The sequence below is a fragment of the Aphelocoma coerulescens genome, chromosome 4 (genome assembly GCF_041296385.1).
Source record: "Aphelocoma coerulescens isolate FSJ_1873_10779 chromosome 4, UR_Acoe_1.0, whole genome shotgun sequence".
Classification (NCBI taxonomy): domain Eukaryota; kingdom Metazoa; phylum Chordata; class Aves; order Passeriformes; family Corvidae; genus Aphelocoma; species Aphelocoma coerulescens.
Window position 1 is genome coordinate 6,458,482 of NC_091017.1, and position 72,089 is coordinate 6,530,570.

At 38.7% G+C, this 72,089-nt stretch overlaps 4 long non-coding RNA genes across 6 annotated transcripts in view; all 4 read right to left on the reverse strand.

Moving 5' to 3' along the window:
* Positions 1-13,903: 13,903 nt before the first annotated feature.
* LOC138108920 (uncharacterized) lies at positions 13,904-17,775 on the reverse strand. The gene is made up of 3 exons (XR_011150123.1): positions 17,682-17,775; positions 14,662-14,773; positions 13,904-14,042 (listed from the first exon to the last, which is right to left on the reverse strand). It is a non-coding gene; the product is annotated as an uncharacterized lncRNA (long non-coding RNA).
* Positions 17,776-19,569: 1,794 nt separating this feature from the next.
* Positions 19,570-20,975, reverse strand: LOC138108921 (uncharacterized). Its single transcript, XR_011150124.1, has 3 exons — positions 20,855-20,975; positions 20,306-20,365; positions 19,570-19,686 (listed from the first exon to the last, which is right to left on the reverse strand). It is a non-coding gene; the product is annotated as an uncharacterized lncRNA (long non-coding RNA).
* A 14,400-nt stretch (positions 20,976-35,375) lies between these two features.
* On the reverse strand, positions 35,376-40,036 carry LOC138108922 (uncharacterized). 3 transcript variants are annotated; one of them, XR_011150127.1, is made up of 6 exons: positions 39,774-40,036; positions 37,822-37,966; positions 36,868-36,983; positions 36,669-36,701; positions 36,085-36,191; positions 35,376-35,603 (listed from the first exon to the last, which is right to left on the reverse strand). It is a non-coding gene; the product is annotated as an uncharacterized lncRNA (long non-coding RNA). The 3 variants fall into 3 exon arrangements; XR_011150126.1 differs by lacking the exon at positions 35,376-35,603 and adding an exon at positions 38,511-38,572 and having other exon boundaries at positions 35,778-36,191; XR_011150125.1 differs by lacking the exon at positions 35,376-35,603 and having other exon boundaries at positions 35,778-36,191.
* A 30,136-nt stretch (positions 40,037-70,172) lies between these two features.
* Positions 70,173-72,089, reverse strand: part of LOC138108923 (uncharacterized) — a 6,684-nt gene continuing 4,767 nt past the window's right edge. The window contains exon 3 of the long non-coding RNA XR_011150128.1: positions 70,173-70,309. This is a non-coding gene — a long non-coding RNA (uncharacterized lncRNA). The remainder of the gene's footprint in view (positions 70,310-72,089) is intronic.

Sequence of the window (72,089 nt, forward strand, 5' to 3'; positions counted from 1 at the left end):
TTACTTTGGTGAAACCTGGGAAATATGTTGTTAGCACTCCTCTGTCTCTAATTCCTAGCATTATCTGGAAAGAGTTGGCACAGTCTCATTATATTTATTTCATTCAAAGACCTCCTCACCTTCCCTTGGCTTATTTTTTTCCCTTTCTCCTCCCACCCACCCCCAGTCATAAAGCTTTCTGCAAATTATGGTAAGCTTCACAGGTCCGTGGGTTTAGAAAAAACCCTCATAAAATAAAACCTTTTTTTTTTTTAAAGCTCAACAGATGCAGGGTGCTTAAAAGAGATGTGAAAACTCTGTCGTTTGACTACCCTCATTTGAGGGCAATTTTTGGCAAGCTATGAAATTCATAAAGAACACAAGGAATAAATTAGCAGGTCATCAACTTCTCTGCAGCCACAGAACATAAGGAGAAAGTTAATGAGGGATAGTTAGGTTAGGTGAATCAATGGAAAAATATATGTAAAAAAGAAAAAGACAAAAGGGACACTGTTTGTTTGATCCTCATGAAACTATTAAGTTGATTTGTTTTTCTTTTAATTTTACTGGTTTTTTTTCTACATCCCATTGCTGAATGCTTGGGTCTCTCAGACCCTGCTCTCAGAGCTGAATACTTACAGTTCCAAACAAAGTGCCATGTCACAGCCTCACAGTCAGGTTTGATACACCTCAAGCAGTCACCCAGTGTGTGTTACCCAGTGTTAGAGGAAACACTGGGAAATAACAGTCTAAGTACAGCCCACTGTGTGAGAAAAAATAATATGAAACTTTTGCCTTGCAACAATTCTATATGTAAACTAAGTATTTTACAAGCATTGTTATATCAGATTGCCTAGATTACTTAGAAATGTGAAAAAAACCAGTTGTCCTTTGTTTGAGTAGAAAGCAATTTTTCCTTTTTTCAGCTATTTTCCTGTTACCAGATCTATTCCTGCTGCTCCAGAAACAAAGTGAATACATCAACAAAACAACAAGGGAAGATTTATTTTTCTTAATATGCTAAAGGAGTAGAAAGTAACCCATCTACAGTGTTCTCATGCCACAGCTGGCAGTTAAAAACAATTACATTGGAATATAGCACCTTGCTGATACAATTTAAACATTCAGAAATTCACCATATGCTTGACATATGCTGAAGGACACAGACAGCAAATGGCAAAACATAAGAGAGTTTTCTAAATGTTATAAATTATCATCTTGCAGCTAAAAAAGGCACCAAACCCAACACATAATAGATTTTAACACTGGAATGACCTGAAGTATGACTATCTTCTAGTCTGATCTTCTGCAGTAAGTATTTGGACTGCTTGTAGCTGATAAAAGAAGAATTACCCAGTTTTCCATATATCATCCACCCTCGGATAAACCAGCATCCCCTGGAAGAAAAGTAGGGAGATAACCTCCAGACAACACACAAGTTAAAGCAGAGAGCATCTGGCTCCAGGCGGTGGGCAAGAGCTATGGCAGATTCCCTCCCTCTCAGCCCTCTCCACAGGACCCTCTTCTCCACCCTCCACCCCACTCCCACACGCTCTCCCCTTTCCCCTTCACTCCCACCACTTACAGGTCCATAAATCAGCTCAGCACAGAGAGTCCTGATGGCTGCTGGAGGCACAAGGGAGTCAGGAGAATAGGAAGAGGGAGGAGGGTCCAGGAGAATACAAGGGGAGGCAGCACCAAACATCAACTGGGACAGCAAGACCCAAAGGAAAGGGAAAAGGCTTTTCCTTATAGGGCAACGCATGACATGTAGGAAAAATCACACTAACTTTTATTTTTATGGCTTGACAGCTCACTCTCCTTGCTGGGGTCAGGTTGGCATATGAAAAGAAACTGGAATTTAAAAAAAATTCCTTGGTATTGTGCAGCAGAGTAATTCCGAAGTATGTTAAGTACATAGGCATGTGTGACCAAGTTAATTTATAAAGGTAAATGCCTATAAATATTGGAATTTCATGTAAAGTGTAAGTTCACATTTCCATGATAAAGGAAATCCAAAAATGAGCCCTGGTTTACTGTGCATTTGTGTGTAATAGTCTTCAGCCCTTGACCCCAATCTCAGCTCATTTTTTTCACAGCATTTTTAGGTTTTCCCCCCTAATTTTATCCTTTCCATATGCACATATTTTTCTCTTTATTAATTAAAAAATGAATGAGAATTTTCTTACACTCTAAAATTGACCTGAAATTGCCAGCCAGGTCATAGACAGATGAAGGTAGAGAGCCCCATGGCATCATAACATGAACTTTGTTTCCCTGAGCCCTCAGTTTATGCCCAATGCAAAAATACTGTCTTTCTGTTTTCTCTTTTTTCCTTATAATCTTTAGATTATCTTTAATATTTAGACTAATCTTTTAGAACTCATATCAGCCTTCCAGAGAAGGCTGATATGAGTTCTAAAAAAACCCCAAACCAAACCCAAAAAGTTTTGGCATGTGCTTTGGTCTTTGTGTTGATTTAGCTCATCCTTATTTGATGCAGCACCAAAGTCTATTTCTGAAGTTTTACTACAGCTGTAGGATATGTATTATTAAACTTTAGAGCTCATGAAATGAGTCAAAGGGCATTAGTAGATTTTTCTACTATATTTTTGTGCAGGTTGTACTGTGCTTTATAAAAGCAAGAGGTGGGAATAGATAAAAAAAAATTAAGTCTAGCTTTGGCAATTGAATCAGTGAACTGAATTTAAGAAGAGATTTGTAAACATTTTAGCTACTGAAGATTGACTTAGCAGTGTATGAGGAGAGAAATCTGGCTAGACTTTGACATGAAAGTCACTTACTGAGTGGGTTCCAGCTCCCCAATATACTGTCAGTAATTCTACTCATCAATCTGCAGACTATTAATCAATTACTACAGACCTGGCCTTGGGCTGATAGAACACTGCACATTATTGCCTTTCTTGTAATTGGTTTTCACTCTCTAAACCAATGGACTTCTCTCTGGTGGCAATGCTTACCCAGCAAATGACATTTTCCCCTTTCAGCCTTTGGCAGCTCCCACCAAAATACTGTTGGATAAAGCAGCACACAGGAGGTTTTGCACTGCTTTGACAGAAAAAAAAAGACAGCCCATTTAAAATCCTTAGAGTTCCAAGATCCTTAGGATGCAAATATCTCTTGCTTTAGGATGTGGCATCTTTTAACAAAATAATTCAGTGACAGATGGAACAGCCACTTTCAATTATCTGGTTTGGGCAAGACCGCATCTTACATTAAACAGGATAGTGATACAAAAACTTTCAAGTCAGGTTTTTTGTGCTTTCTTTTTTTTCCCCAGAAAAAAATTCTATTTACCAAATCTGAAAATCATACAGGCCTTTGATTTTAAGTTGTTTTAGCAATTTTGAAAGGGAATCTTCTGAACTTAAATAGAATACATTTATTTTCCCATCTCTTACTTTTCAGTAAGAGGGTAGAAAGAAGAAGAAAAACATATGAGAGAAGGAAATATTCTTTTTTTTTTTTTTTTCCCAAATTTTTATAAGTTTTTAGGAATTTTGGGCAACTGTATCTTAGTGTTCCAGTAGATTTCTTAAACAATATTTTTTATCCTTGCAATCCAAATTGGAAGTGAACTTATGTTTAAAATAACCTTCTAGAATTCTAAAAGAAGGATTTTCAAAAGAGATTGCTCATCTGCCGTTCAATTGTCTTTAATTATAGCCCAGAGTACGAGATAACAATTTCTGGCTCTTTCCACTCTTTTATGGGAAGATGGACTGAATTATTTACAGTTATGTTCAGCAAAATAATCAAGTCATTACAGCAAAATTGGGCCACCTGCACGCAAACACTGAGATCAACAGCAAACCAAAACTGCTTTGGTTGCCATCTAGCACTGAAAATGTCCAAACTCTCCACTCTCAGACCCATTTGACCAGAAAACACTAAAAAAAAGCTTGAAATCTGCTCAAGGCACCCAAAAGATATTTTTCATAATATAAAGACAAGATACAAGCACCCACAAGTAAAATTTCTCGCTGATGCTGCCACACCAAAGTTGTAATGCCAGGGCCTGGGGAGGTGGATGTTTCACAATTTCAGTGCAATTGGAAGCTCAGGATGGAAAAGAGGGAGTGAAAGGATGAGGGAGAATGCTGAGTACTCTTGTTGATGATTTACCCTGTTGGGTCAAATCACTGAGAAAGGGAAAGAATACAGCTGTGATGGGGAGTATCAGCTCAAGGACTTTTTTTATACCCTCTCTAAAACCAGCTGCTAAAGGATGCTAAACCCAGAAGCAGACTTCAGTACAGCAGGGACATAACCTTTCCATCCCAAACTGGATGCCACAACCACCAAGATACAGAGCTATGATCCCCACTGGATGCACTTGCACAGAGATGCATTCCCTTCTCTGCTCACATAAAAGCAAGGGGACCAACAGGGATTCCACTCTTTAAAAGTTACATCAATACCTAAAAGCACATTCAACAGAATTCTAACTTTTGACAGAGTTCTAGGTGTCTGAGCCTGAAGAGAAGGGTTCAGGGTCTTCATAGGTGAATGGAAATATCTTCACATCATCCAAAGAAAAAACCACAGGGATCCATGCCTAATTCTGCAGCATCCCACCAGCGTGATGGAGCGACGCAGCCCTCAGGTCTGGGTGTGCTGCCTCTAGAGAACACTCTCAGGTACCCTGCTCTGCTGAGCACTGCACTGAGACCCCTCCCTGCAATGACACCCTGCACACCAAGCACCTCTTTACAGAGCTGCAGGCTCCTTTGGCACAGGCAGCTGGTAACTACTGCACTGGGGCACCCAACCAGCTGCTTTTCCTGGTGAATATCTGCAGTGGGGCTTAGCAATCCCCAGCCACCTTTGCTTTCTCTTCAGATGCCAGGTCTGTTATTTACTTGGGAGAGAAATAAATAAGGTACCCTCTGCCAACCAGTAAGATCCAAATCACTTTTCAAAACAGTGAACATTTCTTTCAAAGAAACCTCCTGTCAGAGCTCCCCAGAATGTGTAAGAACTGCATTTCACATCACAGGCAAAATGTTTCTTATTTACTGTACTACATGTGCATTTACACAGTGCTGCCCACAAGGACCAGCTCTCTTACAGATCCCTAGGGATATTTCCTTACATGTGGCTTTCTGATATTTTTTTAATATTTATTTATGGTTTAGTGATTAAACTTTTTCTACCTGATGTTGTTGCATTAATTTAACTTAATTATGATTTTAACATAACAAGCACCAGCTATCCAGACTCTTTAGCTGATTCTTTATCTATTTACTTTTAAAGATCAGTGTTATATTTTTCTACTCTAAGTAATCTCCCTTCTTCTGGTTTTACTTCTCAAAAGTAAATTAAAAGAAAGTAATTTAACATTTCCTGGTGGATTTCTAGAAAATGGGCATCTTTTCATCACTCAAAATGAAAAGGCAAAAAAAATGCTTGTTATTTTATTTATATTACAAATATCTTCCCACCACCCACTCCCATTTTGACTTTTAGGTGGAGTTTTTATTGCTGCTCTTTTCTACAAATTAGAGTAAGTGCTTTAGCAGCACAATCAGCCCTGTGTGTTATGGAGAGCAGCCTGGAATACTGCCAATTTGATACTTCACTACAAAAGCAAAAAGACTTATACAAATACTTACCCCTCATGAAATCTGAAAATTAAACCCACAACAGCCTTTCAATACTAAATCCTATTTATTTCCCAATATAACTTGTTTAAGCTGAATACAGGCCACATTTTGGCACTATTTTCCTGTTTTGTTTCATTTCACCACATATGCAACAAGCAATCATCCAAAGCTATGAAATGGTCAAAGACAGATTACTGAAGCTTTTAAACAGTGGCTTTCAATACACAGACAAATCAAACCTCCCTGTAAAACCCTACATTCAGAGAAGAATTGCATGGGAGATACTCCAGAAGCCAATAAACTACAATGAACCTAAAATCTACTGGTAATCTACTGCATCACTCCCTTTTTGATCTTATTTTTTGTAATCTCTATCACTGTCACATCCAGCTCTGTGGGTACTCTGCCATGGATTAGGTCTGTCTGCTCCTCACATCGTGGAATCATTAGGCACTTTTCAGACTAGGAATGTGGTTATAGGTAATTTGTTCTTTTCCATAGGTGGACCTACATTTTTTTCCTCATCATAAAGACAGTACAAGGCTAGATCAAACCTGTAATGGCATTTTCCAAAGAAAACATGCTATTGCCTTAACTTTGCCCACCAAGGAGGGTTGCTGTCCCACAAAGATCTTGCTAATTGACTCCCTTTTAGGCTGCCAATTACAGCATGGCTATTTCCTGAAGACAATTGATCAGAGCACAAAATCTTCATTAAGGCCTGTAAGAGTTCTCCAGATTTGCATGGGAAAAGTCTGCCAGCTGCAAGGCTCAGGTAATTGCACTATTATGTCCCCAAAGTAGACAAAACAGAGCTTTATTTTTCAGTTAAATCTATACTAGCCTTTTGAGGGAAAAGACTGCATTCAGAGCCACACACATGCAGCACACTCTCTGTAGTGCTCTCTCCAGCAGTCACCAAAGAACAGAAATTGGAGTGGAGACTTACACTGAAAATAAAACTGTACAGGCCCTTTTGTGAAAGCAAAAGTGTAAACAAAATGTCAGATTATTTTTCCCACTAGCCAACACTCATTATGTTGCAAGCTATTTCCATCTTCACTCTTATCAAGAAAATAATTTCTTTAAAAAAATGCAGAATTACAGGTATTGCAAGTAGACCACTCAGTATATTAGGTTCACTTGTGTTTTAAAATGGAAGATGTTTTTTCCCCATCTTGCATATATTCTAATAATCATTGTATGTTCAAAGATAATACTTCAAACTTTTACTTGGTTGCCACTCTTCTAAATCACTACTTGTATTTATTTTTGAAAGCTGCTTACAAGTTTTCAACCCTCAGAAATCTTTTTGACCACAACATTGTGGTGGAGGCATCCGTAAAGGATCTCTGTCTTCCACAAAGCAATTAATTACTCAACTTGGAGAAGAATTTTCTTATTCTATTTAAGAAGAAAGAAAATAGAAACCAAAAGGATGAGTATAGCATGGCCCAGTGGACTGGTGTTGTTTACATAGCTGAATAAAATTCAAATCCATAATGTATCAGTATTTCTTTTTTCTTTTACCCTGAGGTAACTCAGTTCCACTGAGGCTGGGGGAATCATCCTTGATGTGCAGCACTGTCACAACAGGGCTGCTCTAACCCTGCATTATGCACAAGATTTATTAGCAATACGATTTTGCCCTCGTTCTCTTCAAACACTTCACAGTCATTAATTCTGTTTTCTAATCAAATAATGCTCTGCAAGAAAGTCTGAAAGTGCCAGGGGTCAGGTTTTCAGCTGGTATGAATGAAAGCAGATCTGCTGAAGCATCAGGGAGCCATGTCTCCTTACACATCTGAAGCTGTGCTTTCTTTGTGACTCCTCTCTCCCCAGCACGTTCTCTGTCACTTAAATTTTGAAAGCATTTCAAGTCTCATAAAAAGATATTGTTCTTTTACTTGGCACATTTAAAATTGTACTCTAGATTTAGCTCAATTATTATTTTACCTTTAGACAACCTTGCTAGACAGACATTTTGGTGGATATTGCAAAAAGCATTGGTTATCAGAAATCTGTGTGGCTTTCTGTTTCCCAAACTAGATATTCATTCTCTGTGAGCAGTTGATTCTGCATCATTAATTCATGCCCTCACAGTTTCTTGCATTTGTTACTGTGGTCTTTCTTAACTCTTCTTCTGATACTGTATTTTTATTAGGTAAGATTACTAAAGTAGTAATCTAATCTAGGTTTGTCTTATTTGCATTCTGGATACATTTTCTTCTACTGTTTCAATACAGAGGCATTCTTAGCAAAAAAAAAGGTTGTAGGGGTTTTATCCTTACAATCCCTGGCTTATCAGTCAGTGCTGGTTGATAACCAGTTCTTCAAACAATTTGCTCCCCTTTGACTCACCACAACAATCAGAAAAAAACCAACCCTTACCGCTTTATAAATTCATAATAACTTTATAATTCTAAAGTTCATGTAACTGCTGAACAGCTGGTTTAGAATGTAACTCTTTCAAAACGTGAATGGTGGTTTATGTTGTTTAGCATTAAATAATGGACCTATGTCAGATCAAATGCATGCATTAAAACCCTGAGTACAAAGAACTCATTTGATGCCCAAGAAATCTTGGAAATCATACATAAGGTGAACTGTGCTTGCTTCTAGTTGAGAAAACTTCAAATACAAAGTGATATTCTAAGGTTTACAAAGCTCTTCTCTTAGCATCTAATATTTACAGTATGCAGCATGCTGTATATTCAAAGAATGTAAACTTTAAACTGCAGCTACAAATATTTACTCTAGATTAGATATATAAGGAGGATGATCCAGACACGTTCGTACAAATTCCTGCATTTGTGTAGCACGGGGCACGAGCATAACCCCACAAGTAATGTCAGAGTTGCTGTCACTGCTCCTTCACTGCTGTAACACAAAGGTTTCTTACTCATTGTGTTCATACAACACAGAAGGAATTATTGAAAACTTATTTATCCTGTCACAACTTCTCACCTTTCCTTACACCTTTCCCTTCCAGTGATAAGCTCCAGCTGCAGCAGAATAAAAGCTTCAAGCTCAAGAAGAATTATACTCTTCTTGCAAGTTCTACTGCCCAAGTATGAAATACAGTAAAACAGGAAAGAGGAAGACAGGAGCAGGAAAATTTACACAGACTTTAGAAATTCTCTTATTAGCAGGACTGTCCATGCCAAATGACAGTCCTCTCCCCCCACCACCACCCCTTTCCAAAAGCTGTTTTTAGCCATTTACAAAGTTACTTAATGGATTTCTTTTATCATGTCTACAATTACACTGCTCTTCCTAAACGGAAAGTTTGATTTTAAACTTCTCCTGCTTTCATTTAGTGGATGGTCTCGTTTGTATAATCCAACTGCTTCTGCTCCTTGGAAAGTATCCTGTTGTTTTTTAAATTTAATATATCTTGCTTTTGCCAGATCTTAGCTGGGACAAAAACTTGCAGCTGCATTTGAAACTAAAAATAAAAACCAATATATGCTGGAATAATTGTGGTACAGAGGAGTTTGGTCTTGTTCCTAAATTCTGTTTGAGACATTGACACATGGATTGCCATATCATGACACACCTGCTCAGAGACATTTTCATCACTAGCAGCCAAAAATAACAAATACTGGACTACTCCAAAGCTTTCATTATGTCTGGTCTCACACCCTGACTATTCAAGTCAGACCAAAAATTAGACTCATAGGCCACAAGAGATCCTTAGGTGTCTATAAAAGCTTCTTAAAATTTTATCAAGAGACAAAGAATTCATCATGCAAATGGATGGGTGGGGTTTTTTATTTTGCTCCATTCATTCTCATGCACACAAGAAAGCCTAGAAGTGAGCCTTGCTGCCTCTGTGTCTAAGGATGTGTTTATCTTTCTGAGTGCTTCTAGGTCTAGACTTTTTCGGGCAAGGCTGCGGGGAATGCAAGATTGGAAGAGGTACCTCCAATGGCTATTCATCCCTTTTTAAAATGGTTTCTGAATGAAGACAAGGTAGTCTCTAAAAGGTGCCTGTTGCTTACCTTCTAGTAAAAAGCAAGATTTGATATACACCCTAAATGAAATAGCCATTTAGGTGGGTAAAAACATGTGAAATGTAACACAAATTAAAGCACTAATTTGGCTCTCTATGAGCCAAATATGAGATAAAATTCATCCTTATGAAGCAAATATAGTTCTTAAAATCCATTTACACACAAACATTTCAGGATTTCCTGGGTGATTTCTTTCTTATGCTATAGCATCACACTACACCCCACCTTATCCTGTGATATGCAAATAACTGTCCAACAGTTCCAGCAGAATTTATATAACAGAGAGATACTGTGACATACATTTTACCAACAGAGCAATCACTATTCCATAAATTATTTCAGACCCATTGCAAGGAAACACTTTTACCCCACACCTGATCCAATGGGACATAGTCCTTTAGAAACCCCAGTAAAGCTTTTTATCTTGTAGTCTAAAAATACACCGACTGCTTTCATAGACTAGACAACAAAAAGTACTCCCTTCAAATTCCAACCACAATTTAGAAGGGTGCAAAAGAGCAAAATGCAGTCCCATTTTAAATAAACACATATCTTTGAAGTCTGTGAAGAATTTCCTTCATTTTAGCAATTTCAAGCACAGTGCCAGCACTCATCTCTTACACAGCTACTTCTCTGAAGTAGCTCCAGTTCCAGTAGATGTAACTTCCTCCATATATCTCTGCCTGGAAAATCCAACGAGGCTGTCAGCAGAAAACCTCAGCAACCAAGGGTCCAGATCTGCATAGGTGGATAAGAGGGAGTAAGACATCTTAACAGAAATTGGGTGTTTCTGCAGATCTGTGTCTAAACTGTTTATTGTTTATAGCAACCACTTCCTGTGAAAACATCAAAGACTTTTTCACTGATTTGAAAACTATTTGTCCAGAGAGTCTGTGGATGCCCCATCTCTGGAAGTGTTCAAAGCCAGGTTGGAGGGGGTCCTCAGTAACCTGATCTAGTGAGTGGCATCCCTGCCCAGGGCAGGGGACTTGGAGCCAGGTGACTTTTAAGGTCCCTTCCAACCCTAATCATTCTGTAATTCTGATTGTATTTCAAGTCACCTTTTACATCATTCAATGCTCATGTTACAAAAAACCTTCGTGAAGCATGACTAAAATAGTATATTAAAATCAGGTTTGGTGATTTGCAACGTTTTTAGCATGGAACCGTTAATCAGATAAAGTGTTTAAGGTTTAAATTCTTGTACATGAGCAGAAGGCTAAATTTCTCAACTTTGGTAGCTGGTCATGACATTTAGCAGGCAGAAGACAGGTAGAATTAATTAATCTCAGGAGTTAATAGTCCCTATCCATAAATATGCCTAGAGAGGAGAGAGGAACTCAACTGCAGCTGTACAAGAGAAAATTCTGTCCCTGCCTGTCACCACTTTGTATCTACCCTACATATTCACTGCATCGTTTCCTATGGATGAGGTCCCACATCTAAAACACCATCATCAGGCACTTGAAGAACAGGCTGGGTTTAAATCATCCCTGAAGTTCTGAACTGAATTTCTGCACTTCCAGCAACAACAAGAACAATACTGATTTCTACACAATCAAAATTTCATTGTATTAGAGAGTCCTTGTGCAAAAATCTCAGCAGACAGTTAAAAAAAACGTAGAGGTTGTGATGGTGGCAGGCACATTGCATGTTGTGCTTTCTTTCCAGGTTTTTGCAGAAAAATGTAGAAAATACTACTACAACATCTCCTACCACCTCAAGGGAACAAGCTTCTCCAGGAGCAGCTGCAACAGATCAAACAAGCAGTGGAAGCCTCTAACTCCCATCCTTTTTGGAAGAGCTAAAAAGACAACTCCTGTCTCCCACCCTTGTAATTTACAAATTAATGTCAGCAGAAAAAAAAGATTCTGAAGGGCCTTCACCTCTGCCTTGTATAATTTAATTCTCACTTCAGATGTAAAGGATCTGCGGCAAAACTCCACAGTTGTTTACAGAAGTTAAGCCCCATGTTTACTCAGTTATAACTAAATCAAAGTTTTCTGCCACAGCATTCTGTTTACTCGACTCACTTGGCTCCCTTCACAGTGCCTTTAGTGACGCATCCAAAGATTTTTTGGTTGGTAGCTGTTGTCTCCTAATCTTTAGTGACAGCTCAGCTCAATCTCTGGTTTTCCAGGCTTGGATAGATGACAGAAAAATAAATAACTTTTTTCATTGCACTCACTGACATTTTTCCTCTTTTCTTTTTCTTCTTCTTTTTTTTTTTTTTTTAAGGCTCTCTTCAACAGGGGCTTTCTGCTTTTCAGTTTTAACGACTGAGCTTTCAAATTCTGAATTTTAACTGATCTTCTCTGAGATGTTCCTCACCATTTACTCATGCTTAGGAAAAGAGGTTTCTACTGACAAAGATTTTAAAGAAATTATTAATTTATTTGATGTCTGATGTAGTAAAATTCCTGTATAAAGAAAGAAGTAACTTTTCCCCCCTTGTTTTTCCTCACCTCCTTTGCTTTCTATTTTAGAAGGGAAAGTCAGCTGGAGACGAGGGGGCAACACTGAAGGAAAAACATGATGAAGAATGGTCTCAGAAGATGGTCTGTGAGAGAGAAAGCCAGTAGTTTTGAACAGCTCTGGTCACTTGTAGTCATACAAGCGAGAAGAAAGGAAGAATTTATCAAGCCGACACTGTCTCCCTGCTCCAAGTGCAGAGACCAATCATTTTCTGTCTCTTGGCTAGTCTTTGTAATAAATATAGGCTTGGTGTGTAATGAAAACCAGCTGAGTGTTTCTCAAGGTACAGATGCTTTCTTTTCTTCTGATTCCAGCTAAGATTGTTCTTACTCTTCATAATCTCTCACAGCTGCCAAAAATACATCTTATCGTTGCATGAGGTGAAGTTTCCATTAACAGCTATTATGGTAGCAGAGGTCAGGCGTCCAGTGTCAAATGAGCTGCTAAAGAGAAACACTGTGCTAGAAAATCCGGTACTAGGGAAGAAAACCTCAACTGAGGTGTGCTTTATTATTAATTTGAATCGTTGTTATGTGCAGATGTGGCTGGGCTGTGCTGCTGACAGGCCGGTTTCTGATGTCCGGGAAAAAGACGGGGAAATTTGGGGTGTGGGTGAAGTGGGAATACACATCCACTTGGCTGGCTGAAGAGGAATTTTAATAGTTTTGATGATGTTCATTCTGTCAGCCAACCAGACTGGCTGCTCCTTGGGCTGAAGGGCTCTAATGAAGGAAGCTTTGGCCATAAACATCACTTGCCATTTCAGCACTCACATTGCTGCAGGTGTTGTTCCTGATTCCCAGTCACGGCTGGGGAATAAAATAAAAGCAATAACGACCATAGCCCTTCGTTTCCAATCACCTAATGGAAAATGAGAAGTTTCCCTCAAAAAGAAACAGCGCCATCCCAGACATCTTCATTTTCAAAAGACCTTCCTCTAGTAGTTAAATCATCTGGATTGAACATATTCTTTGTTGAGAGTGAATGACAATATTTTAATGACCTTCTAGTGTGATGGCATAATTTTCTTTTGGAGTTACCTACCTGAAACACATACTGCCTGGAAGACATTTTGAATAGGAACACCCTGAATGTGTCCTTATTCACAGGATAAGTTTACCAAAGCTATAATCATATGGATGGGTGCACTCTGCAATGCCAGATGTTAATTGTCAGTGTGCTACACACTGAACAAAGACAGTAATAAGCAATCAAAAAACAAGTTTTGATAAATTTAGGAATTGTTTTGCAAACCCCCTCAATTCAAAAATAATGAAATGCACAGTTATTTGGAAAAGCCTCACCAAAATATTGACTACCACAGTGTATTTTAAAAATTACTTTTGACATTTGAAAATATAAAGGAATATTCAATATTTGCTGAAAATAGTGGCTATTTTTCAAAGAATCACAACATTTTTCTTTCTACAATACCTCAATATTGCAGGCCCTAAATTCTAAACACAGATTCTACCAAAAATCCCACAACTGTCAGACACTAACACTATTGCAATATCTCAGCAACATCCTGCTGAGACAAGGCCACCCTTCCTCTACCAAAAAGCCATCTTGCAAATTTATGTGTCAGGTTGTTTGGAGAATTACTCTTCTTTTGTCAGCCAGCAGCATTTTTATGTGACATGGAAAACTATTTCACACACAGAGATGTGAAGACCCCGCACTGAATTTAGTCCCATGTTTTGCTGCTTAAAAAAATTCCTGCTATAGTTAAATCATTACAAAGCTTTTACAAAATTACTCATAGCAAAGCATATCAAACCCCATCTTTGCTGACCTGTTGGAGAAAGTCCAAGGAGGCAACCAAGGTGTTTAGAGGGATGGAACACCTCTCCTGTGAGGAAAGGCTTGGAGAATTGGGGTTGTTCAGTCTGGAAAAGTGAAGGCTTTGGTGTGACCTAATTGCAGCCTTCCAGGACCAGGGAACCTACAAGAAAGATGGAGAGACACTATTTACAAGGGTCTAGAGTGACAGGACAAGAGGGAACGGCTTTGAGATGAAACAGAGTAGACTTATCTTAGATATTAGGAAGAAATTCTTTACTGTGAGGGTGGTGAGACACTGGAACAGGTTGCCCAAAGAAGTTGTGGATGTACCATCCCTGGAAGCATTCCAGACCAGACCAGATAGGGATCTAAACAACCTGATCTAGTAAAAAGTATCCCTGGCCATGGCAGGGAGGTTGGAACACGATAATCTTTAAGGTCCCTTCCAAGCCAAACAATTCTATCTTTGGCAGTCTATTCTAGCAAATCCAGCACCCAAGACTCTACCACCAGAACCTGAAGAGCAGCTCACTCTCGAGAGGAAGTACATAGGTGCTCTGTGGCAATGCCATCACCACAGCCACCTTGACCCCAGGGTCCCCATGGTCCCACAGGTGCTAGCAGAGGGAGCAGTACGGGCTCTGGAGGATAACTGGGAAGCACAGAGCGTATCTGTAGTGTCTTCGCAGAGCCCCACAAACAAAACTCTTAATCTGCACCTTCTGTGATGAGGAAATGCTATAGGAGCAGAAGATCCAGTATGAAGTAGCTTTCCCTACCCTGCTCCTCTGCTGCAAGCAGAGGTGGACGTTTCAGTGATGAAGCCAAATGATCCGATACAGTCTGCAGCCACTCCTTAGGTCCCACAGAGATATTCTGTCTTCCTTAGCTCTAAAATGTCAAGAAAGACATTAAGTCATAGGTTTGAATCAAAAGGATGTTGAATAAAAAAGCCACTATCTTTTTATGAAAATGTTTTGCACTTGTCTCAACTACACAAAATCTTTTTTTATAGAACACATGGTTGACCTACAGATAGTAAAGTGGTTTGGGTTTTTCTTTTCCTGACTGGGAGGAGACTTACATATATGTCATGATTTCTGGTGGAAATCTGGTCTGTTTCAAAGTACAGTGATAATAGGAATACCAGATTAATAGGCATCTCAGTTGGATTAATGGAAACAAGGCATGAAAGTGAAAATGTACAGTACTGAATACAGATAAAGAAGATATACTCTGCTATTTAGAATTGCACTTTGAGTAACTGTGAGTGACCAACAGGTCACAAAAAACATTTCTCAAGATGGTTTTTACATTGAAACAAATCTTTTGTAACCTGTGTTCTGGTGCTTAATGCTGGGGTCCTCCTTAAATATAAGACTGAGATTACACAAGGATAAAATGGTTAAACAGTTAAAACAGTAAACCAGATACAACAGTTGGACTGGATGGTCTTAAAGGTCTTTTCCAACCTAAATGATTCTCTGATTCTACAGTGTCAGCATTTCTATTGTCCTCTTAATATTACAAGCAAAAAGAGCAGTCTGCATGCATGAATCTCTGACAAAATGATTTTCAAGGCTCCTGTAGTTTAGCACACTTCTGTCTTCCAAGTAAAATGGGAAGCTGAACCCAGCCTGAAAGCAGAACAAGGTAGGTTGGCTGAGAAAGGCTTCCACAGCCTTTGCCAGTCAGCCACATCTTGCTGTAGGGCTGGCAATCTTTTAAGCTGCCCTTTACATGCCAAGCAGATAGAGACAGAGCTGCACTCTCAGCCTCTACTTTCTCTCTTTTCTTCATAAAGAAGGGAGGATTTTACCACCCTACTTGCAAACACATGCAGAGGAAGATATAGGAAATGACATCCAAGGTGGACCCTGAGAAAGTCACACAAATCACTGATGGATGAGATCAGCAACAATACAAGTATGATAAATTTGAGACAGGAACTGAAATTAAAAAAAAGTGAAAACAAACTAAAATCCATTTCTACCATCAAGATGCAACTGTAGACATTAGTGCCACGGGAAGATGTGGAGACAAATCCTGAGAACAAGTTATTGCAGGATACATGAACATAAATAAATATAGATTTGAAAGTAATGTTAAAAATGTTTGGCTTTTATCAGCATCACACTCAATGTAGCTCACGATTCTTTTGCTTCCTTAGTATTACACACTTCTTTGTGGACTACCACCAAACAACAGCAGCTGTAAAGATAGAGATGGGGCTGATTTAATGTAGCAGCTCCCTTACTCCCTCTAGTTTCTCACTTCCTCACAGCAGGAATCCATCACATTTATATGCATCAGAGCAGAAATAACAGTATTTCTAGTTAAAACTTTAACACAAATTAAGCTCTGCTTTGTTGGTTACTAGTAAGTCAGGAAATACATTCTTTTCATGAGAATTTTTTTTTTAAAAGTAAGATGTTTTCATCCATGCTTCTTAGCCAAACTCTTGATTTTTTTAAAAGCTGACTGCATTAAAATTTAAAAGTATGACATTTGTTTAAAAAAAAGTGCATTGAGAAAATATTGCCACAGTCATGGTACAAATGCCTTTTGTCACTGTATTATCCTCTCTTGAAAAGGGTCCTCGATCAAGTAACTTTATTTTTGATGTTTTACAATCCCTTCTCTTGTTGAACCTGGTGCTTCATGAGAGGTGGCTGAGCCCTAGCCCACAGGGGAACAGGGGTGCAAAAAAAAATCCAGTGTAGTTTTCACTAGTCATCATATCCACACTTCCAGACAGATTTTTCATTGGGGCACCTTCGGGTTTCTTTCCATAGATAATTGAATTTCCAAGTAAAACATGAAATGAACGGTGTTACATTAAAAAACAGCTTTGATACACAATTTTCAACCTGTCCTACTCATTATTACACACTTAGTATTTCCATGTGTGCTGAGGAGATGATATTATACCTGGGTTAATCATACATGCACTGAAATACATAACTGCACCTTCAGCATCTGCCAGAGAGTTCTGACAGGCTGGCAAATAACCTAGGAGCTGCACCAGACCCTGTTCCCGAGTTTAGCAACTGGAAAATAAAATCATCTGAGGGACCAGGGCAGCAGAGCAAAACAGTGTGTACTGGCAGGCTGAGCTGGTTTTAGTCTCTGCATAAGTAGAATGGTGCATGGCTTATTTTTCTGTCAGTGAGCCAGAAGTTCAGAGGTAGGTGGGGCTGAGTCGATCCAGAGGTAACTGGAGGGAATTTCACTCACACTCCAGCATTGTCCTCTCAGCACAATGCTGGCTACTACCAGCAGTTACTTTCTTCTCCCCTCCACCTCCTCTGCCCTTTTCATTATTACTGCTACACTCAATAAGGTAGCAACATGTGTGCTGTTTTTTCCCAGTCCAGCAACAGTAAGTGTTAAGGAGATGATAGCTCCAAAATGCAACGTGTATATCATATTTTGTGACTAACACAATCTCCCAATCAGGACATTTTGATCTTCCAGTTATAGCTAGGGACTTTGGCAGGAAATGATCTTTTTACATGCTCTCATAAACTCTCAGAAAGTCTGGTTTTGTTTCCCTCTTTCTGCTAAAGAACACCAATAGTTTCTCTTTGGTTTCCCAGTGTATGTTTACCAAGATGATAAAGACTGCAAGATGGATCGAAAGAAACACTTGGTTTATTTTATTTTATTTTGGCAGTGATGAGAGTGTGGAATCCATTTTAAAACCAGGAGAAAAATAATTGGCATGTCCCAGTTATTTTTTAGACACAGGCACACATGAATGCATGCACACACAGAGTTTAGGGTTTTTTATGGGTACCTTCTTGACTTGCAGCCAAGCCATGTCAATGCGAGCCAGCTCATGTATTTAATTGTATCAGCATATAATGGCAGACAGATTTTCTTCCTTTCTGTGCTGCAGCACGAGAAGCTTTCCTAGGAAACAGCAGAGTGCATGGTAAGGGAAGTAAACCCCTTGCTTACATCGTCCAAGAGAGATTAAAAACGCAGGCACATCTAGATGATAAACTGAAACACAGCATCGTGCCCTCTGTGCAATTTATGGAATACTTGCCTGAACTAATAAATGCCTCAGGGAATAGAGAGGAAGCCTTAAGTGCAGTGGTTACATTAAAATCAGGCTAGACTAGCTAATGTTTTGCTTTTAGGTACAGGCAACAAAACAGAAGCTGCAGTCCAAAACTCAGAAAAAACTGCTGAACTTTCAGCCCTCTTTGTCTCTGTCTCCCTTTCCACAAACACACAACCCTCTCAGTAAATGTCAACCAGGAAATAACAAAAAAATGCTTGGAAAACACAGATATTACTGTTTTGTTATTGTGGTCAACATTCACCAGAATATGCAAAAAAAACCAAAAACCAAAAAACAAAACAAAACAAAACAACAAAAAAAAACAACCAAACCAACAACTTTATGCCTTTTAGGCTTAAAACTTACATCAGAGAATGAAAAAGACTGCAAGTTCTTTATCCAGTGTGTTGGGTTGAAGGTAAGGTCATTGCTTGCCAGCAGGCTATGACTGACTCTAATTAAACATTTTTTATACCACTCATCTGCGGCTGGGGAACATGTCATTAAAACACAGGAAACATTAATCTACAGATTAATGCTATAAAAAGAAAACTTTTACACAATCTTTACTCAACAATTAAAAGAAGCTTACAAAACATTAACCCTTTGAACGCTACAACACCACCACCTAGTAAGAGCTCCAGCTGGATGTTAGTCTGTTAGTTGCCTGTTTTCTTCATCAAGTCACACCAGTGTGAGTGTACTTATCCCAGTACTGATCCAGTCTTTTGCCTCCATAATCACAGACCTTAAATTAGGGAATTGGTTATGTGTATTTACTGCATTTTGACTATTTGGAACAAACTTCAAATGCTTTTCAGAAAAATGGTGGGTGATCACTCTATAAATCCCTATGTTTCAGGCTAGTCAAGAGCCCAGCATATACTGTTATTTATTCATTATTTATTTTTATCAAGCACTGTGGTCCATCTTGAAGCAATTGCATTGCTCTGTGAAGGCATCTCCATGCTAGCTCCATCTGCTTATGAAAGCAAGAAATGTTTTGGACTGGGTTTTGGGGTAGGAGGGCAGAGACAGGGGGATTTATGGATGGGCACAGATTTCTATGCTCTTGTCTATTTACCTGAAGTATGCACAATTTGCTGCTTCTTCTGAGGTGATATTTAGTTCTTGCACTGAATCCCCCCATTTACTCTCTTTCCTTTCTGTAAGGAGTTATAGTTAAGTTCAAACCCTTTAAGAAGGGGTTTATAGAGATGAGAAATACTTGTTTCAGATGGTGTAACTACTAAGATTCATTTTGTCTTATATTTTATAAATCTAAATACCTACAGAGAGCACATTCAGTATTTTTGTAGGTATTTTTGCAACTAACTTTGAGGACATTTTCTTTCTATTGGTACCTATATATGAATATGTATAGACGAAGAAACAGAACATTTATATTTAACATTTCAATCTGCACTTTTAGAAATGTAGCACATAGTTTCACCAGTAGCATATTATCACTGCTTTTACTTTTCAGGTCTTTTCATAATAAAAAGTCTGTCATCCAGTCCTCACTGTTACACAAGCATTAAGTTAAACTAGTTAAACAAGTTCAGATTGCTGCTGGAACCACGGTGGAAATATTTACAGTAAAACTCACCTGGCTTCAAGTATTGTTCCAAAGTTGAAATTCAGCCCAGTCTTGAAAGTTCACAAAGGTTCATTAGCTTATTTGAGCAAAACCCAGGCTCGTTTTCAAGTAAACTTTGGCTGATATTTAGTTCTAGATAAAGGGCACAGTATGATAGTGATGTGATTAAAATGGCTTGAATGAAAACCCTCTGTTCCCTCTTGTGAAGTGGAAGAGAAACATTATTGTTTTGGTTACCCATTCAACACATAAAATCAGCCCCTCACTTTCAGAGGGAGGTTTAGTGCTTATGCTCACAAATACTCACTGTGCAGCCAAAGGATTTACACAGTCAGCTAAGAAAATGCAAAATGTGGGCAAGTGACAGTATGGCTGGTTATTTAGGGATGTAAAATGTCTCCAAAACTGGAATGAGCAAAGTGTGTTCTACCTTAGCAAGAGACAAAAAGGGAAAACAGCATCCTCTAAATCCTTACACACTTAAAACTCTATTCCACATCATTATCATCACTTGATGGATTTATAAATTAATTGTTTCTTATTGTCCATTAACCCAGTGACCCAGATTTTACTGCAGCTCAGACCCAAACAAAAATCCTTCTAATCAGATGGGAATGGAAGATCCTTAATGAAGTTTAAGGACACACTGAAACCTGGTCTGTCTTACCATGCCATATTGCATGTTACTAATCTGCAGAGAGTTACAGCTAGTTTGTCAGTATTAAACAAGGGGGGAATGAGAAAGTATTACCTCCTCTGAGGCTTCAAATCAGTTTTCAGTCTGCTGTGATGACCCTGGCCACCTTCAAGGCTCCCCAGAGAAAAGAAAGAAAGGAAATTAATAAATAGGGGTTCAAAAAGATGGCTGCAGCTCTGAAGAGCATCCACTGCTCTCTTTTTACACCCCTTGTGTTGTGAAAAAAGACTGTTTCAACCATATGAAAATATAATAAAATGCATATGTTTCTTTTAAATATGGAAAAGGTATGTAATTATTTTTAGTTTAAAATAAGGAAAAATGGAGACTGGATGAATGTATGCTCACTATAAAAGAGAAAAAAGCACTTTTTTTTTTTTTTTTTTTTTTTTAGAAAGGCTCTTTTTAAAAATTCCTAGTAAAACAAGCAGATGGACTAATTTCACTTCAGCTAAAAATAATCCACAAGAGGAGGAAGCCGAACTTGAGCCTCCCTTTGTAGGGAGTGTCAGGTATATATTTAGAGGGATCCACATTTTCCTTGGCAGCTTGGGACAGGAATCAAAGGCATACCTTTGCTGCTTAACAAATCATTATCTTTACCTTTACTGCTCAGGAAAAGAGGACCAGAAGTCTCTGTTGAGTATTGAACCTTCTGGTTGTCCACATAATTTTTAGTTCATTCCCTGGCTCCACTTTGGAGTCTTCCAGCCAGCTCTCTTCAAGACGAATGTGAAGCAGAGAATTTTAATCCTAAAGCAACCTGGATTCAAGGACAGGCTGCTCCATGACTCTGGGTCTAGAAGCTCTTGCTTGGTTTGTGCTTAATGACAGAAATACAACTGAATGGATTTGTCCAAGGCTTGGTAATGCTTTCAAGAGGCAAGAAAGGCTTTTAGGAAACAGCCTCACCCTGTGCCCTTATGGAATGCCAGAAAACCTGATGCAAGTTTAATTTGTACATATTCTGATATGACCAAGTCCCAGTATTACTTCTCTGTCCCTTTCTTTAACAGGTATGTAATGAGATCAAGGAAATTTCACAAAATTCCAGGTTTGACTGTGGATACTGTTTGATACAGTGCAAAAGTAACAGACCTTTTATTTAAAGCATAGATCTGCTCTTTCTAAAATAGAGGAATACACCAGATTTTGGGTTTCTTCTAATCAGCTACTTGTAATTTTTCTACTTAAACAAGGCAATTTTCCTTCTTTTAGCTCAGTCTGAGCTTTTCCTTGTATTTTCTCTCCCCTGACCAGCTGAGGAGGGGAGTGACAGAGCAGATTTGGCTGGCACCCGGTGTCCAGCTCAGGGTCAACCCACCACACCAACCAACCAAAAAAATATCACAAGGTTAAGCATGAGGAGGAAGGAGAAGGGAAAAGGGAAGGGGAAAAGAGAGAAAAAGGAAGGGAGAAGTGAAAAAGGAGATGCACCTTTTTGAGAGGTGGCAAAAAACAACTTGAAACAATCCTTTTACTAACAAAAACTATACCAAAATTAAAACAAGCTCAAAAATATAGATCTTCCATATTTATATCAGGTTGCCCTTTGGAATACAATCCTATTTTAAATCACGACTATGCAGAGTAAACAGTACTAGCTAGTCTAATTTGTATTTATAATTTAAAGTATTTCTGAAGTGAGCAATCCCTGAGTGAAGAAAGAATGTAAACTCAGAATATGTGTTCAGTAACATTTGCTTAGTAAAAAAAAAAAAAAATCTTTAGAGTTGCTACTGTTGCTCAGTATTAAATCTGAGTAGCTGGGTCTGAATGATTTATGTGCTAAGTTATTAAAAGTAAATCAAATAAACACATGGGAGCACCAGTCATTCCTTGTGCTCTCGCTAAATCCCCCTCAGGTTATTTCTCATGTATCAGCAGCGTGGCCAAGCAGACTGCAGGACTGTTACAGTGTCATGCTAATAGTTTGGCATCTCCAATAAGAAGTGACAAAGGGGAAGACTTTTGACACCCTAGAAAAGTGTTTTGGAAGTGTTTATTCATGTAATTATGACAACTTGTGTTAATTAATGCTGAAGGACCCTTCTCATGTGACTTTCCTAAAATTACACTTATCTTAGTGTCTTGACATTTTCAGGACATATTTGAGACCCTATGAAATATATTTATGTACAGGAAACTTAAAATACACTTTCAGAGTTGCAATCCTGCAGCCTTACTCTATTTTCTGCTTCCAAATTTCACAGTGATCAAGTTTCAAAATCAGTTTTCTTAATGAATCATAATATCTGAAAATGATTTTACTATAATTCATATTGAATCATAGGATGAATCACAGAATGGTTTGGGTTGGAAGGGACCTTAAAGATCAGCCAGTTCCAGGCTCCCTGCCATGGGCAGGGACACCTTCCTCTACATCAGGTTTGCTCAAGTAGAATGCGTCCAGGCCCATGGCAGGGACAAATTAAAGTTAAGTTAACCAAGTTAAACAGATTTAAAATATATCTTCAGTCAAAAAGACTTACAGGCATCGTCTCAGGCTTTTTCCCAATGTGACTGCTTTGTACAGAATATTGCAATCTATACATAAATTACATTCATTTTTATAAGGATATCTTTCAAATTATGTTCTCTGTTGTGGAAACTTTCCCATACACAAAGAACATCCATTATATTTTACTTTATTCTAATCCCAGTTATGCTTGTCAGGATTCATGAAAGCTCAGTGCTCTCATTCAAGCTGTGAGAGAACAGACTTTAGAGGACTATGACTTTTTGGACTGCTCTTTCAGATTCATCTATGATGAAATCAATAGTTTGGGCCATGTTGTTTCTCAAGGAGGATTACAAAGAAATTGTCCATATTTAGGATCTCAGCCAGTGAAACAATTTCCCTTTCTTAGTCTGTCTTACTGGAACACCAAGATGGAAAATTCATACTTGCTGAAGGAATAAAACATTGTTTTCATGTATGAGCATGCTCCCCAGTTAACCAGTTCCTATGGCTGTCATAGACACACATAAATATCACTGGTTTATATCCCTAGATATGTGTTCTGACCTGTAAAATTGTCACAACTTCTAAACTGGGATGCATCTGTGAAACTGCCTTTGAAGAAGTCTACCCATCACTTCTGAAGACACATCTCCCAGTGCTTTGCTGTGTCATCCATCTATCCTGCAGGACTTGAAAAAAATGCACCATTAAAGTTATTTGTTTGGACATTGTATTCCTACTCCTGTCACCACTTCTCTCTAAAGTCACAGCTAACCTTCATGCTCTGAAACAGGTTATGAAGTTTCATAGAGTTACTTCTGAGGACCAACATTGCCAGGCATTTCTATTTCCCATTATTAATTAATAAAAACAGGAGTTTCACATAAAAAGAATATTAGTACTCAGTGTTTTCCTGGTTGGTTTGTATTCCCAAGGATTAGGTTCTCACCTAGACTACAAAATACATGTTACTGAGAACCTTCATGAGAGGGCCACCACTCTTCTCTGAAGGCCAAAAGATGTACATTTATGCCAGCACATGTAGCACAGACAGTTCTCTTAAGTAATCCTCACAGAAACTGCAGCTAAAAAAGAGATTGTAGCCAAAACTTTTCAGTATTTGGATTGCCTCTAAATCAACAGACAATATAGAGGAAACATTTCTTATACTGGGAAAAAATACCTATTTTTAAATAGCTTCCATTTTCCTATTAAGCAGAATAGAATTTCCATAAAATAAAATACTCACATTGAGCCTTCTGTACTGACCAGCAGGGAAAGACAGAGCAATCAAATAGGAGATTATTCTTATGGATTCTTATTTCATTACACTTGAGGAATAGTCAGCAGATACCATCTACAGGTAAATCTTGGAATTAAATTGACACAAACTGCAGTCCAAGACCACCTCTGAGTTCAAAATTCAGTCCTTTCCATTCCATTTTTTTCCAAGCCATTTTCAAATTCAAGAAGAAATTTTAAAATCCTCAAAACCTTGTAATATTATGATGGCAAACAACAAATAACCATTTACTAGTTCTACACCTCGTTCAGATGCCAGCATTCTGAAAAAGCTGACTTGCATTAAAAAAAATGGAATTTTTACAAAAAATAAGTTACCATTGGGCATTACAAATGGTATACAGATAATCCCATAAGTCTTTAGAAGTTTTGAGGAACAATACAAATTTTTGTCCCAAAGTACGCGCTTTTTCCCTCCCCATAATCAAAAAAGGTTAAGCTGTTCTCTGAGCCACTTATTTTTGGGTCAGCAAAGTAAAAGCACTGCTAAAATGTAAGGTTTCATCTTTCAACAGGAAATGTCTGCCTGGAGTAGGATTTACTTTTGCAGCAGCCCTGAGTTTATGGTAGCAATCACACTACAGGGAAAGCGAAGGAGAGAACACGTACCAGGTATTGTACACAAAACTTGTCAGAAAAGCTGAACAACATTTTGGAACAGGCTGTTTCCATTCCAGAGGGAAAGTGGTAGGTGTTCTCTGATGCTGCCTAATTCATTTACAGAAATGTATAAGGTGTTCTTTCCTTGAGCACAAGTAAAATCAAGAAAAAAGAGACAGTTTTCTGCTCACTTTTTCAAACCTCTCTTAGTCCAAACACACTCCCAATAGCTGTTTCCTCAGGGACACCTTCTCCATGTTAGACCAAGAGCTGTCTCCTGTCCCTTTACCAACTCCTACATCAGGTTCTTTTTTTATTTCATCTTTTTCTTATCTCTCTCACAGACAGGAAAGCAATCAAAAAAACAGAGGCTGGGAGAACTGCTCTTGTCCAATTGCCTTCAGTGAGCCTTTCTTGTGTCCTGTGAGAAGACCCTGTATGGGTGACTGCATGTCACCCTCTTGGGTGGCAGCAACAGCTTAACAACTGTTTCATTTCCTTTAGGGCCCTAAAATTGCATTGATCCACTAATTAATTTAGGTTTTAGGGAAATTTAGAGCTATAGAGTTTGTTTTTGGTTTGTTTTTTTCTTACATTTAAATAATTTTTATTTTAATAAAGATGATAATAATAATAATTTATTTTAATAATGCATTTTAAAGCACTGATGATCAATAAGCAGAGGGTATTCCCCAGAAAATAGGACTATATGAAGTAAACAGAATACCTAGAAAGCAACATTAGATTAATATCTATCGCTTGTAGACAGGAAGAAAAAAAATAACCAGAAGGGAATGCTGTTATCTGAAAAATTCAGATGGCTAGCCAGGAAAAGCCAAGAACTTTTTCTGAGTCACTAAGATGAATTACAGATTTCTGAGGATCTGCCACTCTATCCTTTGATTTAGTGGTTTCTCATGCTAACAAACCTCAGAGCATGAAAGATAAGATGAGGGTCTCATTTCATCAGTCACCTCCAAAGCACAGGTACCACTGATGTCTGTATGGGCATATAAGAAAGTGAAACTACACCATGGGTGACTTTCATGAGGCAGCGGCACTTTTTTTTTTTTTAACCCTAAAACTAACCAGTAGTCTCAACATTATGTGGATATCTCTAAGTTACAGCAGCAAAAATAGCATTAGATAATTCTGACACAAAAAAAAGCTGAGGTGGAGGTACCTCCATTTTCAGGATGGAAGTCCTGTTTAAGCCCAGCTGGACTACCAGCTCATTCCAAGCTTGCTGCTGAATTTATATTGAGTGCTAATGATCTCCAGCTAATTCCAGATTGGAGTTAAGAGCTTACAACAGAAACTGACCTTTGCTGTCCCAGAGGAAAAGAGGGAGTGAAATGATTATCTGAGGCTATTTGTTAGGTCTGAAAACCCACTTAATGGATCAATAAATCAAACAGTGAATGAAGCTGGTTTAGAAAGCAGGTGTGTGGATTCTGGTACTAAATAGGTGTTTCATGTGAGAGAACAGTGTGGGTTATGTTAGACTGAATGAAATCAGCTGAACTGTATACTGTAAAGCCCCAAAGCAGGATGACATTTGTTCTAACTTTATTATCCCTTCTTGTAAGAGCACAGTAAAACACCCTTGGATGTGTAGCTTGCACAAAATGTGTCAACACAACATGCATGTCATATTTGGTAAGTTTTAATGCAGTACACTAGTAACAGATAAATGCATGAGTGTTTATAAAGGTAGAACAGTCAAGGGCCACCAGGAAACATCAAAGACTGCTTAGTGCTCATGTTTAGGATATTTTCTCATTTGAGACAGAAAAATATATCACTGAACAGTCCTAGAAGAAAAATGATGGACAGGACAAAAGGAGGACAAGCTTGCTTGGGAAAATTAAAAGAAAGTGAAGCCCTAAACCTCATCTTTCCTATCCTGCCTATGGCATAGAATAAGGGCACTCCAGAGACAACTGCTTTTTCCAAGTGATATTCAGCTTACCAGCAGATGTAGAGAAAACTGCCACAGAAAATGCTGCAAGAGACAGACACATTATGCCAAGAGTGCTTCATTAGTCCATCGGGAAATCAATGGTCTTCATCAAAAAGAGCGACATGTAAAAGGCTACCAGAATACCTATTCTGGAATATTTTAAGATGTTTTTGTCAGTTTAGGGTCTTTTAATTAGTAAATTATGCCAGACTGGGGTGGTTTTTTTTAAAAAATGGTAGAAATAGTAGAGAAAATAGGCTTGCTTTCTGACAACATATAATACTTTAGTTTATCTGAATTTGAAAGGCACTGCATGGTACAATGTGCTGTAGTGTACCATAATGTTCAGAGTGCTCTCTCAGAAGAATGATTGTTCAGTAAAATCACACTTTTTCCAACTCTTTTCATTACATGCTCATGTATTAGAGTAGAATAAGGCCAGATCCTTATTCTATTCTCTGTCAAAGAAATAAACACAGAACAAGTAGGCAGCACATAAACTTCTTTTCCACATCACAGATCTCTTAAGACAGAGTACACATGTATGTCCCCTTGCCCTAGAAAACTTTGCAACAGCAGTCTGGAATATGATTCTTGAGGTAAAGCCAATTCCAAACCCATACCCACTGATATTATCAGTATAGCACCTTCCTCCCTACAAATTTGTCCCAGGCAGTACACTTTTGAGCTGAATCAAATAATCATCTTGAAATAGCATTTTCCAAATGTTTTCCAGTCCATAACAGTCAGTGTCTAGTAAAGCATTTAGTATAACCTCGGCAGAAGGAAACCTGTACTTCCAGTAAATCTTCCTAAGCATTCAGAAAATATTAAATTGGAAGGAACTGTTAGTCTGTTGGGATATGATAAAAATCCAGTATGAACCTAGACAATTACAGAAGTTGCTTAGCATCAAATAAAGTCAGGTGCAAAATGCTTCGCTTAGATCAGGAAAACTGTATGCACAAAGCCAGAATGAAGAATGATTAAGCAGCAGCTGTTGAAAGGTTTTAAGAAGAGCCATGGATCACAAACTGAACATAAATCAAAGCTGTGTTCTGTGGAGAGAGGCAGGCATCACATCGGGATGTGTTTTACAATATTGCCTGTGAAAGACTGGAGATGGAGCCCTTCCTGTGACAGTGCCAGGAGGCTTCTGGATGCCTGCCCTGGAAACACCAAACTGGGAACAAAGTTCACCATTTAGACAGTCTGAAAAGGGGTGGTGAGGATGAGAATAAGTGATACAACAAGGGGAAGGAGATGAGAAGACATGGGAGGGCGAAAGGAAAGCCTGAAGCTCCTTAATTAAGAGAAAACAGGACGAAGGTGACAGTGGTGTTCAAGTAACAGAAACAAGAACAGCTCTTAAACCATTTGGAGTTCCAGGAGTAGACAGACATAAAGGTATGGAATTCAACTTCAACAGCAAAGATAAGTTATTCACTGGGGGGAGGCTAATAAAGCTATCAGGCAGGCCCAGGGAAAGTATGGGCCCTCCATCACTGGAAACCCTGAAGACAAATGTGTTAAGAGACACAGACGTACTTGATTCTCCCACTGGGGCAGGAGAGACCTCAGCAGGCACTTTCCAGCCTTACATTCAATTATCCTGTGATTCTACAAAACTATTTCCATCACAGTATTATTCATCTCTTTAGAAACTATGCAGCCACTACAGGAATAAAATAAAGGGAGAAGAGGGGTGATGAGTTTTTTTAATAAGTTTCTTGTGATGGATGTGAGTCCCTGATAGGCTCCTGGGTGCCTATTAAGGAAACCTCCAGATGGATACAAGTCTAATATTTCCCATTTTGTCTTCTTTTTACACTCACTACGATTACTTAGATTCCATTTTGTTTATACTAATCTTAGTGCATCACATCCTCCACAGCAATTTTCAAACACATCCCCTCAGAATAGCCCAAGAGATCCCCTGCATGATAAAGAAGCGCCAGGAATCTTTTTCTTCTTTTTTTTTTTTTTTTTGGTTTTTTTTTAATGAACATGTTTTTGAGTTAATAATATGCTGAGGGAGCAGCTGCACTCAGCAAAACTCCAGCTATAAAACCCTGAAAAGCTTGTGTTTCTTTCACATCATACTGCAGCCAAGCCAGCTGAGCCTACATCTGCCTCAAATCACTGGCAGGTAAAGTTTGTGTCTCACTACAGGGATGTAGTCCCACTGGGTTATTTTATTTATTTGAAGCAGAGCAAACTGAAACATTTGGTTTAGCTTGAATTCATGTTTCTCCCCAAAGTTCACATGGATTTCAACAGGGCTTTTTTTTTTTTTGCACTGTTTTGTTTTGATGTGTCTGTTTTTACTGTATCTGCTGCATGCTTGCAGCCACAAACAAAAGCCATAAAACTGATAAAGGATTGCCATGGCCATTTGTGCTGCCATGTGCTTCAAGGACCATGACAAAGGAACATGGTGCTTGTATTTGTAAATTCCACACAGAAACTCAAGGTGGGCAGCACCAAGGCCAATTTGAGTTAACAAACTTTAAAACTGGTGGGGTATACATACATATAACAGCAATTCAAATATCTCAGCTTTTCTCTTTATCTAGCTCTGTTAGCTTTATTAGCTTTGACCTTCCTGTTGCTATTTGCATCTACATTCCCTTAAATCATTTCTGTTCCCATAAATCCCTTCTGTCTTGCCAACACTACACTGAGTTTGTCTTTACAGATTGTCATTCAAAACAAATGCTGTGAAAAATTGTTTTCCAAGCTCTTAAATTATGCACGCACATACCACCCAACTGATTTCGGAGTAGTGCTGAACCAAATAATAATAATTCAAGGCTAAAAATGCCAGTTAAAGTAAACACTGACTATAGCTTGTTAGATCTGTATTTGCCTTACAATCCTCCCTGCTCATCCTTGCTGACCTTCCTGCTCCCACCTCCCCCTTTCACCTGCTCCTCCTCATGACTCAGGATCTTCAGTCACACAGATTTGAAGGCTGGCTTAAACAAGTTTCTTGCAGCATCTCTGCCCTCTCCAGCATCAGTGACTCTCTCCTACCACAAGAGACATCAGATAAAACTGTTTAAGAATTATTCTGATCTCCTTATTTGCAGTTTTGAAATTTTACCTTGTGCTTAGCTTTCCACATGAGAGTTTCATATTCTGGACTCAGTGCATTTAGCCAGAAAAAAAATCATTTAACATAGGAACTTCAACAATTATCCTGGAGGAAATAAACATCAATAAGTTTGACCAGATAAGTCAACCAAAAATATCAAAAGAGACTGATGGCAAATATTTGCTTGCTTCTTAATTGCTTTGAGAGGATAAAGAGGGAATTATTTGGGAAATAGTTAGAAATGAATTAATTGATTTCATTACATGAATGTAAGCAAGAAGTTAGTGCCCAAGCCCAGTGGAAAGACACAAATAAAACACTTGCACATGTAAAGAGAATTCATTTTGCTTGTGTTTATAAATAAAGCATGTAAGCAGTTGATTTTGGACTTTGTAACTTGGTGAAAATGTGAGTCAGAAAGTGTGAATTAATGTCACCAGATGTAGCCGCTGGCCTACTTAAATTAAAAAGGCAAACTTGACATGTTATCAAGAACAACAGAGGTACGAATGAAAGCCAACAGAGAATGAATATTCTACTCATTTTAAAGCATTCGTAAGATGTCAGTTTTCAAAGCAGACTTCCTGCAGCTTTTATCTGACTTTCATGGCACGGTAATTTAGGACACAGGAATGAATGACAGCTGCTAGTTCTGCTCAGAGCACCGTCAGTGGTTACCTGCAGGTCAGTGCACCTGTGACCCTGCAGTCCAAAGGTCATGGAGACCACAGCTCAACCCACATTTGCTGCAGACATTAGCAGGAAAAATAAACAACACAGGCACGACATGAACTGCATGTATAATTTGGGAAACATAAGCATATAAGTGCCAAGTGATCTTTCACGGCCATGGACTCACAGAAGTGTCAAGGACTCAACCAGCCCTTTCCTTAGCTCAGGAATATCATGAGGTGTATTTTGCTCGTCCTTCATACATACTGATCCTCTGAAAAATCTCCAGTGGGTAAAATCCTATAGTCTCTCATTATGGCTTATTCAAAATCTTAATTATATGCATAGCTATCCACAGAAATCCAGGTGAGAGATATTTTGCATCATTTGTTATCATCCATACATGTGGCTGACATTTTGGCTCTTCCTCTCTTGCTCCTCATTAATATCACTGCATTAACCATAGGGACACACTGATCTTTGCTGATAAAGTCAAGGAAAAGGTCTTATTGCCCTACTCTGTATCCCATTTTATTCCTTCAATAAGTATCTGCAAGAAATATTAGATCTGACTTGTTTTTTTGTTACTTCCACTACCTCCAACTAACTTCTGCTATACTTATAGAACCATTGCTTTATGCCTTTTCTGTATGTTTTCCTGATTAACTGACTTATGCTAGGGCATCTGATTTTATTCCTATAAACCTGCACTTACACTTTTTCATTATTCCTTTTGTATTATTAGGACCATGATTTATTACAGACACTTCCTCATCTTGTCCCTTTTATGATTCAGGTTTGCTTGCCAGAATGTTTGTGTTTTCTCCTCATTTCTTTTCCTTATTTTCCTTCCATAGACCTGGAACACAGCAAGCCTGATTTTGCTAACATAGGTTTTCTTGAATCTCTGAACTGTCTGGTTCTGATGATTTACATTTTTTATCATGGGGTTAAATATTTATTAAGGATGGGGGTGGGTATTCATTTTGCAAATAAAACATTTCCAATATGACATCCTGTCCTCTTTAGTACAAAATGGTGACACGTATCTCACCACATGGTCCCTTGAGTTTTTAGAGCTTTCCTTTTTTCATGTTGTAACTCACATGTGCTGATATAAAAGACCAAACAAGCAGAGGCCAAGGATGTGTAAGAGACAGTTCTTAGAGATATAAAAGGAGAAAGGGCAAGGTAAATATTGCCTGACAAATCCTTCCCTGACTACCACCAGTGGATTCACAGTGGGATTTATAGAGCACTTGCTGTAGTTTGCTTCTTAACTTTCAAAGGAACTACTTTTGAGACACTCAAATTGACTGTACAAAAGGTTTTTGGTATTTATTTGCCTTCATACACTGAAAATGTACAACAATTGCACAGAGGGGCAGTTTCATGTGGTTTTCATTAACTTTTTTCTTTTTAAACACACCTTCTTTGCTCAATCTAGTTTCTGCCGGTTTTGTTTTACGACATGATGGTTTATAAAATTTCTGTCAAACCATGTTACTGTTTGATCATGTTAAGAACAATCAGGGTAAGTGTTGCCAGTTACAGTTTTCCATCCCAGCCAAGTCACAGTGTACATATGGTGCAAGATATAAAGGAACACAAAGACTGATTAGCGTGCAAAGTGCAACACAGCGGTCTTTACTATTCATCATTACTGTCAGAGTGGATTTTCAGAATCAAGAGACTTCTCCCACAGCCATAGCAGTTTTGCACATAACCACACAAAGAAAAGCCAACCAGAAATTATGCAACATGTGTGAGCATGGTCTTCAGCCATAAGCTCCTTTTGAGAAAGAGAAAGATTGCTCCTATCACATTTTCTTGCTAACTCCTCCTAAAGGTTCAGGAAACATATGTCAGAACAGCTTTCCTGCATTCAGAGCAGTGAACTTTCCCACGCATTTCCCGGAAAAGCTTCTCTTCCTGCAAATGCTGCAGCATCTGCCCCAGAACACCTGAAGCCCTCTCTTTGAAGCTTGCCACAAAAAAGATGATCACTGTCATCTTTGGGCTTCATGTAATAAATGGAAGTGGACTTTAGGGAAAAAAGAGAATCACAAAAAAACAAGGCTAGCAACCCAGTCTCCTGTAGATCCTAGAGACATCCCAGTTCTCTTTTGTCTTTTGTTCACAGCCAAATATCCAAGTGTTCTTTCTAATTTTAAGTGGCCAAAAACTAAATTCACACTAATCTCTACATTTAAAGACTTATTTGACACTTGCCCAGGAAATTCTTTGTGTACTTAACCGGTTCTGCATGTGTAGACATTAACTGAGAACACATATTCAATGGCCTAAAAGGCTTCTCTTCAGCAGGAACTTATAGAAGGTGAATCCTCATGAAATTAATCACAGAATGACAATTTTAAATACCTTTCTTGCTGGGCAAAAATCTCACTTCAAGTAGCCAAAGCACTTGTATGCTTGACAGCAATGAGCAACAATTTATAGCACATTGCCTGCTTCACTGGTTAATACAAGAAACTGACACTTAGACATGTCAGAACTCATACAGAGCAATGTCACCAAAAGAATTGCTTGGGGACCACTGCAGCAGGCATGATTCCATCACTGTCTCCAAAAAGTATGCATATCCACCCCTTCCATAGGCAGTCTGGCTCCCTGAAATCACTTAGAACACTCTCAAGAAGACAAGGGACTTTTGGGAGGAGGTGGAAGTTCACAGGCAACAAATTAATAAAGAAGGCCCTCAAATGACTTCTCTGCCAGCTGATGTTCTTGAAGTGCCCAATGAACCATATGTGATTAACAGAAGGTGACTCCAAATATAGGGACCCCAAATAAATATAGCGGCTTGTGGCCACATCATTTTGCCTCACAGGCCAGTCAGACCTCCCAAGTTAAGCAGTGCTGAGCCAAGTCTGAATTTAAATAGGAGATCCTCCAAGGAAAACTGACTGCATGTGCCGAAGGAAATCATGCTGGTAGTCCTTGTCTGTCTGAGTTACTACTGAACTAAGGCACTTGCATGATGCCAACAACAGGACTGAGGCTGTAGAAGAAACTCAAATCTTTGAATCCTAGCTCCTAGAGGTTATTAAAAGTCCCTCGATGGTATTTTGAAAACTAATGAAGTCCATGTAGCCAAATTTTATAGTAGATAATTATAATACAACAAACATCCTAGCAGTTTGAAGTGGATGCAGCATTTTCTTTCATTTCCTCTCTATTAAGTTTCATGAAGTAGCTCATGAAATAAGGAATGACAAAGTTCTACTCAATAGGTGATTTCACTCATGGTCTAGTGTTAAATAAAAAGATTATAGCATAGTGTGCTGGAATCACATTAATTATTTTTTTAAACCCTGTGTTACTTCTTTTTGATTTGTTTCTTAATCACAAAGAGCATAGTAACCAAATATCTTTGGAGGACATTGTAATGCATGAAGCTAACTGAGTAACTCGTGATTCTTAGAGCAGTTTAATCTGGAAGGGTCCTCAGGAATTCATGTAGTCTAATCACCTGGTCAAACTAGAGCCAATATCAAAGCTAGATCTGGGTGCCCAGGGCCTTGCTGTAATTTACAAGCACAAATTCTACTCTCCTAATTTCATATGTCATGTAAAAAAAAAAAAAAAAAAATAGCTAGGGAGAAATTTTTGCTCTTTACTTGTTTTGGGAAAACCCTGTGCCATAGCATTCCACAAATTCCTATTCAAACATTGCCCCATTTTGTTCACACTGGAAAGTTTTTGTGCATTCGCAGCCTAATTCAGTGTGATGATAGTTATCATTAATGCCAGCAGCTCAGAATGTCCACTGGCATGAGTCCGTGAAATATACAGAAAAATTAAGGAGAGAGGGATAAAGAAAACATAGAAAACACCCTAAAACTTGGTCATATTGTCAAGAATAGCAAATAAGTTTTTGACACTCTTCTGAAAACTGCTGGTAATTGATTCCCATGACATAGCTGTTAAGTAAATTCATATTTCTGGTGCCAAGTGTAATGCCAGTTACCAGTAGATTGAATTAAATCAGTAGATGTTCCTGCATAGAAGAGGCAATTAGCAGTACCTCAGGCAAAAAAAAAAAAAAGAAGATATATGAAGAGAAAAAGGTGGGAGAGAATTTTGGATTTGTATACCAAACACTACCAAAATGACTTTTATTCAGTACACTTGTCCTCTACGTAACTGCAATACGTGGATTATTCATTTGCTCATCCTTTATTAGTCCTTAAAGTGTTCTCCTCACTGTAAAAGCACAGAGACAGTCTGGGCTGTAAGTTCTATCAGCCAGACTCTGAGGAGCCAGAACGCACCAGGAGTCTGTGGGACGGGATCATTCAGCCTGGTTTTGTGCATGGTTGTGTGCATTTGCTGCTTAATAGTTCTTCAGATTGCTGTTACCATGGGACAAAAGGAACTTTTTAAGGAGCACTTTGAGTGAGAAAATGATGATTCCTTTGGCTATGACTAATGTATGATCATTAGTACCTAGCCAGAACCATTTCCTGACTTCGTACTAGGGGAAAACCTAGGGTGCATCACCTCCCTGACCTTCCTGTCCTGGCTGCCATGGAAAGAAAGGGAGAAATGTAGGCCAGAAGGTGTGGATGATGGGAGACAAGGAGGGGATGGCATGCTACAAACAGCACTAGCCCATACACAGAGTTTATGAGGAGTGGGACACTGACAGCCTTTCTGACCATGCAGCCTAACATGAAAAAATGAACAGAAATTAGTAAAAGTAAGTTACACCCAGCCCGTGGCACAGACACTCAGGTAGTCCAGCTCTTCCCACTAACACAGATAACAGATAATGCAGCAGTGGCATGCCTGAATCCAAACTTACTCAAGTGAACATCTCTGATTCTATCTCAACTTCCTCACACCTGTGTAACTAGACCTCTGCTTCAACTTGCTGAATCCTTGAAGTGTTATTTGCATGAGCTCAGCAAATCTTTGAGGCACACCTTCCTGACAGCAGCCACAGCTGACCATTACGCCTGCCAAGTGATGACTGCCAATGCTTACTGCTTCTTACCTTTTGTGCCATTTGGATCTGGTTCTCTTCTTCACTTCTGGTCTCTAACTCAAAGAGGTAACCTGTAATTCATCAGCTTTGGGGAAAGTATGTGTGATCTCATGAATCCTGGATGTTGTAAAATATTGTTTTGTTGGTGAGGAGACAGAGGTCTGTACACCATTAAACTAGTAAAACTTGCAATTTTCCAGGGGTTTGCCAAGCAAGTCTTGAATGTCTCAAATCTTCCACAATCTGTTTGATATATCAGGAGGGAGAGACAGTAAACTATCCATGAGGGTAGCTAGTGCAGATCATAGCATCAAATGCATGAAATTTATACACTATAAACTTACTTTAAATACCCATCTACAACAAGTACTGTAACATTAGAGAGGGTAAAGTTGGAGAATACTGATTGTGACCATCTGTAGAACAAGAATAATTTATTTTTAGCATTGTATTTCTGTTCTAATGCAATTCTACCACCCAATACACATGCATATGGATTTCTAAAACATTATCTTATATTTTAAAAAGCTGTCATAAGCAAGAGCCAGAAAATTAATAGGTGCAGGTTTGGTTTACATCATGTTAGAGGTATAAAATTCACAGGGTGGGAGAAGTGGGGGGGAACTTATATTCTCTTCATTGATTCACACGGATTCATGTTTTCCTCTCCACCTCAAGGTGCAATTCCAAAGTTTATTCCATAATAATGATGGGCAGCCAATACCTCTATTTCAATATTGCAGAAATTGGCAGCCTTCAGAAAGAAACAATTAAATCATTGCCAGTACCATCAGAGGGCTTCCACTCTTTGCTGCTATGGCTCTGAATAGTCTGAGGAAAAAAGTTACAACAAGGATGGCAATGAGAAGGGAAAAAGACAACTTTCCCTTTACACCTGAGTTTAGTCACATGTTATTTTATAGTTCTTCACTGATACAAAGGCCTTGTGCAAGGGTTGTGTACTGTATTTGTGAAATATTTAAAAAGCAGAAGTGGGACATTCATCTTTAAATTCCTGCATTTGTTTGCATCTTTTTAATTCCACTAAGAGAAGGGGCCTACTGGGAAAGGAAACCCCACAATCATCTTCTGCTTAAACCTTTATGACAGAGACTCATAGTCCTTCTCATCCATCATGTACAGATCCAACTAAAATCCCTGTGAAAGCAACCATAGCATGCTTTAATCCAAATTGACTGTGTCTTGTTCTGCTTCTTAAATCTATATGCAATTAGATTTTCTATTCAAGTTACTAAGACCTTGGAGACCTTGTTATTTGATTGAGTTCAGCAAATTTTCGAGACTCACGTTTTTGAGAGCAGCCACAGTTGAATCTTACACCTACGAGAAAATGATGATTGACAACCTATGTAATGTCTGAAACATAACTCTACTGGTTGCACTTTCTCTCTCTGAGCCCCCCAAATAGTTATTCAAATAAAATGTTTAAAAAGATCTGAAGAGAAAATCCAAGCACAGCTGACTGCCTACTGCAGATGCTACCCACCTTGTGAAAACCCAGCTCCAAATGCATCATTATACTGGTTATCTGGGCTAGTGATTATACTAACACAGTGACTCTTGCACTTCCTGTGAAAAACTGCAAAGGCCTCTGTGACATTCCTGAAAGGAAAAAAAAACTTTCTGCATGAGTTTCATCTTTTCTTTTCATTTATTTTTATCCCTGTTGTGGTTTGAGCCCAGCTGGCAACTAAGTACCATGCAGCCACCTGCTCACTCCCACCCCTCCCCTGAGGGCAATCAGAAAAAAACAAAAGCCACTGAGAAAAGCCAAGTTAAATAATTGCAATAGAGTTAATAATAATCATAATAATAGTAGTGAAAAGGGAGATAACAAAAAGAAAGAGAGGAACAAAACCCAAGGCAGACAGCGATTCACAATTCAATCACTCACCACCTGCTGACTGATGCCCAGCCCATCCCCAAGCACTGATCAGCAACTTCCACCAAACTTCCCCAGTTTACATAGAGAGTGTGATGATCTATGGTATGGGAGAGCCTACAGAATAGCCCTTTGACCAGCTCAGGTCATCTGTCCTGGCTATGCTTCCTCCCAAGCCCTTGTGTAGCTGCTGGCTGGCAGAGCATGGGAAAAGTCCTTGACTTACCAACAACCAAAACACCAATGTGTTACCAATGCCATTCCCATGCTAAATCCAAAACACAGAACTAGGAATAAAACTGACTCTTATCCCACCCTAAACCAGGACAATCCCCTGATTTTTTTGTTTTCAGGCCAGCCCTGGCATGCAGCATCTGCAGCATCAGCTCCAGCCATACTGAAAATGTGCACAAAAAGGACTGTTAAAAAGGTGGGAGGAGAGCAGATTTTGGCCAGCAGTCTGTTCATCAAAATGCTGAACTTCTACTCTAAGAAAATGCCATGGGATCTCTTATCACGAGGCAGATGTTTGCATGTTTCCTTACCCAGTTTCCTTACCTTCTGAACAAGGAAGAGCAGAGTTAGTGTTGCCAGGAGCTGATCTTTGAGTCCAGATATGGCATATATTCCAAATTTGATGACTTGGACTCTGAATTATTCCCTCTGGGTTTAGATTTTAAAAGGCCACTGTGGTCTCTGCCAGCTGGTAATGTCAGAAACAACAATATTGCTGTTAGTGTTTAACAGGTAATACTGCTTATTTCATGGAGTGGGTTTTGTTCCAGATAGGGATTGAAATTTATTTGTTTTAATGATTTAACTTGTTGACAAATAAACATTTGACAAAAAATGTATAATATACTCCTGGCAAACCACACCGTGCCTTTAGCTTTGCCTTAAATTTGAATTCAGCTATTTATTACATCACCCTTTGCCAGAACTGGGCAATAAACTACTTTCATATTCAGAAGAATGTTTCCATTTAAAATTTACATTTAAAATTGCAATAAGATGCTGGATCTCATTCTTTTTGAGGAAACTGTATTGCATTACATTAACTACATTGCTAGAGAAATGCTTTCTGCTTCCTGTATCAGTTTCAATTATCTGGGTGCATTATGCACCCATTTTTATCATAGAATGTTAAAGTTAGTGTAATTCCAAGTGTCACAAACCACAGCTACAAAACAGATTGGTTAGCTGTTAATTATTTAAATACTGCATCCTGTGCATAATTAATTTCTTACCTACTGTCATGATGTATTATTGACGGTTTGGAAGACTAAATCTATTGCTGCCCAGCATAATTCTGAAATATAATTTATAGTGGTTATTTGGAGAACTATATTGAGTACATTAAAGCCATATGGTGCTGTGGTTTCATCCCCAAGAGATGCCTCATCAGCTAAGAGAAGCATTATGATCAATATGTATATTACTCATTTTTAATAGAGTGTACTAAGCTGTAGAAGATTATTGTTCCTGCCAGTTACTTGAAAATATGAGGTGCAACAATTATTTTAAGATTGTTGGAGAGTTACAGTATTCTCAAGATATAGAAAATATGTCTTTGTTTTGTTATGCTTAAAACCTGAAACATTCTCTAGCAGCTGAAATCCCCTAGAAAACAGTCTGCCTAACTAAAAAAGCTAAAACCTATAAAAGGTAAAAGCCTTATTTGAGATGTAATGCTCAAAAAATTTACTAAATATGGCTTCTCAAAAGGGAAAAAAAATGAGAGAGAGAGAAAAAGATGAGAACGTTGTTTGTCATTTGTCTTGGCAAAAGGACGTAGCATCTACCACAATTATGCCTATTTCACTGTTAAAAATAATAAGTGTCAAGTATTACAATGAATGTTGCAGCTTTAGCAATCAGAGAATTTTGGATTTTTTTAAGATGCATGTTACATATTCCTCAGTACACTGAGAAAAATACCACATGAATACCAAGTATTCCACTAACCTCTGACCTGGTGGAAGCCTTTGCAACTGCAGACAAAGAGGAAACTGCACTGCCTAGCTGAGGGTGCAAGGCCACAGGCATGGAATATGAACATAAATTTTAAAACCCCACAAAGCCAAATTTCAGTTACTCAAACAGAAACAGCAGAACTGCAAACGTTACAAAACCGAGTGTGAAGAAGAGACAAGGCCACATCAGGGGCTGGGGGCAGAGACAGGGGGAATAAAGAGTGGGAAAGTCTGTGCACCACTGATGACCCAGAAGGTAAATACTCGGAGCACAATACAGGACAATTCCTCCAAGTCTGAAGACATGGCTAAGGGACAGGATTAGGGGAGTTTCAGTTGGAACAGGAAGCTAAGGACTAGATGGAGAGTTTAGACTTAAAACGATGTCACCAAATGCTTTTGCATGGTGTTCCACCCAAACTAATATATCCTCAAGTGACAATTCAGGTCCAGCTCTTTGAATGTCATCTGGAACTTTCACCCCTTTCTGCTTTAAAATCAGATTCAATTAAAAGCTTTGAAACTGAGTTACTTTACCTTGAAGTGGGGAGGATTCAACACAGCTCAGCTGTCAGTTATACTTTACCAACTTTCAACATTCTTTCTAAAAGAAGCAGTCCCTTACAATTAGATGTGACTGCATTCTCATAGATTTATCTGTATTTTGTTCCAAGCAACTTTAACTGTCATTTTGAATACTTGCTCCAGTATTTTCTAAAAACTAACTACTTGAGAAGAAACCACTTTCATTCTGAAATATTATCACAGAAGTATGGTACCAGGATACTGAAAAAACACCACAGAAGCACCCTGATAGAAACCCTTGTCCTTTTTATCCTGTTAAAGGCCCCAGCTGGACTTCAGCTCTCAGGATGCATGATGGCCTCCAGGTTTTTCCCATTTGTGTTTTCCTTACCAAAAAGTTCAGCAGTCAGTGATCTACTCTATGAGTCACTCAACTGCCCTCTGATAAGCTGGAGTTGCCACAACTGCCTGGGAAGTTCAGCAGGCACAGAGGACAGGGATGTTGGATCACAAATACCACTGCACTTGTGAGGATGGCTGCAGTTTTTCTGAGATAACTCTTTTACAGAGAAAAGCATTCTCTGAGCCATCCTATTTAGATGTCCCAGAAACACATTAAAAAAAATGGAAAACCACCCTTACAGACAGTGGGAACTGAAGCTAAGCAGAGTTTCTAAGCACGCATATGTTTTTCCAACAAATTTACATGTCCTTCCATAATCCTCAGTTTTATTTATTTCCAAAACTTCTCTCCCATCTCTTCCCTTCTGCATGATCTATATGTTGTCTTATACAATTTATCCCTAGCACATTTTTTGCTTCCCTTCCCAGTTCCAGTTACATTAATGATGCCAATACTTTTCGTGTATCCTTAATCTCTTTGTTCCTTTTATCATTCATCTTGCATTCATACAGACTTTCAAATACTTATCAATCCCCTTTACAACAATCCTGGTTTTTATTCCTTTTTCACAAATGTTCTCTCTTAATAATTTCTTCTTTATTTTTTTCTTCTTTAGAGAGACTGCCAGTTTTAGTGTTGAATCCCAGTTCTTCTGGGACAGATCCTTCCTTCCTTCCTTCCTTCCTTCCTTCCTTCCTTCCTTCCTTCCTTCCTTCCTTCCTTCCTTCCTTCCTTCCTTCCTACCTCCCTACCTCCCTACCTCCCTACCTCCCTACCTCCCTACCTCCCTACCTCCCTACCTCCCTACCTCCCTACCTCCCTCCCTTCCATTTGGCTTTGTTTGTATTCCTCAGCCTTTATTTCTGTGCCAGAGCTAGAAGTTCTTTATCAAGATCTACCTCCTGAGACAGTTTAATGCAATAGTGCTTCTTTTCTTTTCTTGCAATGCTGTGTGCCCTGTGAACTATTCATTAAACAAGCTTAATTAACTGTTGCATTAATTGCCTCTGCAAACTATTTTGAAACACTCCAGGTTTTAATCTACCTCATGTCCCTGGTACCAAATTTTGCTTGTGACACTAGAAGTGTTCCTGCAAAAAATGTTTGTGTTATTAATTTTCAACATTAATTCAGGAGTAGTGATATATTTTTGATTGGAACAAGTCCAGTACGTTTATTTTTGATGATGGACAACACTATCTTCCTCTGGGAGATAAAACAGTCAAATTATAACAAGCTGTTTTGCCTTGCTGCTTCAGGCTGCCTCTGGTCCAAAAGATGAAATCATAACAAAGCAAATGCCTCAACTAACTAAATAATCAAGCACATCATTACTTAGACAGAGGAGCAGAAAGCTGCAGGGCTGAAGAATCAGAAAGCTTGCAAAAATCAGCCTGTGTACATATGGCAATAAGTCTTCCTGAAGTTTCCCTCTCAGTTTAAAAGAGAAGCAACAAGTCAGTACTACAGACCAACAAAGCCTGATGTACAAAACACACTGCAGACACTCATTTGGAGATACTTATGGGAAAAGACAAAATTGTCATCAACAAACAAACAAAGCACCAAGAGTGAAACTTTATACAGGCTCTGGGCTCTCAACACTTCAGGGACTCTAAACTGCCAACCTCTTTTCCCTCTTCCCAAATCTTTCAGTGGAGGCAACGTTTGTAGAGAGAGAGAGCCATGAGAAGCACAGCTCCTAAACCTAAAGGAAAGCCTTTGCATTGTTACACAGGAGAAAAAGGAAGAGAAGGGAAAGACAGGAAAGACACAGTTGCTCAACAATGCTAACAATGCAGCTCAGTTGCATTTTGCTAACAGAGGGCTATAATCAAGTATGAGATGTTTGGTGAGTGCTCAGAGTCCAAATAAAGTATTGAAATACACAGTTGTAACACAAAATTAAGAAATCTGCATAGAATTTAAGAATGAAAGGGCATACCCCAAACACCACCTGTACTTACTGTGATACATCTAGTCAAATTTCAAAGTATAATTGAAATATTTTGATATTTTGTGCTACCAAATACAAGAAGGAATATCACTATAATTGAACAGATGGCATGGATGTATCCCCCAGCATTCCTAGTCCAACAACTGTGAATGCTGACAGGAGAGGGATGCTCTTCAGGTGCTCACATGACCATCCTAAAGAGAATTTTGTTCTCCACTTATGTGATCCAACAATGCCCTTCTTACATTTTTACATGTTTTAAGAGAATTAAAATCAAATGAGCATCCATAGGGATAAAGCTGAATATGTGAATAGTAGCTTCCACCCCTAGCAACAAGGCTATGCTCAAAAAATTCCTCTTTATCAGCTGGTCTGAATTAGCAAGTCAAAAGAATTACAGCATATGCACAGGGCAGAGGAGAGCTGCTAAACATGACAAAGCCAAAAATAGACTTTTGGAGGCCAAAAGCAACATCACAAGCCTGGTATTAGAATATGAAGGTCCTGAAGGTCTAAGACTGTGTCTGAAGTATAGGACCTGGAATCACTCACCATCTCCTGATCCCAGATGTACCCTGACTCCACTCTGCCCAGGATCCATGTCAGGATAAGAGCTGAGCACAAGCCACCAGCTGGCTAACATGATTTCCGTGGGAAAAATAATTAAAAAACCTTGCCTCAAGACTTCATACAGGTCATGTCTGTTGCTCCACCTAGACAGAGCCTTTAAGTTCTCTTAGTAATGAGCCATTTAATTAAATCACCACAGAGCCCTTTCATTGCTGTTAACCATCCCAGACTACTAGCATAGGCTCGTTTTCCAACATGAGCCAGCCCATGTCCCAGCTCCTGGCTGCCCTGAAATAAGAAAGATCCTGAGAGTCTATAATATCTCAGTTGCACTTGCATGAATCTGGAGTAAATTCAGGGAAGAAAGTGGAGATACTTCTGATTCTGAGCCATATAATTCAGGTGTGGGTCCGACCACCCAATATGTCTGTAGAGAAACTCTTATGCCCACTTAGGCATGAGTCACATTCATTTAGGCAGCCAGCTCTCACCTGGCTGGTCTACAATTTCTACCATTTCCTTTTTTCCCCTGTCAAATCTTCCTACCCTCAACAGATGCAATTCATGTTCTTTTGATGGATGGCAAAGAGCAGGTTAAATTCTTGTCCCAGTTTTGTGTATAGAGTTGTTAAGCATCAGAAAGGAGACTGGCCAAAAAAGTACTGCATATCATTCTGCAGATCATTAACTGGAAACATAATCTGCCCCACTCTAGGTGTCACATCCAAGAAAAGACCACAGAATTAGAAGCACAGTGCTCTGAGCAGGGGAGTACTCGGTGTTCCTCTCCTTGCCCCATGTGCAAGCATTGCAGTCAGCAGCCAAGCACAAATCAGCATTTTACACAAAACGTCTCAGAACCTGATAGCAGATCCAAACAGCTATTCAACCTCACGCACTCTGAAGTGGTCATGTAATTTATGTATTATGATAATCTGGTTTTCATCTAACCTGCTAATTCAACCGTCGTTTCCTTTAAATAATTGGCAATCTGACTCCCCACCCATGTTGAGGAACATGCACATTGCTCTCTTGCAAGGATACCATCAACCTGGACAAAATGTCATGAAAAAAGAACAAAGATAAATTTCCAAGGAAAAGAAACAGTATTCACTTTCACAGGATCTTGTCTCTCATTATAGATTTTAAAATAGGCAAAGTTTTGAAGATTTAGAAGGAGAAAATATTTCGAACGCTGTTTGAAGGATCACTTTAAACACTTTATTTTAGGAAGGGTTTGGGTCTTGTTTTCTGGATTTTGTTTGGGTTTTTAAACATATCTAGAGTATATCTACAGTAATGAATCTCTTTTCTAAAAGTCTTACATATTGCTCTGGTTAGACCCCACTTGGAGCACTGAGTACAGGTCTGGTGTCTCCAACATAAGAAGAACATGGAACTGTTGGAGCAAGTCCAGAGGAGGGCCACAAGGTTGATGAGGACTGGAGCACCTGCCCTGTGAGGACAGGATGAGAAAGCTGGATCTGCTCAGCCTGAAGAAGCTTGAGTGGAGACCTCAGAGTAACTTTCCACTATCTGAAGGGATCCTAAAGGAAAGTGGGAGAGGGACTCTTCATCAGGAACTTTAGTGATGGGACAAAGGAGAATGGGTACAAACTGAAAGAGGGGAAATGTAGGTCAGATATACAGAAGTTGTTTACTGTGAGGGTGGTGAGGCACTGGCATAGATTGCCCAGAGAAGCTGACCCACCACTGGAAGTGTTAAAGCCAGGTTAAATTGTTAAAGGAACTCTGGGCAACCTGGTCTTGTGAAAGGTGTCCATGGCAGGAGGGGCTAGAATCAGATGATATTTAAGGTTCCTTCCAAGCCAAAATATCCCATGATTCTATGATAAACAGTCTAGCAGTGGCTATCGAACATCTAGCACAGGACTTTCAAATCAGCAAAAGCCACAGTAAAGACAACAGGAATCACAAGGCCACACAATACTGCTAGGGACATTTATTCTGTCAAATATTCCTTGGCCTGGCTCTGCAAGGCTGTGTCCAGTCTTGCCTTTAACCACTGCTCTTTCACAAAGAGTGCTGTGCAAGCAGCATTCAGCATTTGCTCATTTTCACCATGGTTTGCCTGTCTGCTCTAAGGTTGGGGAAAGCCTCCTGTGTACCCAAACACCCCCAGCTCCAGGTTACCTCATGATGCCAGTGAGGTTACAATATGCAAACAGCCAGTGCTTTCAGCTTGGACAGTCCTTTATACAGAGGGGACACAACCCCTTACATTTTCACAGCATTTCACACAGTCAGCAAGAGCAAGACAGTGAAGAACCCCATCCACAAAATGCTGTTAGCCATTCTTACCCTAATTACAAAGTTTGTGGGGTTTCTTTCAGTTTTTCACTTCAGTTTGGAGTAGTCAGCCTCACAGTATGACAAGTAGCATAAAGAAACCTCTGTCCCTTTCAACACACGAACTAGAGGGTGTGGATAAATTGCAATTAAAATTGCAATTAAAAGGCATACTCAAACCATTCTCTACTTCTCTTGTTCTGTACCAGTGCACAGTTATTCTATGTTGGTCCTCACCAAGAGATGCAGTGCTGTGAAAGGAAGCAAGAGAAGGTAGTAATGACAAGTTCCTCATTTGGATATTCTATTAAGAATATAAAAAAATGCCCATGTTGCAGGAAATTATTAATCAGTTTAATTGGCAAGGGTATTGAATATGCCTGTTGTACTTTTTCTTAATGCATTAATTAAAAGTTTTTTAAAATTGGAAGAAGAATGGAATGAAAAGAGAAATAAATTAAGTCTTATTCCAGGAAAAAAAAAAAAAAAAACAAAAACGCAGCCTGGATTTCCTAAGTGTTTATTTAGCACAGCGCTATTTTCACAGCTCATTTCAAATTTTACAAATGGTCTTTTTCATTACAAATTTTCAGGCCAATTCTGTTAAATATAATAACTGAAAAGTTTCCATAGACTGACAAATCTTAAGAAGTTTTTATTTTCCTCATCAAAATTTTCTCTTTTCCCCTTATTTCCTTTCCATCACGTAATTTAAACCAGTGGGTGGAAGTTCTACTCCGAAATAAATCTTTTTCCCCTATTACTCCCAATACCACATACATTTTCTATATAGTTGAGCTATTCACATTTTAGATGGGTTTGTGAGGTTTTTCTCTAACTTAGATGTTACTTTCTTCAGCCTTCTCATCATTTTAGGCTTCCTCTCATGCCTCAGGCTCAGATCTAAATACACTTATAAGCCAACCCGACTCTTCAGAACTCTCTGAGTCTCAGATGCAAGTAGTGAAGGACATTTGGCTGAGTCATAGAAGACTGAAAACAGACAGCACAAGAAGCTGAATTTTGTTAATCCTTTTAGCAGGACTTCAGCTAAACTTGGAACTTATTTGAAGAGATCCTTAAACTCACATGTGGTAGGTACACACAAACTCCACTGGTGCGGAAAGTAGTTCCTTTCTTGACAAAGAAACTAGAAAATACTTTCAGTACGGGAGTTGGGTGCCAATGCTGAAAACATTTTGCTCCTGAAGTAGCCAGGCTGCTATGTTGGGGCATGGAAGGAAATTCTTTATCATGCTCCTTTGTAAATGCATGTCAGTGGGATCTGGGTGTAGAGAGTGTAGATTAAGCAATGGGGGAAACTCTGTGGACCTGCCTGAGCTGACAGTGCCAGTTGTCAAAAATCAGACACAAAGAGCCTTCCCTGAGGAGTTTTCTGACTTGAAGTCTGCAAGAACTTAAGGGCACATAGACTGAGGCTGAGCTGAGGTTACCATGGAAAGCACTATGAAACTCAAGTGCCCAGCCTGCAGGAGCACCATGGGCTTTGATGTCTCCTGGCATAGTCATTTAGGGCTTAACATAGCCTGAGTGCTTTTGGCTTGCTTTTTGAGATGGCCCCCAATTGTTCTGTAGCCTTTCCAGGGGGACTTCAACTTCCAATGCCCTCATGGTTTATCTTACACTGATTTCAAGCCCTCAAAATCCACCAGATGTGAATACTGAGAAACAAACCCATTTATCTTGGGAAGACAAACCAAAAGCAAACATGAAAATAACCCTGCATGTTGGCTAAAAGTTCCCTCTGGCATCTCTCTTTGGAAATAAGAAATGCAAGACCAAAATTCTTCTTTCTTATTCTTACAAGCTAAGCTAATTTTTCTCAGTCACATTGAAAGGAGTTGAACAGGCTATCAATATAGCTTAATAACACTGTCAACTCTTTGCTTTCTGCTGCAGCAGTTGGGAGGAAAAACTGGTTCGTTCTTATCACAGAGATCTGCCTACAGCTTTTTGTTTGCTTTCCCCTCTGCAACAAAACAGATTGTTATTATGGGGTTATGTCAAATAAGCACATATTACTTCTTAGTCCCTCGATTCCAAGCCCTCCACATCCTCTGGCTGGGCTTGGTCCTGAACCACGACTGACAGTTTCTGTAGAGCTGCAAAGGCACTCATCTTGTTCACTCAGCTCCTGCTCTCCTATTTCCTGAGAAAAAAGTTGGTGCCCAAGAGCCTAAATTCCTGATTGCTGTTCACTTGCTAGATACCAAGAGAGAAAGCATAAACAGTACTTGTTCTACCAACCACCACACACTGCAAACTACACACTGCAACTATATCATTAATAGGATTTGTTAAGGTTGGAGAGAATGACCAAAACAACCTATAATTTCCCTGACAGCTCTAGCTGAAGGGCAAATTTCTTCTGCCTATTCTGCCCTGTGGAGCTTTAATTGTATATTCTATTCCCAGAGGGCTAAATTATACTCTCAGTTACAACCATGATATAATTAAAATTACTGGAGTTGCTCAGGTCTAATTGAGGGCATAGTTTATTGCAGCAAATGTTGCATTACAATAAATCATTGAGAAGGATTCCAAGCTTTAAACATCACTCTGTTTCCAGAAACCTTAGTTAAAAGTCTTTAAATAAAGCTCCACTGTAGTGGATAATTGTCCTCACCAAAAAATCAATGACTATACAGTAAGCAGATAAACATTGAGTAGAACATTCATCACTTCTATCAGCTTCTATAACTATCCTATTTTTTGGTAGTTTGTTTGGGTTTGGGCTGTGATTTTTTGGGTGATTTTTTTGTTTGTGGGGTTGGGTTTTTTCAATACATTCAAAATTTTTATAATGCAAGGAATCCTATTTACAAACAGATATCTGATAAAGAAACAGTGCCCCAACCATATCTGCTGTGCACTACAGAAACAGATGCTAATTCTTGCCTGTATGTGCATGCACAGCAGAGAGAAAGGGCTTGTCCTCATCTCAAATATATTACTGTGCAGCCAGCAAAGGTGTCATTCTAACACCTGTGGATAGAACCAACATAGCTGAGTTTTAACCCAGCTAGCCTGGGTGACAGTAACAGTAAAACCAGTACAGATTTGTCCATTTAAAAGCCATCCTGTGGTAAAGTGTGCCTTTCGATTCCAGTACTAGCTGCAGGAGCTTTGCTAGTATTCCCACAGTGCCCATTAGCTAACCCAGTGCTTTACATCTCTTTTCTGCTATTACACCTTTCAAAGTAGAGTGGATAAGACCTAGAACATACCAAGTGAAAAGTTTTAATGTTAAATTGTCACACCAGTTTAGTCTGCATGAAACTGACTGGAAATCTTTATCACCTTGTTTTTACAAATAATCCCTTACCACTACCACAGTTCTACAGATCTGCCATTGTTACCCCTTCAATTTATCAGAGGCCCATTAATCTAAACCACCATTTAAATAAAGAGTCTGTACTTCAAACACTGATAGATAATACTGAGATTTGATTCCTTAAATGTGGTTATTCAAGTTAACTTCATTAAGTTAACTTTAAAATTAGCTGCTTGCATTCTTATAATTATGAAAGATTTGGAAAAGATAACAGAGTATTTTTAGTGTTCAGTTTTTATAGCCAATGCTCAGAAAAGCCTCTCCATTTCATTTAATTTTGCCTCACATTACCTTTTTGCTTCACACTGCAGTTTAACACCTTTAGAGACAGAGCACTTCATTTCCGAGCCTGAAATTGATGGAAATACTTTTTCGTGTGTGTGTGTGTGTGTGTGTGTGTCTGTGTGTGTGTGTGCAGCTGTGTGATGTCTTTATTCTCTCTATCTTAAATTCTCTTTATATGTTTCTCTGCTGTTGTCAAAAACCGATTTCTCTCCTCTAGGCTTGGTATTACCACAGGGAGTCTTAGGAGCCGAAACTTTGTCCCTGGCTATCAAATAACTCTTCTTTCTTTAGTTCACCATTTTTATTCTGTACGCATTGCTTAACCACACTGGAGTTTTTACAATACAGGTCTGAATGGATGAGCTATCAATTTTTTTTCCCTTTTTGGAGGGAGCAACACAAAGCATCGGCTTTTAAAAGTTAAACAAAGGATTATCTCCCGTGACTGGGAGTGATAATTGTGCCATTAGCAGTCGTTTATCCCATGCTTATGCAGTGCCCTAAGTGTCTCCAGATTTCAACTCTGGCTCACTTGTACTCTTCTGTTTTATTGCCTGAAGGCAGGGAAAAGGCAGGTCAGGATGAAGGTGAGTCTCTTAAAAGCTCTGCTCGGCCTCACGTCCCTGTGCCTCCCTCCTGAAAGGAGGAGGAGCACAAAATATTTAAGGATCCTTTCATTAGGGATCTCTCCTCAGGTAGTCTGTTGGCCAGCAAATTGGAAAACATATCATGTCTACTTATGTTTTTCCCTTGATATTTTGTACTGCCTCAGATCACTGTATCTTTTGAAGATTTCTTATTTTAAGTAGAGCCAGCAGTTGGAGACTGCCTGTCTGGTTCTACCACCACTGAGCAAGCTTTCAGTCCTCAAAGGTATTTTAGATAACTCCCTCTCTCTCTCTCTCTCTATATATATATGTGTGTGTGTGTGTCTGTGTATATGGAAAAAATATATAAATAGCTACATGAAAATGTGCATAAGCAAATAAACTGAGACACTACTTATTTAAAAGTTATGCTTTTACACTGTTTATGTCAGAGTTGATTTTATTTAAGTTCAATTCATTCTTTCTTTCCAGATCTACACTACCACAGAATTATGTACCATTCGCCTTCAAGTTCTTCAGTGCTGGGGTTTGTTCAGCTTTGCACAGATCAGAAGTGGCTTTCCAGGGTTCCCTGCCAGCTTCCTTTGGTCTTAAGAAAATTGATTTGTGCAGCTCCAGTTATATTCTCGTTGGTCACAACAAAAATCCCAATTAGTTCGTTTATAGGAAAGGAATATACTTATTTTTTCCTCACAGGCTGAAGTACATGACCATTCTGTTGGCTGGATTCCTATCTGCCTCGGAAGAGAAACAAATAGGTACCTATAAGAGATAACATATAATAATTCTATAGTATATAATATGGAATAGAGAATAAATGATAATAATAAAAATAGAATTAAATAGACATAAACCTAACAGGTTCATCAGCTGCACAGGAGTAGCCTACACCCTTCTTGACCTGCAGACACACCAAGCATGGCCTTCCAGAAATGGTTAAGCACTGGCCCAAGTCAACAGCCGAATCACATGGCCAGTCAGAAGACTGTGCTGGCAAAAAAAGGAGGAGGAATTCAAATGTCTGGCCATGGAAGGAAAAGAGCCAGCAGCAGCTGTTAAAGCCAAAATCAATGGGCTGCTCAGGGATCCAGCAACACGGCTGGCATGAGCTAGACCTGCTCCACCATAAATTAATGAGTCCTCTGGGGGCTTTGTCAGCTACTGTCCATGAATCACTCCAGGACCTCCCATTCCCCTCCACAGAGTCTGCATCTTCTGTGGCTTCTGATCACACAAAGATTTTGGTATGTGACTCAGGAATAAGGAGAGTTAGGCTAACCCCACAATGATGTCCAAACACCAGGCACATCTTGCAGTATATGTCTTCCACACTCGATGGAATGAGTGAAATCAGATATTCCTGTGTTTAGATTATTTCAAGCAAAAGCATCTCTTGGGAAGATTTAGCCCTCTTCCACTCTCTAATACCAAGCACACAGTGATCATGACAGCAATCTTTATCTGAATACTTTTAGCAGCTGTTTCCACAAGACAGTTTGGGAAATGGAAAAGCATCTTTTAAACTGATTGTTTGTTTCAACAAGTTTTTTGAGGGACCATCTTCCCCGCAAGTCAGAGCCTCACTGAACATTACTGAAGATTAGCATGAAGCATAAAATATAAATACATGGAAATATCCCTGTTGGTCATTAAATTCAATTAAGTTGTTCTAGTTTAAACTTAATTGGCACTTTGGGGTTTTGCACATAACCGTACAAGAAGCATGAAAAATTAAAGGTATAGGAGATCATCAACTGCAGGTGTGTACTCCATTTCTGTGCATGCCATTATATGGTACTTTTTAGCAGAAACACATGACATGAAATTACTACAGACACACTGTTTACTGCCCAATGCACATTTGATTCATGTTTTCTGGAGGGTTAATAAAGAATAATAATATGTATAAATGGATTATAATGGGCTTGAGAGATCATATATGGCTTTAAAAATGTTTCAAAGTGCTGCCTGCCACTCCTACAGACAGGAAGAAATTATCTGCTCTATTTATTTTTTTAGTAACCATCTATTTATCCAGGATTGTATCAGACTGTTGCTGTAATGTCTAGCCATTTTCCAGGGAAATTATGTGTGAGCATGCCATTTTTTTTAACCTCTGGACATTTTTGAGCTTTTCATCATCTTATAACTAAAAGAGCACTTAGTCTAAGGATGCTTGAAAAGACTGTCAAGGGAAAGCTACTCTGAATAATTGGGTTCTTGCATTGAGTGTTTAGAGTGGCACATGTGCTGGTCATTCTTATTTTGTCTGGCAGCAAGTTCCTTAGTGCAGCTCCTGTGAACATTTTGTTTCCTGCGGTTACAAGACTTTTCCTACGTTGTTGACAGCCTCATTTTTTCAGAGAAGCAAAGCTGTAGCATGAGGTCATCTTGGTTCATCTGCTATCCCACAAAAAAGAAAGACTGGGAAGAGCTAGTGTACTACAGAAGGTATTGGTGTAGGTCAGAGCATACTTAGACACATAATGTGAGGCATATTATAATATACAAAAAAAATGTGTTTACTCATTTCCCAGGAGAAAAATTATAATGCACTGATTTATAACTACAAAATTAATACCCATCATATTATGTGATTATTCTTTCCAGTTTTATACACCATAAAAGGCAGCAAAATCAAATTCTGTTCAGATGAAAAGTCATACAATGAATATACTGAAATGCATCTCTCATCTTTATTCTAAGGCATGATGTCACATATCTTAAAGCAACACTCTCAGGAAATTATTTATCTTTTTTTAAGATTCTTTATCTTTTAATTTTGTTTATGCAAGACCTACCTTGTACAGAGTATCATCCATGTTTCCTACTAAAGCTCTTAGTCACCATAAATATTGGAGAAGTTGTCATTTCTACTGCCACTTGTTATTATTATTGTCATTGGCAGTGTAGGAGTTTCCCACAAGCAGATGCTCCTCCCTTTCACCTGCTGTGCTTATGAGCCTGAAATAGAAAAATGGGGCAAGACAAGGGCGCGAGGCACAGGAAAGCATTCTAAAATTCTTAGACTGAAACAAATTCCTAAACTTATGGTATCAATGAGAACTTTACCTGCAACAGGTCAGGATTGCACCCTGTCAGTTTTCCCAGCCATGTACATGGTCTGTTTTAACACAGGTCATGCCAGCTTCCATGTCAATATCTACAGTTTAACAGAGCACTTAAGGCACCATCACCTGTCTTAGGAGTTAAGGGAAGGGCTGAGCCCATTCCCATGAGTGGATTCACTGGCTCCTCTTTCCCATAATCAGAATATCCTGAGCTGGAATGGACCCACGAGGATCATCGAGTCCAACTCCTGGCTCTGCAAAGGCTGGAGATGGAGGCTGTACAGGGAGACGGATGTACTTATCCCATGGCACCAAGTTGCTCCCAGAGGCCCAGCTGAGCTTCCCAAACTCAAGCTGAGCAGCCAAAACGAGTGTGGGTGAGATGAGGCTGCACTATTCATAGTGTCCTACCAGGCTGCACAGTGCCCTCTTGGCTATCATTTCAGTCAAAACAAACTCTTACCAAATGAATAACTGCCTTGACTATTTAAACTGGTAACCTTTTCCTAACATTGCTGTTTATAATTAGATTTCACAGAAAACCAGACTGGTGGGTTTCTCCAAGCCTGACATTTTTATCATGTGAAATATGTTGGATCAGGTAATCAAAAGGCCTTAAGGTCAGGTAGCATGACTGAATTGCTGTTAGTAATTAAATGTGCGATAAATAACAGTATCTGCTGTAGCTAGAAAAGACTGTATAGGTAGCTTCGTGTTCTGTTTTATAAATCATATTAAAAAAAGTGTAGGGGTTGTTTTATATTAAACATGGTGGTTCTATGTGCCAAAGATTTATTAGTCCAGTCTGTCTTACGGTGAGTGGCTGCAGTCCAGATTCATGTGGTAGAATAATAAAAATTTTTAGATGGTTGTAGAAGTTGATGGACCAAAATGGAGTTAGTTACTCTATTGGCTGCCTGTGATGTCATAGCCATGGCTGCAGCCCCATATATGTTTATGAGAGGTTTATTCCCCTTAATTTCCACCTATAGCATAATAACAATCAGACATTCAAAAGCAGACTGTTCCTAAGAAATCACTAAACTGCCCTGCTGACTGGAGTCTCTCAGCCCTATCTACTTCACCCTGAACCTGGGGTCTGCAACTGTGCCCCTGAATTCCTCTGTGTCTCAAGGCTGATCAATCTTTGCCTCCACACTTTGCTGGAAAGGAACAGCTGCATTTAGGGTTAGGGTTTGGGCAGGCTATGGAAGAAATTTCTGTTCCAAGCACTTAGCATGAGATCCTGCAAATGCTTAAACACATATATAATTTCCCTTTTGCAAGTAGTCTCACTCACTTCAATGTCACCATTATGTGAACAAAGTTATAACCCTGCTTAAAAGTTTTCAGGAGACTTACTACCTATATTTTCAGAGGCCAAGAATGCTGACGGCTCTTAAAGAAAATAAAATGAAATAGAGACATGCATGATTTGGACTATGTTCAGAATTTTCTCTAATTGCTTTAATCAAATTCCCACTAGGCATTGAAATTAAATTGTCTACGTTAGCTGAATTCCACTGGTCATTACTGGCTGGCAGTGCTTGATGTATCAGATTTTCTATTCCTTGTTTTTCTTATGCATGGGTATATTATATAGAGACATTACTGGGGTGTCTGGCAGTCTTCCAAAGAAACTGCCTTAAATTCACGGCAGGATTTTTTAAAAATATGCTATTGCATGTTTCAAAATGGATGCAAATTCAAATTTTGGTCTTCCTTTTTAAGTCTTTCTATCATGCAACCTGTTTCATGAACTTTGAATGGTACCTTGAGTACCATGAGTAGGCAGATAGGTGTACTTGTATGCTGCTCCATAGAGTACATCAGTTTGAGGGATTTCCTTATAAATTTAAAATTGAAGAACCTGGTCTGCATTAAGCAAAATACTCTATATTGAAGGACACACCAAGCTTCTAGTGCTAAATCCCTAGCTACCAAAAAAAAAAAAAAAAAAGATTGGTAGTTAAATGAAAAAAAAAAACAAAGACCCCAAGAGCAAGAGTTGCTCAGGTTCATGTTTTGCTTGTTTTTTTCTTTTTAAAACTCCTTTATTTTATGGATATGTCTTCCAATTAGCATTACTTGCTATAAACAATACTTTACATGTTCTTTTTAATAATCTATTTCTTAAAAACTTCTGAAATGATTTTGTGGGGTTGTTTTTCCAGTAGAAACTGTTTCCAACCACAGTAACTACAAAACAATTTGATTCCTGTGCCCAAATAGTAAAGGCCTCTTGTGTCAATACCACATCTCTGCATCCCTGAGGAGCAGACGCTTTGTCTAAATTGAATTATAAATTATACTCTGGTGAAGGAAGCAATAGTCTAGTAGCACTTTACTCTTAATGCCATAGTTGTGTTTATTAGTTTTGGCTGTTTGATAAATAGAGAGAGGTTTTAATTTAACATAATAGTTCTTCGCCTAGATAGAGAACCATTACTTCTACAGCCAAGTAATATCCCTTCCCATGGGAGACCCTGTCAAAAGGGAAACAATATCAATTTAATTATTTTGTTTTCTGAACATGCTTCAGCCTTGGGTATTGACTTCATGTTTTTCTTCAATAAATGTAGCAAATATTATGGCACCAAATTTAATGAACATTTCCTTCTATTTTTTAAACTGAGAACTGAAAGATTTCTTATTAAACAGACGTAAAAAATTGTATTAACTTTCTTCTATGCAGCTACGATTCTTCTTCCAGCTCTGTAATTTCATTGTAATTTTAAGCCTTACTTTAGCAAAACTCCAGGGATTTCACATACAGGGGTGTTTAATGCTCCAAATGTCTTTAGCTGTGCATTACTAATCACAAAGGATTTGGTTTAAAAACTGTTCTTTTAAGCAATAAGATATTTTCAGAAGTTACCAAATAAAATAGAAAGAAAAGAAAACTGTCTAGAAAAAAAAATACACTCTCAAAAATATATTTGAGAGGCCTAATTATCACGCATGAGCTCCTATTAGAAGGTTAGTAATAGCAGTAGAAAATTACTCTTGGATTATTGCTTCCTGTGCAAGGGAGCGTTACTCAAAGCGGAATGGAGACAAATCCAGTGCTCGGCGAGTGCTGAAATGTTTGTGACTGGAGAAGGCCAGGCGTTGGAGCTGACCCCACAGTCATTTAAAAGGCTCAGTGAGACCATGTGGTGGCTGTGCCGAGCATGTTTTCTGACAGTGCTGCAGACGGACACTACAGGGCTGGTATGCCAAGTATCTACAAGATTAATCTCTATTTACGTTCACTGGGATTTCACACTGCATTGATAAGAGGACAAATGACAGCCTGTGATGATATGGTAATCTCTGTGATATAAGCACTTACAGTTTGGAAACATTTGTGTTTTAAGTGGTAGCTGTATCTACCATTATGGCTGCCAAAGAATTCTTTTTATCTGTTTTCAGTTGCTCATGAGTTTTTTTCAAAATGGATATTCTAGCTTGATATGTTCCATGCCAGTTATTTTGCTTAGACTCAGATGTTCAGGATAGACTGGTGAAATTCTTGAGACATATCTTGTCCAGAGTTATCTTTATTCTCTATCCCAACTCCTTTTTGAAAAGCTGTAGTGCTATTATGCCGTGAAGAAGAAATTGAATCTATAGACCAAGCTGCATAGTGCACTCTTAGGTTTCTGCCTGACAATCCACCTGAATTGAATACATCAGTTTAGGCTAAAGACACACTCAGGAGAGCTTCTTAGGGACTAGCTATGAGCAATTTTTCACAGACAATTTGCTAAGAGCAAGCTTCAGCTGCCAGTAGCCACCATTATGCTCAAAAATACAGGAATGGACCTTGGCTGTACCACACAACTTTCTACAAAGAAGAACAGAAGGTGCTACTACTCACTCTCAGAACAGGGCATCAAACTGGGAGTAGGAGATGACCTTGAGCTGTAATCCAGCTCTATCTAGTAAATATACTTTCAGTACCATGAAAAAAGCTCTCATGAAAAGATCTAACCAGCATTTTTATTCTTATTCTTACTTGTCTTCAGTTCTGCAAGCCCAGAAAATTATGACTTTCCAGTTAGAAACCCAAGGGAAATAGTGTGGGATGGGGCACTCAACTAAAGCAAAAAGATCAAACATTTTCACAGAAGGTAGACTTTCAGTGGAAATTCCATTTGGTCAAGAAAATCAATTTTCTCTCACACAGCCAACTGTAAAGGAAGCAATTTCAACCAACTCTACTTACTCCCCTTTGCTAGAAATAGATAAATAGCAACTGCTCCGTTTTATTAAAGGAGAAACTGAAAGGCTGCACAGGAGAAGCTGAACCCATCTCTCTAATATGACCAGTGACTGCCGTGCTTCTTTTAAGCATCTGTTCTCCTGGTGAGCTGGAAATACCATCTTCTCCCTATCCTTCTCCCAGGAAACAAGTGACTGGACAGGAGGGAATGGCCTCAAACTGCTTCCAGGGGAGGTTCAGGTTGGATATCAGGAAGAACTTCTTCATGGAAAAGGCTATTAGCCATTGGAATAGGCCACCCAGGGAGGCAGTGGGAGTGTTCAAGAAACAACCGGACGTGGCACTCAGTGCTGTGGTTTAGTTGATGTGGTGGCGTTGGGTCAAAGGTTGGACTTGATGGCCTTGGAGGTCTTTTCCAACCTTTATGATTCCATATAGATCTACGTAGGCTCTGTAGAGATCATGGTGCTCCTCTAGTCCCAGAATGCAAACCAGAATTTCCAGTCCCCAAACGTTGCGTGCTGCCCAAAAGGGTCCACTTTTTTGGACTACAACCTCTCCTCTGCAGTTCTTTATAAAACACCATATTTACTACGAAGACCAAAAGCAAAAAATTTACAAAACAGAAAGAGATTCAGCTAATTTTCAGTGAGTTGGTGATTTTTTGCTTATGAAGCAAACATTACTAAATGTTATTATTTGGTTATTGCTAAAAGCTAGCAACTCATTTCTAAAAAATATTCATCAAAAGAAGTGCTTCACTTGCAAAATTCAAACTTCAAAGCTTAAAAAAAATCTACAAATAACCTTCCCATGCATCCACTGGGGAAGATTCTGCAAAAATAAAATCTACCTCAGCAAACTCTAGAGGATGAAAAAGTAGGCATAAAGTCATCTAACCTTATAATTTGGTTCAGTAGATAGAGAACACTAGGGATGCAGGCAGGGTAGAAGAATTGCTCTCCAGTGGAGTATCTTTCTCTTACTGACTGACTTAGGCTGGCTACTCTCGGAGATACAATGGATCCCACCAGACCTGTCACTGGGAAAACTAATTGGAAACATCAATCCACATATACAGTACAAGTCATCATGTATTTCACAAAATCTACTTGAGTTGCACTCAAGCTGTTCTAAACCCTTCTACAGCACTCAGGCACTTCTAAAATGATTTTTGGAAAGAAGTCTGTAAAATAAAGGGTAAATGGCAGACTGACAGATACGATCAGCTATGTGCATCAATCAATCCAGTGATTGGGTATTTTGACCTATTAGCCAAAGCCTGCACCAAACCCTAGAGACAACTGCTTGAAAAACATTATCACAAAGGACAAGGAAACACCAGCCTCATTGTTTTCAAGTAAAATGGGTCATTTTTGAGACTATAATAAAAAAAAAAATAGTCCCAGATGGTTTTGAAATGTCATCACATTGCTCAGCTTAAATGCTCTGAAGAGGATAATGCCACTCTGATAATCCTTTTCCCCCAAACCAAATAACCTTCATTTGAAATTACCTAGGAGCTTTGCTTATACTGAAATGTTTAGAAAAGTAAGGGACAAATCTCATGACCCATTCTTCATGCATACAACCAACTAACTTGGGTGGCCTGCTCCAATAATACCATCAGCTTCCTTTCCAATTAATTCGGTTCCTTTGAAGACCAGATAATGAAGAGCACAGATCGCTGTCGTGTTACTGGAAAGATTACTGGGACAAGACTTGGCTCTCAGAGAACCTCCTTGTTTCATAGAGAGGCCCTTCCCCTGCAGCTGGTTTCTCATCTTACTGATTACCTGCTACATGAGAAATTTCAGTCTGGCCTCAGGGCTGGACGCAGCCCAGAGGCTTCTGTCGAGTTTGTTATAATTTATTTATTGTAACTCAGAATCCGATTAAACCAAGCCTCTCTCTGGCTTGCTGCACTGGCAGCCTTTGGGCCTGTTGGTCAGTGAGTGCTGGACCACCTTCAACACCTTATGAAACTTTCAGCTTGGAAGTTAACACGAGGCAGGACCCGCTTCTCAGAGATGTGAGTATATCCTTAAGTCCTAAAGTAATGAATGGGACTTAATATCTGCTAAAAGTTAAGCATGTGCTTATGTATTTTTATATATAAGGTAGAACTCCCCTGCGCCTAGAGAAATGGAAGTGCTCAAATGTTTTGGAGCCTTGGAGCTTTATTTCTGAAAGAAAGGGGGGTTTGTGACTTTTAAAAAACATTTTTGACACCTTTTCTGAGAAAAAATATATTTTTAATGAAAGAAGTTTCACTGTGATGTGTCAGGCTGAGGAGTCTTTCAGGCCTTAATAATCTACTTTTCTTTTTTTTAATAGAACTGTGAAAAGCGCAAGTTAAACCAGATTTTTCTTCCAGACTGGGTTTCAGGGGCTAGAACCAAATTGCTTTTGAGCACTTCCTAGAGATCCTGTTCATCTCTGTTATACAGGCTCAACATTACTACCTTCATCCAGATTCCAATTGCATTTTCACTAGTCCATAATTTGGGATTTATTCCATAATTTACCCTAATCAATGTAGTTCAAAGACGAGATCAGTGGCAGAATTATTCTGTTACTCCTCTGCTGCTTATTCTGTCTCAACACATATAGTTCAAATATGAACAAAGAAAAAGACATTTAAGCCTTTTTCCAAGAAAGAAATGGTTGGAAATTATGAACAACAATTTGGAATATAAATGCTAGAAAGAAACTGATACAAACTAGAAGCTCACCTCATCATTGTTTGTTCTAGTAACAATAAATATAGCTTTGTATAACCTTCACATTCTTCCCAAGAAAGGGAAAATCAAGGGAGGTAATTAATGCTGTTTAAAGATTGTCTTCCAGATGTTGTCTCCTGTAGAAGAAAGAACCAACACATTTCTTTTTCCAGTGCAGACTTCATCTATTGAACAAGAGAACAGTCTTTCCTTTAGACAACATATACGAGTAGGAATAAAGCTCCCCAGAGCAGTGAGGAGAAACAGTACTGGAATATTACATTGCAGTAATAAAACCAGCTAGGAGATTAGAGGTAGAGCTTTATAAAATACAAGAGCCAAAAAACAGCTTCCTGAGTGTCCTAAAGGAAATATCAGTATGTTGGCCAGTCTACTTTTCATTATCACTTCATGGTTTAGAAGTTGTTGTTTTTGCCCCATGACCCTTCTCCATCCACCTTTTATGTGAAGTCTTCGGGTCCAAAATCTGTTAATGCATTCATCACACATTTAAGGGACATATTCAAATAGCAACAACTTGTATGAGTGCTTTAAATTATCCTAACACCAGCACAATTTAAGATGCTTCTAGCCTAAGCCACTAATGATGTTACACACCATTAATGGTGGAATTCGCCCGCACAATTTGCTCCAAAGAAGCGTGGAATACACGTAAAAATGGATGTCCTGCAGTTTTGTTTTCCAGAGGAACGCCTGTAAAGCTGCAGTAAGCTCACCACTTCCACAGCTTTAACAAAGATAGCACACATCTGAGGGAGAAGCTAAAGCAGTCAACACTGCAGAACTGATTGAACACACAACCTTTGCCTTATGGTGTCTTTCAGATACGTGACACATACAGACAAAATCAGTGATGGTGTAGGAATTAAGCTTCATTCAAATATAACAATTCCTTTGGGTTTCTGGTTCCCCTCCCAACTTCTTACACCAAGTGCCTGTTAACTTATGCATTATTAATTATGCAGTTCTACAGTTAGGAGATTTAACTCAAAAAACTTGTCAGACATCAGCTACCTCAACCACAGTAACACATCTACAAAAGCATTCACTATTTTCAGAAAGACGACAGACACTAGAAGAAAAATTTGACAATCTGGTCCTATTGAGTGCACTGCCAGCACTTAATAAATAAATTAAATAATACTAGTAATGAATGAATAGCATCAAATAACATACAAATTCTCCAACATGTAATGAACTATTACAGCAACTAGATACAGAATGGAAAGAAGTGATTAAATGCTGTTTGCTGCATGTGAAATTATTAACATAAGGTGAACAATAATTCATTTTTAAAAATACAGAAACAAAGTTTTTCTGTGTAATCATGCAGCTGTGGTGCTGACAGGACAGTATCCCTTCAGAACACCTGGCACCACAGTTAGGATTGTGCTGCAGGAACTGCAGTTTTCAGTGCTGCCATGCCAGAGTGATGGCTACAGCCTGCAAGCACTAAAATATTTTGGGATAGGCAATAAACACCCTTCAAGTCCTTTAAAGACACTTCTCCACATCTATCATGCACAGGGCTCTGGACTGTCAACATATCATCTCCCATGCTGCAGCAAGAGGAGCACAGAGCAGTTTTCACTTAGGATGATTTTCAGCTGCCACGCATGAAGAGCAGGCATGTATTAGGGCTTGGGAAAACTACACAGGCCAGGGCTCCCCACTCTGAGGATATCTCCAGAATTATCACAAACAGAAGAGACAGTAAGAGAAGGTCTAGGAAAAAAAAAAAAAGAATGAATAGTAGAAAAATTGCAGATCCAGATAGCATTACTGTGAAAGCTCTTCAGATACTTGCAGTGTGAAGTTGCTGAACTGTAGAATGCAACCTGATGCTTAAATTGGTCTCCTGAGTAAATTTCACAGCAAATGATCCACCTATAAACAAATAACAGAAGATATGCCTGTAGACTGCCTGGCATCTGGCAGTTATAGAAAATCAGCCACCTCCCACTCCATATTAACCTGTCCTTTCATTTGAATACCTGTCAAAACCAGGGAAACAACAATCACACAGCAATGTCTAGATTTTCACAATAACAGAGCAAAGTTTCACTGTTTATGGTTAAAATGTTCATAGTAAAAGCTAACTTTGATTTCCTTGTGGTAAAACTCAGCTGTGTACTGTGCTACACTTGATTTTACCTTTCATTAAGTAAATTGCCAATCAATCCTTTCTTTTCCTTTTTCTGTAATTGTCCAGACCTTACTGAAGAACATTCCATTATTAAAGTGCTAGAGAGATTTGCCTGTGTAAAGACTGAGCAGAGGTCTGGGGGATTTGGACTGTAACGTGATAATTTTAGAAAGTTGTCAAGCTGTCAAAATGTAGAGCACTCCAAATACTAAAGTGTGAGGGTTTAGGTATTTGTTTCCACTGATATCAGGAAGAGTTACGTGGCCTAAATTCTCTTACTTCCTCTCATAGGTGCCCACCTCACCACCCATCAGAAACTGGAGATGACTCAGCAAGAGATTTTGAACCTCCACTCAAACCAGCAATTTCAATGACTGCAACAAAGGCATTCGTGCATGAAAGTGTTCATCAGTGAGAATGTCTGGTTCAACGTGATCCCAAAAAACACTTTGGTTAGGGAAATACAAAAGCATTACTGTTCTCATCCTACAGTGCAAGAGAACACTGGAGCAGAGAAGATGACTTTCCTGAAGGCAAAAGGGAATACAAAGCAAAAGTGCTATTTTAGACTATCCTGTTCACCAATTCCTCTGGCATCTTTCACTTGCATGAATTAGAAAATAAGTAAATGGAAATGAGAAAACAAACCAGAACCCCTGGGCTAAATTTTCCAAATTTGGTCCAAAGTGGGTTATTAACTTAGGAAAAATACTGAAGAGTGTGGAAAATGCTATTCTAGTGACAAAAATTTCTCAAGAATATAAACTGGCAGAGCATTAAGACACTCTGGTGATATGACTGCAGTAATGATGGAAACAATATGTGGAGAGACCATTGTCATACCAATGTGAGGAATGTAATCAGATTGGTATCTCATGATCCTTTTGGATGCTACCTCAGAGCTCAACACAATGCAGATGCTTCAGTTGTTAAAACATTTAACATCTCATAATATACACGATGCCAAGGCATATTTTGCTAGAGGCAGGGAGGGTTGTCACTTACTTCAGTAGTAAGTTGGGCCCTAAGTGAAAGTGCAGCTGAATTAATGCATAGATGGGGCCCCACCCTGAAGAAGTAAAGAAAGTTTTAATTATTTCAGCAGGACTTGGACCAGGACTTTCAATCACAAAGCTGGGAGAATAGCCAGAAAACATCTACACAAACTGCAGTTCATACATTATGTTAACTGTATGCATTCTCCCCTGCACTGCTGTGGATGCTCACATACACAAAGCACAAGCACTGTTCCAGGGACAGTGTGTGATGCACATGGGCCATGCACGTTCAGCACAACTGCTTCCTCAGCAGCTTCACTCCCCTTTTATGTTTTCAAACACAATGACAAAGAATTTACACATGTGCCCAGGCCACTCTTCATGTACATATATGGCTCCTTGCCTTTCATCTGCTCTTACATCTTATGCTGACAGATGAACAATGCACAGGATCATAAATGGAAGTAACACTGTTTAAAACTAATAAAGCCAAAAGGACTGTCCCAAAAATAAAAGCTGAATACAATAGTACATTTTTCCCTTAGTGTGTAACTCATATACCAACAATAACAAGTCAACAACAACAATACTGAGGATCTCCTCCAACGTAGGCAAAGTGATATCTAAAACTGCGGCAAAAGCCCTAGGATTTATTTTTGACAGGCCAGATCTGCAGCTGCTGCTAATTGCTTCAATTGCTGGAATTCTGCAATTGGAAGTCTGGCCCAAACTTTATAAAATTGCAAGAAGGAGTGTTAAAGACAGGCTTGGCTCTATCACAATGCTGCCATTAAACTACCTGAAAGAGGTTTTGGTAGAAAATACCAAGGGCCAAAGCTTTTCAGTCGAAGTCCAGCCCAGGGCGAAATAAACTTGTTTCCAATTAAATAAAATTAATGTGTGGCAGTCAGAGATCTTCAAATTCAATTCCAACAGAAACATCACTAAGTACTGTAATGTACATGTCTGCATTTTGGAAAAAGTAAAGATTTGAAAATATATGGGCAGACTAGATTCAATATGCAATCAAAAACCTATAGTTCTCGTTGCAAAAGTTCCCAATAGCTGTGAGTTCCACAGCCACTAGCTCAATTTAAATAGCATTATAGCGAAAATTGTAGGGTTTGGATGTTCTATCCTATGTTTCTTGTAGTCATGGGATGAAAACTGTTTTTGACTAAAAATTTTTCCCTAGAGAGCCTAAAAGATTGTTCACTACATGAGTGATTTAGCTGAAGATTTAATTTGTATCTGTGTCACTAGGACTGTTTAATAGTAATTTGAAAGAAACAAATATCACAGACTCTTATAATCACAGAATGGTTTGTGCTGGAAGAGGCCTTAATGATTATCTAATTCCAAACCCCATGCCATGGGCAGGGACCCCTTCCACTCTCATGGGCCCAGAGCTCTTTCCAACCTGGCCTTGAACATTTCTAGGGATGGGATATCCACAATTTCTCTGAGCAGCCTGTTCCAATGCCTCACCACCCTCCTAGTAAAGAATTTCTTCCTAATATCTAATCCCCACATATCAGTCCCATACTGTGTTATGGAATGAGTGTAGCCTGGGCAAGAATATACTGTAAATCGTTCCATAATGACTCATGGATTAGTGGGGGTTGCTTTAAACACAACATTCCCAAGGGGTAAAGTAAAGCTGCCTTTAAGTTTGGATTATCTGGCAAAGAAAGAAAAAGGAGCATTTAGCTGCTTACCTGGCTTGCACTGCAGTATTTTTAAGCTCCTCTTCATCATCTTATAACTATTTCAGCATAGTTCTGGAAGCCAATTGAACAGAAAATTTGGCTAAAATATGCCCTTAAAGTGTAGTGATTGATGGTCAGTAAAATCTTGATAACAGAAGAACCATCTCTCCTTATCTTTTCAAGATACATTGAGAATTATTTGGTTAGACAGTTGTAGGAGTGAAGGCAAGAAACTTTTTATACTCTGACTCCTAAAGGTCATTCTCAAGCATAGTGAAAAATTAAAAGGAAAAATACTTCAAGATCAATAAAAATTACAAATATCACCTCAGATTTACGAGTAATGTCTTCAATTTTCAATGTGAGGAGAACCAGACTTTAAGTAAAGGAACACAGAATGAATAAAAGAGAACACAGGAAAGGAAGAACAGGAAAGAACACAGAATGAAAAAAAAAAAGGAAAGAAAAAGGCTGAATGTATTTTTTTATACAATGCTCAGGTAGCATCCTTTGAAAACACACTTTAAACCAAGAAAAAACAAAAAGGTTTTTGTTTTTCCTGTTATCTTCTAAGCTTCAGTAGAATTAGATAATAATTAAAATTGGCTCTTCAAGGGAAAAACTTTAAGGAAAAAATCTGCAAACCATCATCCGGCTTTTTGGCTTTGCTAGCTCCACATCCCCAATGCCTAGATGAGGATCATGGTCTTGTGGTTACCTTGCCCTGCCACTGATATGAAAAAGTTTTAAAAATGCACAATTCTAAAACAGTTTGTAGAAAGCAAGCAAAAGAGGTCATGAAAGGTTATAAACTTGGGGATACTGCTGAAGACATTTCTGTTTCTTTAAGCAAGAAGGCAAAGGGAACATCTCTGAATATTTCAAGCCAGATAAATGGGGTTTTGTCTGTATGGTGCCCAACACTTGAGAGAGAAATGCAATGCAGGAAACTATCTCCTGGGTTAAATCCAGTTCCTCACCATGCCAGCCACTACATCACATAACCCTTTCAAAACCACACTAATTCCTTTCAATAAACTAAAGCACAGATATTTTGACATCAAAACATGCTGTTTGAAAATACACTAACCCTTTTGCTTATTCATATGAGTGCAATGTTTGAACTTTTCAATTACAGCTCAGTAGACACTCTGATGACAAATATGAATCAAACAGTGCTCCAGATACCAGAGTGCACTGCATTAATTTAGTTTCAAGGTGACAAGGGAATGAATTATCATGATTAAGTCTGCATGAAAAAAATAATGTTGAAAACTCCTAGCCAGATGGAAATGCTCAAGAGCAGTATTCTAAAAAAATAGCTGGGGACCAACCAGCATCAGAGAACAAGATCTGTGGAAATCCATTCAGTGGCTTAAATGCATATTTTCAGCATTTCTGTAGGTGCTATCCAACACTTCGTCGAGATTAAGCCGCAAGCTCACTGTTCTTCACCTTCTTTTCCTGTAGGAATTTCACTTACCTATTCTGTCTAGTTCAGGGAAAAAAAACCACACAAAAGTGCAGTGAAATAGCAATATTGTGGAAGATTTCTTCAAGAAGGGGATATACATATATTTTCCAAAGATTTTTGGCACTACAGTGGGATCCATTTCAGATTTCCTGCAGCAGTCTACTTCTTCAAAAACCTTTAATCATCTTCACTGCTGGCAAGACATCTGTTGGAAGTGTTGGGAAACTGAGAATGAAAAAGCTCATAACTCTACAGAAATCACTAATAGAAAGTGAGATATAGAACCTGCACAGTATTACTCGAAATGTCAAAATGTGCTGATAATAAATGGAATCTGGCTAGAAACAGTTTGGAGTTGAAGCCCTGCAGTAAGCATCTCCAGAGCTAGGCAAATCAGTTCTTACAAGGATTTAGGAATCTACCTACACTGCAACCTCTGTCTGAACCCAAAAAAGAGGTAGAGAACGTACTTTCCTTCTCCAAAACACTTACTTATTTTCTCCCCTTGCCGCAGTTCCTTTTTCTGCATCTTGTCCAGTTGTCATAGAACCTGTCACTGTGTCACCTTTGGGCACTTGCTGCCTAATGAAGCTCAGTATTCCCAGAAAATGCAATTCAAGATGGGTATTTCATAAAAGCAAAATCCCCAAATATGAGAATTTAAAGATCAGCAAGGCCTGGGAACTTCATTGAAGTTCTTGCTCCTGCATTAAAAAATATGAGGCATGTACAGCCCCTGGGGGCTTGGAGAGGTGCTGAGAGCCTCTGAAAAGAAAAAAAATCAGATTGGGGCTTGCTGAGGAAAGACTGTCTCAGTCCTCGCACATTTGAGAAAACTGACATTAAAATTCAGATATAATCTTCGTCCAAATGGATCGTATTTAAAGACCTTTATAAGCAATTCTGCTCTGTTGGGAGTTTCCACATTGTGAGACTGTCCTCAGCCCTCTCACCACTGCTGCTCTTATGTTCCATAACTAGGAAAAACAATAGGTTTTGAAATTTTACCCAAGTTACGTCTGCAACTAACTTCTTACATTATTGAATGATCGTTAGTTAAATAGAACCATAATCCCTATTTTCTAATAAAAAAAGAGCTTAAAATCTACGTAGATCTTGACAAACTCAAATGCTACAGTTGACTCAAACAATAAGCCCCTTGAACTTTGGGAACTAAGTCAAAACTAGGAAATTTTCCAAGTACCATGTCTCCTATGTGGATAGCTGTCAAAAGAAGTGGTGGGTAAGGTCATGTCTTATACTCTGCCCAGAAAAATGAGGATCAGTTTCCCATCCCCTTGGCAACAGCATGGACAGCATAAGGAAGAATACTCCTCTAAAGTCAGAAAAGCTAAAGAGAAAACTGCTATTTCTCTATACTATGTAAATCTAAAACTAAAAATCAAAAATTTTATTTTAACAAAACACAGCGGAAAAAAAGGGAGGAGTGGATCAAAAGTACAGAGCCTTCTCAGCAGACTCAGAGAGGAATCTAAAGAAGTACATATTTCTCTGCTTAAAAAATACCAAAAAAATTACTTAGATGGCACATTGGAATAGAAACATGAATTTGTATTTAGAATTTACATTTTGTAAAATACCCCCAGGTATGTGTTAATAAACACACACACACTACAGTCTACAGAGTAGACTGAAGTATTTTGCACACGGATGACAGCCAGACTTATCTTTATACGATGTGATTTATAGCAGATGAGTCAGAGAAGCAAATCTGAAAGCATTTCATTATCTGCACCAACACATGCAGAAACAGATTCGTATCAGCTGATTTGCAGTGCGCAGTCACCATTATGCCTGAGAGGATTTAGAAATGAAAAGGTGGGCGAGAAGTAATTTGCTGCCCATATGAAACTTTTAAATATTAGAGGACTGTTATATTGTGCCAGGTTAAACTCAAACCCCTCAACATTAAAACAGCAACTCTCTGGTACCTACAAGATGGCACAGCAGAAGGAATCAGGGCATCCATTTGGTTTTGGCCCTTCCTGACCCCCGTGTTGAAAATTAATTGCTTTGGATATGAAAAAGATGGGAGGTATAGTTATTACAAGTATGGACAGGTGAATAAATGACCAGGGGTTTACTCACTCTCCTTTGTGTGTGGAGCCAGTTATGAAAGTTACAGGCTGCAGCCATTGATAGGTAATGACTTGGTTCCCCCTCGATCCAGAAAAAAGTGTCCTTGCTTCAACTGTTGACAGATTAAAAGATTATGACCACACACCCAATGGGATGCCACTGTAAATGGAGTTTCCAAATACACTTGTGTGCCTCTCACCAGGTAAATCAACCTTCAGTGGTGCCTCAGCTGTGGGACACCAGAGCAATGTGTGCAACTGCTATAAAAGAGCCCTTCACAATCTCAAACAAGACATTGCCAACCCTCTGCTAAACTTCATGGGATAATTCAAAACATATGCAAATAGATGAATGGCATAAAATTCCTTTGGATTCTATTATAAAGACAGCATGCCCTCAATTGCAGTAACTGCTTTAACATGCAGAAAATGACAATAGATAGGGTCCCTGAAGTAGAGCAGTGATTAATCATGTAGGGTTGGGGGAGTATTTTGTTGTTTAAACTTGCTTCCCTCCTTGCATTTGCATCCCCTAGGCCACCAGTGTTTGAATGGTGATCACAAAGGAGAGGCAGGTAGTAGGTTAATAGAAAATACCAAAAAAGGGAAGTGGTCTCACAGTGCCTTGATTCCCAAGGCAAATCGAGTACATAACTGACTTTACTTATAAAGTCTAACTCAGTTATGCTGAACAGTTCCAAGATACTGAACTGCATCTACTATCCACTCATTTGATGTAGTAATCTAATATCAAAAAACATTTTATAAGTAGGAATATTCCAAGACCTAGTTACTTTTATGAGTCTGAAGGCTAAATAAATAAAACCGACATATAAAAGCCCCAAATGTACGACTTTACATTACATATCCCTCATTTCTAAATTCGAACTCAATTTATGAATACAAATTACAAATGTAAAAGGTGCTACTCAGAAATGGAAGGACAGATACATAGACAGGCAGCTGAACTCACAGCAAGCAGTCATCTAGATTTGTGAAAGGCAGTAGAATTACAAGCAAAATAAATTTCATCCACAAGAGAGCCCCATAAGTGCTACTTGGATTCGAGCAATAGTTGAGTGTTTAGGTATTTTTACATTGCATCATCTAACAAAGACCCACATTCTGTCCACACTATAACTTTATCCCTCCCACTATAACTAATGTAGCCATGCTCAGAATGAAACAGCTTTACCATATTGACATTGTAAAGCAGGCTAAAGTGTTGGCAAAAGAAAAAAAAAAACAAAAAAAAAAGAGATGATGGTACATGTGGATTTGAAATCAGTAATATTTCAGAACTTTTAATGTTTAAAAGAAAATCAAAATACAGAGTTAATACATCATGCAATACAGTATGTGATCCAAACAACAAAGCTTTTATGCATTCATCTGAGAGCTGTTGATTTAAAACAAACTCAGATAAAAACTGCTTCTCTCTACTAGCTCTCTATATTAAAGAGCAGGATAATGCATCTCTGAAGCTAGAAATCTCTTCCAAGCTCCAGGCTGACACTTAGTTATGAAATGGGTGGAGATTTCCCTTTCCATATTTCATAAAGAAAAGCAATTTTTCACATAGACAAGTCTCTTATCACTTTTCATGAGATGAAACAAATGCAAACTCTATTTCTTTCCTGAATAAACAGACAGAAATGTTTCTGCCACCAGAGAAGAAAAAAAAGAACATCCACATCAGTCTTCTGGAAATGAGTGAACCTGTTTTCTTCTGAGTCAAAGCAATGTCCTTTGACACCACATCTTTAGCAAGAACAGAATTCCAGTTTCAAGACAGCCCCCACCTGACTCTCTTGTTGGAGTGGTACGGGACTCCTAAAAGCAAAATTTAGTCCACAAGTGTGCACTGTCTCTCTTTCATCCCTTGCTGTCCTCAGCACAGGAAGGACTCAGGGGATGGCAGAGCAACCCTTATTCCAGCATTCAGGTTTCATAGCAAGACTTTTGAAAGAAAATAAAGACCATGTGGGAAAATAATGTGAAAATAAATATCTTCATATTCAGTTTTACACATGTAGGTGCCGTCTTTTGTTTCACCTAGGCCAAAACATCAGACTAAATAAATATTGAATATTACCACTTTAAAAAAAAGACCTTGGGCTAGTACATCCAAAAGAGGAAGAATTTTCCTGTACCTACTAGTGCAATTAAAAATATTAGAGATCCATGGTCTGTGTTTCGTATGCAAATGTTATGCTAACATGCCAACATTTATTTTAGTCCAAATTTCACAATGTTTTAACCAGTACCTCTAGCACAGGGATAAAATTTGCCCTGCTCTATTTCTATAAAGAATAAATGGAAAAAGAGATTACTGGAAGGCAGTCTTCCCAAAAGACAAGACTTTATGAGTGATTTTATAATGCTGGTTAAAAAACCTGATCTTTGCAGTAGCTTACAAAAAAAACTTGCATTTTGTCTTGTGTCAAGATGGTCAGTGTACATACCTGGCTTTGTCATATACAAGATTGCAGTATTCTCACACTCAGTACAAGTGCATTATCCTGATGGAGGCATATGCTCGGCCAGAAACAGTAAAACAGTCAGTTTGTGATGAGCTGGAATCAGGAAACGCTTTTGAGGCTTGGCCATATCTGCAAAAACAATTTTTTCAGACAAAAGGCTGTAATTAGAAAAGAGATATTCCAAAGGGATTTCCAAAGAGCATTAATCTAGGTCAGCATTAATCCAGTCTCAAATGGGATTCAGCTTTTTTTCCTGCATCTTTCCACTGAAATGCTCATTTTAGTGAAGCTCTGAGAAACCTGTAAGATGACATAAATAACCTTTGAAATTTACAGAATGAGATTTAGAAAGAGTTGCTGTCAATATGCAGCAACCCTTTTATCTTCTGTACTTCTTATAAATGTCTCATAGGCATTGAAGGTCAGAGAAGGGAAGAATACAGTGCAAATCTCTGTGAGAAAAAAAACAACATTGAAGCTTTTGACAGAACATTTTTCTTAGTATGGAATCCTGCTTTTCCAAGATAGCTGTAAAGTAAAACCTATAAGCATCAAAAATCAGCAAAAAGGGTCAGTGGCATGTATGTACCTGCATGCACCTGGAAGGGGTAACACACCAGCATTACTGTGTGCTTAATACCTAAGCCTGACCTCAAAGTATTCAACTGAATTTGCAGTAACTTCTTATTTTGCTGATTTTGAAAAAGAAACCCAAAACACAGAGACAATTTTATGCAATTCATTTTTAAGAAGAACTCATCTCGCCCAATTTACACTTTACTTATATTATGCCTAATCTACAAGCAGAGTAATTGGGCTTCCTCAGTGGCTTGAAATAAAATTTCAATTCTCCCCATCCCAACAAAAGCACACTGCACTCCCATATGGAAGCACCTAGCTCCTCAGCATTAACTATCAGATGTTTCCAAATGCTTCAGGGTGTATCACAAGTATCTCTCATCAACAAAGATGATTTCTTTTTATTTTTCTAGAAAATCAGCCTATGTTTTAAATACCTGCATATTAAAAGTTAACATCAAGACAGGTTTTAAAACTTTAATTTAATTGCAGTATCTGTTATGGCATAGATTTTCCTTAAGAATAAGAATCAAGCAGAAATATCTTCCTCTGTCACACTGTTTGGATTGTAAAAGCCTCTCCTCCCTGGATGTATCAGTCCCAGTTAAATTTAGCCTTTCTTTTTGGGCCCCCAAACCCCTGACTTTGTTCTAGCAAATTTTGAAAGAAATTTCTAGAATATGTTCGTGTATTCTGGAAAGCTGCCATATTCAAGCAGCAGCAGCTGAAAGGTCATGAGGCTTAACATAGAAGTGTATCATAAAATCAAGTTTGAAGGGGTTTTGGAAAAAGAAATATAGAATGCAATTTATGAGGCTCGTCTCCACTCAAACTCCTGTGATACAGACCATGATAAGTTGCCAGTTTGCCAGCATAAATAGGAAAAAGGTCATAATTATGTTTCCCTGTGCTGCTGTTCTGGAAATTTTTGACCATTTAGGATGTTCCAGAGCCAGTGGTTATCCAAGAAGCACAAGAGGAAGGCCACAGCAGGAAGGAATTGTGCATCACTAAGCATGAAGGTGCCAGTCCAAACGTGGGGTACCAGCAAATGCACCAAGATGTTTGTAAGGGGAAAAGAAACTGCTGAGAGGCCTCAAAAAGGCTGAATTTACCACTGGGCTCCCATGAGAGCCACATCCTATAGGACAATGAAAAAATGTGACTCAACTACATGATGACTTTCCAGAGAGATGGAGTCAGGATGATTAGTTTAGTGAATTGTCTCATACTTTTACCACAGACTGCACAGCGATGACCAGCAGAGTTTTGTTGTTGACTTCTGTGGATGATTACAGCACGAACAAGAATTTTGAGATGGTTTTTACAA